At 44.2% G+C, this 67,208-nt stretch overlaps 8 protein-coding genes and 5 long non-coding RNA genes across 17 annotated transcripts in view; 10 read left to right on the top strand and 3 right to left on the bottom strand.

Moving 5' to 3' along the window:
- Positions 1 to 4,060, bottom strand: part of strada (STE20 related adaptor alpha) — an 8,161-nt gene extending 4,101 nt beyond the window's left edge. The window contains exons 1-4 of one of the 3 annotated variants that reach the window (XM_076997078.1): positions 3,765 to 4,060; positions 3,299 to 3,360; positions 3,081 to 3,138; positions 1,335 to 1,363 (exon numbers count right to left, since the gene is read on the bottom strand). In XM_076997078.1, the coding sequence (XP_076853193.1) occupies positions 1,335 to 1,363; positions 3,081 to 3,138; positions 3,299 to 3,310 (99 nt within the window). In that variant the 5' untranslated portion in view covers positions 3,311 to 3,360; positions 3,765 to 4,060. Of the gene's footprint in view, positions 1 to 1,334; positions 1,364 to 3,080; positions 3,139 to 3,298; positions 3,361 to 3,764 lie in introns of those variants that run through there. The other 2 variants (XM_076997077.1, XM_076997079.1) reach the window with 2 other exon arrangements.
- ddx42 (DEAD (Asp-Glu-Ala-Asp) box helicase 42) lies at positions 4,060 to 11,953 on the top strand. Of its 2 annotated transcripts, XM_076997074.1 has the most exons (18): positions 4,060 to 4,207; positions 4,554 to 4,802; positions 5,103 to 5,253; positions 5,361 to 5,422; positions 5,679 to 5,715; positions 6,525 to 6,677; positions 6,904 to 7,008; positions 7,171 to 7,290; positions 7,602 to 7,778; positions 7,935 to 8,063; positions 8,350 to 8,449; positions 8,596 to 8,643; positions 8,724 to 8,821; positions 9,004 to 9,280; positions 9,450 to 9,676; positions 9,857 to 9,967; positions 10,182 to 10,277; positions 10,396 to 11,953. In XM_076997074.1, exons 2-18 carry the CDS (start codon positions 4,591 to 4,593, stop codon positions 11,119 to 11,121), a joined length of 2,829 nt encoding a protein of 942 aa, XP_076853189.1. In that variant the 5' UTR covers positions 4,060 to 4,207; positions 4,554 to 4,590; the 3' UTR covers positions 11,122 to 11,953. The 2 variants fall into 2 exon arrangements, with proteins under 2 accessions (XP_076853189.1, XP_076853190.1); XM_076997075.1 differs by lacking the exons at positions 4,060 to 4,207; positions 4,554 to 4,802; positions 5,679 to 5,715 and having other exon boundaries at positions 5,189 to 5,253.
- A 2,640-nt stretch (positions 11,954 to 14,593) lies between these two features.
- On the top strand, positions 14,594 to 16,562 carry LOC143508528 (zona pellucida sperm-binding protein 3-like). Its single transcript, XM_076997073.1, has 8 exons — positions 14,594 to 15,191; positions 15,266 to 15,384; positions 15,465 to 15,568; positions 15,642 to 15,819; positions 15,897 to 16,014; positions 16,090 to 16,175; positions 16,253 to 16,344; positions 16,465 to 16,562. The coding sequence occupies exons 1-8, from the start codon at positions 14,628 to 14,630 to the stop codon at positions 16,521 to 16,523; spliced, it is 1,320 nt and encodes a 439-aa protein (XP_076853188.1). The 5' UTR covers positions 14,594 to 14,627; the 3' UTR covers positions 16,524 to 16,562.
- A 4,339-nt stretch (positions 16,563 to 20,901) lies between these two features.
- On the top strand, positions 20,902 to 22,257 carry LOC143508929 (uncharacterized). 2 transcript variants are annotated; one of them, XR_013129541.1, is made up of 3 exons: positions 20,902 to 21,007; positions 21,093 to 21,312; positions 22,026 to 22,257. It is a non-coding gene; the product is annotated as an uncharacterized LOC143508929 (long non-coding RNA). The 2 variants fall into 2 exon arrangements; XR_013129542.1 differs by having other exon boundaries at positions 21,093 to 21,489.
- Positions 22,258 to 23,071: 814 nt separating this feature from the next.
- LOC143508701 (zona pellucida sperm-binding protein 3-like) lies at positions 23,072 to 24,517 on the top strand. The gene is made up of 5 exons (XM_076997362.1): positions 23,072 to 23,673; positions 23,748 to 23,866; positions 23,947 to 24,050; positions 24,124 to 24,301; positions 24,379 to 24,517. Exons 1-5 carry the CDS (start codon positions 23,110 to 23,112, stop codon positions 24,515 to 24,517), a joined length of 1,104 nt encoding a protein of 367 aa, XP_076853477.1. The 5' UTR covers positions 23,072 to 23,109.
- A 55-nt stretch (positions 24,518 to 24,572) lies between these two features.
- On the top strand, positions 24,573 to 25,041 carry LOC143508527 (uncharacterized). The gene is made up of 3 exons (XR_013129374.1): positions 24,573 to 24,653; positions 24,731 to 24,822; positions 24,944 to 25,041. It is a non-coding gene; the product is annotated as an uncharacterized LOC143508527 (long non-coding RNA).
- Positions 25,042 to 27,766: 2,725 nt separating this feature from the next.
- LOC143508525 (uncharacterized) lies at positions 27,767 to 33,459 on the bottom strand. The gene is made up of 2 exons (XM_076997071.1): positions 28,165 to 33,459; positions 27,767 to 27,829 (listed from the first exon to the last, which is right to left on the bottom strand). Exon 1 carries the CDS (start codon positions 33,128 to 33,130, stop codon positions 28,505 to 28,507), a length of 4,626 nt encoding a protein of 1,541 aa, XP_076853186.1. The 5' UTR covers positions 33,131 to 33,459; the 3' UTR covers positions 27,767 to 27,829; positions 28,165 to 28,504.
- Positions 33,460 to 34,864: 1,405 nt separating this feature from the next.
- LOC143508526 (uncharacterized) lies at positions 34,865 to 35,349 on the bottom strand. The gene is made up of 2 exons (XR_013129373.1): positions 35,263 to 35,349; positions 34,865 to 34,927 (listed from the first exon to the last, which is right to left on the bottom strand). It is a non-coding gene; the product is annotated as an uncharacterized LOC143508526 (long non-coding RNA).
- A 4,956-nt stretch (positions 35,350 to 40,305) lies between these two features.
- Positions 40,306 to 41,712, top strand: LOC143508700 (zona pellucida sperm-binding protein 3-like). Its single transcript, XM_076997361.1, has 5 exons — positions 40,306 to 40,868; positions 40,943 to 41,061; positions 41,142 to 41,245; positions 41,319 to 41,496; positions 41,574 to 41,712. Exons 1-5 carry the CDS (start codon positions 40,374 to 40,376, stop codon positions 41,710 to 41,712), a joined length of 1,035 nt encoding a protein of 344 aa, XP_076853476.1. The 5' UTR covers positions 40,306 to 40,373.
- Positions 41,713 to 41,767: 55 nt separating this feature from the next.
- LOC143508524 (uncharacterized) lies at positions 41,768 to 42,236 on the top strand. Its single transcript, XR_013129372.1, has 3 exons — positions 41,768 to 41,848; positions 41,926 to 42,017; positions 42,139 to 42,236. It is a non-coding gene; the product is annotated as an uncharacterized LOC143508524 (long non-coding RNA).
- Positions 42,237 to 49,676: 7,440 nt separating this feature from the next.
- LOC143508523 (zona pellucida sperm-binding protein 3-like) lies at positions 49,677 to 51,694 on the top strand. The gene is made up of 7 exons (XM_076997070.1): positions 49,677 to 50,319; positions 50,394 to 50,512; positions 50,593 to 50,696; positions 50,770 to 50,947; positions 51,025 to 51,299; positions 51,377 to 51,468; positions 51,597 to 51,694. Exons 1-5 carry the CDS (start codon positions 49,756 to 49,758, stop codon positions 51,161 to 51,163), a joined length of 1,104 nt encoding a protein of 367 aa, XP_076853185.1. The 5' UTR covers positions 49,677 to 49,755; the 3' UTR covers positions 51,164 to 51,299; positions 51,377 to 51,468; positions 51,597 to 51,694.
- Positions 51,695 to 58,093: 6,399 nt separating this feature from the next.
- Positions 58,094 to 59,591, top strand: LOC143508699 (zona pellucida sperm-binding protein 3-like). The gene is made up of 5 exons (XM_076997360.1): positions 58,094 to 58,723; positions 58,798 to 58,916; positions 58,997 to 59,100; positions 59,174 to 59,351; positions 59,429 to 59,591. The coding sequence occupies exons 1-5, from the start codon at positions 58,160 to 58,162 to the stop codon at positions 59,589 to 59,591; spliced, it is 1,128 nt and encodes a 375-aa protein (XP_076853475.1). The 5' UTR covers positions 58,094 to 58,159.
- Positions 59,592 to 59,633: 42 nt separating this feature from the next.
- LOC143508521 (uncharacterized) lies at positions 59,634 to 60,116 on the top strand. The gene is made up of 3 exons (XR_013129371.1): positions 59,634 to 59,714; positions 59,792 to 59,883; positions 60,019 to 60,116. It is a non-coding gene; the product is annotated as an uncharacterized LOC143508521 (long non-coding RNA).
- Positions 60,117 to 67,208: the final 7,092 nt, after the last annotated feature.

Raw genomic sequence — 67,208 nt, 5'->3', positions numbered from 1 at the left:
ACGCAATTGATGGGCAAGAGACATTTTAGAATACAAGATAGACTCGTCCCAAGAGCAACAAAAGTCATTTGGATCCTGTTTTTACACACACATTCGATGAGAGCCATATTGTCATTGATGATTACATTAAAAGCAAACACACGCATACAGTGCATAGAAACATGGAAAATATAGCCCAACAATCATTGTTTAGACCAAAATCAAACCCTAAGAATACCCCAGTTTTCATACATTAGAAAATTAATTTTCCCTAACTAAACCATATAAGACTATGAAAAAATATTTGCTATTCTGAGAATCAAATCTGTCTTAAACCAAACAGGATTGACAACCTACAATTGCAAATTACCAGCAATAGGGACCTGATGTGAGCTACCATACTGTTCTACAACTCCCCTATCATACCTTTCCAACGGATTGTACTTGTTTGCAAGACCAACGGCTTAAGAGGAGAAATGTTTGAATTAGTGTGTTAAGCTGCATCAGCTATAGTACACAATTAATTCACAGTCTGCATTGTTACAGACACCAATAACACAGTAAAGCAAGCCTAAAGAACGATTTTGTCATGCAATGAATGCTATGAACACACAGAACACTGTCCTGGGTGTAAACACGTACAGCCACTGATGACCATGTATCCAGCCCTCAGCATACCAACCTTCCAGAGTCAGTAGATTAAGATCAAAAACCCTCACACCCACTGGCCCCCAAACACACACACAATAAGTCACCAAAGCAACACCACAGCACCACACGCGACCACTGGGGTGAGAGACAAACTCCAGACCCAAGGCACCATGGTGAGCATGCTCTGAAGACTTCTCCCTGTCCCCATCCCTCTCTCCTGATCCTGACATCTTGGGCCTTCAAATCTTGCTTCTGCCAATATCTAGGACTGTATACAAAGCAATTCCATTATACACTAAAAGCTTTATACATTTCCTGGCTTCTAAAATCTACTAAGCCTAAAATCTACTATTACTGATGTACCGATGACCCGTTATGACAGTAAAAGTAGCAGACAGTAGGCCTCTTGATTCTAGTGTATAAACTGTTTCTGATACAGCAGCCCAGCAAGTCTTGGCCATGTGAGACGCAGCTAATTGATGAACAAGTGTCATCACACGGAGCCAAAAAACCAGGAAAATTAGTGCATGCACAGAAAGATCACCACGAGACCATGTGCTCACACGCACCCGCTCGAATGTTAACACGGCCATTAAAGACACGCATCTTACATGCTCATACACCCCTACTATTAAATTTAAATACACAAACACACACACACCACCAGGCTACACAAAAAGCAGTAACAGAGATACCACACTTACTTTCCTGTGTGGGCTTGCCTGAGCTTGTTCTGGGTAGACAAATCATGTAAATGATGCAAAAAACACACAGATAGACAAACAACCTGTGTTTAATGAGGTTTTGGACAATATGGCATTACATTATGCCTCAAAAGAGAATCTTCCAGCACACCAAGAAAACAATGTTTAAGTTAGAAAAAAAAAACAAACTGGCTTTATATCATATTCATTTGTTTAATATCTTTGGACTTCAACTTTAAGCAAATGACTTGATATAGGCAACATCTATACTGTGCATATGTTTCTCTAACAGATAGCTGAGCATGAAATTTGACCAAAGAGGCATAATATAGATTGTATGACATGGTCGTTATAGCAACACAGACCTACCTACCTTTTTACCTCATCTTACCTGAACTACAAATTGACTGCACATGAACTGAATAGGACATCATGTCCTTTTATAATGATTTTAGAAGTAAACGTACATTTAGGCTGTCTAACTCACACATCACTGAGGGGGGGGGGGGGGGGGGGGGGGGCAGCAGCCAGGAGCGAACAGAACCCTGGACGTCAGTCTTGCTTTCAGAGCCGAGCAAATGCACAGCAACATGCAACAACCAATCAGCAATGAAAGGCAGACCAAAATCAGCCTTCGAAATCAAAATGAGCAAAATCGTCGACCCCACCTTGCATGCTGATTTTAATGGGTTAATGCTGGTTTCTATTGCCAATCCAAATCAGAAATACCTAAAGGCTGCTGCAAAACTCTCCATGAACCATTTACTAGTAGTTTGGTATCCATCTATCCATTCAATCATCTAAGTCAGCTATACAGTTTAGAATCACTATACATATGCACAACTAAGAACTAATCCTTTGCTGACAAAACTTCATAAGCACAGAAGAAACAGGTGCCAAAGTCATCATGGGAGAAAACTACTAATATAACCTCTCTGACAGACATTAACCAAAGCAGAAAGCATGTTAAAATGTTTACATTAAAATGTGCTACATACAGTTCGGCACTACCACTACATGCCTCCACAGACACAGAACTTTCTTATAAATCAATCTGAGTATACAGACACATGTCCACCCCATCCACTATGCCCAATGAAAGACTCTCACTTGTTTATGAGGGATTTTTGATATTGCAATTGTATTGGCAATTTGCATTCAGAAGCATTGTTAAAAACGGCAGGACTGAAACCCTCACTAAGGGGTTATTTATTCAGATTGACGTTTGCTACAGGGGAATGCTTAGTTTACTACGATGGGCATTTGAGTCCAGTAAGGTCTATTCCTGCTTGAAGAAAGTACAATCATAGACCTTATGGGAAGCTATGACAGGGACACAAATTGCCAGTCCTGGAGGACCGGACACCAGCAAAGTTTAGTGACATGCCTTCTGTAAAATGTATTAAGGCTGCAATTGACTATTGAGTCGAATCATGGAAAAATGAAGTTCACCAAATCGTACTGAACGTCAGATCAGTGCTATGCAACCCTGAACTATAATGTCAGAAAACACCATCCATTTCATTTAACGTACATAAAGTGTGAGCTCAAGTAACATGCCGCATGTTTTTGGTTTTGTGTGTGTGTTTTACAAAAGCAGTGTCATGTTTATGGATTCTTTCGGTGTTAGAAGGACTCCCCTTCACACTCAGCACAGAAGAAGAGGTGTGAAGTGGGAGGAGGCGTGGCATTATGAGCATAAGGGAAGCAGAGCAATGGCGGAGCGTGGAGGGCTAAAGTACTCACCACCAAATAACTCCAAATCCCTCAGGCTCTCCACACTCAGCTTCTCTGATACCCAACGCTGAGAGAGATAAAGACAGTCAGACAGAGGACAGGTGAGAGCAGCAGGTGAAAATAGAGAGAAACAGAGACTGTGTCAGTACAAGTACCAATGACTACCATCATGAACTGAATTATAATCCTGCATTTTAAACACACGAACAACAGTCAGGTGAACTTACCAAAAAAGACATGGATCCTTTGGAAGGTGAAAAGTTACACCATAAAAAAAAACAGTAATTGCCTGCAAAATATAAGTAACAACAGAAACAGTGTAAGCTCAATTAACACACATTTCCTAAGAGTATTTCACTGTGCTATTGCCTGAGCTCTTTTCTCTCCAGAACTGGTGTTATATAGTTCACTAACGTTAGTTCACATTCGTGAGGATGCTGTTATAATCCCCTTTTCCACGTACAGAACATTTTATACAAAAAAATGTCCTGCGGTAACGTACACAGCAAGAAACACTGCTTTTATGGAAACTCACCACAGCGAATACACCATCTAATATCAACAAGCTAGTTAGATATCTAGCTAGAGGAGTGATGGTTAGAAACAAATAACAAATAGGTTGTTAAACAAGCTGACTTGGCGAGCTAACGCAGCTCAATAAGCTCATTTCACAGTTACCGACAACTGACCCACCGTGTCAGGCGTTTAATTCGCTTGTTTCTTATGACTCTATTATGTCGCTAGCGTACATTAATTTGGATCGTTATATGTTTTAGACCCAAAAAAGCTTACGGTAGTGTTCTGGCAACGGGACGTAGAGCCGCTTAACCAGACACAATAAAAGCTAAAGTGTCCCGTAATCGGTAAAGGAGCGTCGAGACTTCACACGTCGGCGTTAAAAACGTTAATAGGCGAATTCACCACAGCGGCGACGAACGCGCTCGAGCCCGCGCGTCTATTGGCTCGCGCAGGTCTCTTGGGCTCGCGCCTGAGGGAAGCGCAATTTCACCCGATGAGTCGCACAAACGTGACGTTTTGCACGGCCGAAGCTGAGTGCTAATGACGTCAAACACAAGGCGGACGGGTTATGGTGCGGCGACAGTAAACAGGACTGCTTGGCTGCATTTGTAGTTCAGGTTAGCTAGTCGGCTAACTGTACGTTCGTTACGGCGTATTACACATTCCGATAAGTGATTTGCACACTAAAAAGGGATTTACAGGTGTTAATCTCGTTCCAGTGTTGCACGTTGTGACAGAACAACTGTGCTGGGCTAATCCGCGTCTGTTAGGCCCGTGTGCCCACTGAACCAGCCACCCTAGCGGGCTAGCTCGGTATTAGCTAGCATTAGCTGCTATAAAACGGGATATCAACGATAGCTAGACACTCTTGGCTATGCAGTAACAAATGTTAGCTAGCTAATATGTTTAAGTGGCTATTATTCAGCTATTGAGATGCTAACTGGTCATATTTCCTTTAAACAGGTGTTGGCGCGCTGTCTACCTATTAGCCGTTTTAGCCATGAATTGGAATAAGGGCGGTCCAAGTGGGAAACGAGGCTTTGGGTTCGGGGGATTCTCCCTGGCTGCCGGTAAAAAAGAGGAACCTCGCTTGGCACAGAAATCCCACACTGCGTTCGGGACGTCTGGATCAACTGGGTTCGGAAAAAACCAGCAGCTGCCAGCGTTCTACAAAATCGGCACGAAACGTGCGAATTTTGACGAAGAGAATGCGTGAGTGGTGTAGAGATCTGTCCATTCTGTACCTGTAGTTGGACCACTAGACTGAAAATGCGTTTCAATTTATTGTGGTGACAGGAATAGTGTTACAGAGGTTTCACACCAGAGTGTCAGCCTTTGACAGGAATGCCGTCTGTATCCTACAGTTACTTATGATTTCTAGACAGTAACGCAAACTACTGCACATCACGTGGTTCTACCTAACGTACGCTGACAGGTTTGGTCGGTTACTAAGGTCCTATAGCTCACAAAACTGTGGACTGACATGGACTCTCATTCTTGATTTTCTTTAAGATATTTTGAGGATGAAGAGGAGGAGTCGGGCAACACTGACCTCCCCTATATCCCAGCAGAGAATTCTCCCACCAGGCAGCAGTTCCAGTCTGGAGGCAGGGGCTCAGATAGTGATGATGACCCTCTTGATGCCTTTATGGCTGAGGTGGAGGTAAAGGTTCAACAACACAAAGATCTGGCACATATGAATACCTACTGTAGTTCCTCCATTGTACTTAACAGTCCCTCTTTTTTTTTGAAAAAAAAAAAACTCATTAGAATCAAGCAGCCAAGGACATGAAGAAACTGGAGGAAAAAGAAAAGGAGAAAAAGCAGTGCAAGTAAGATTCGTTAAAGATTAATTTGGGGCACTGTGGGAGTCTAGCTCTTCCAAGAACAGCGTGAATTTGGTCTAGAAAGAAAGCGCAAAGTATTCGGTCCCTTCTGCTTGCCTAATGTGAACGGTACATGTAGATGAAATGAGGAGACGTGAGTAGAGTGGGGATAAATGTACTGGGGGCTTGGTTGGAATGAGGGTTTCCTCAGGTGATTGAGCGAGTCGCAGGGAAGTTTTTTTTCTCCATTTGTTTTTTCCAGGGGTATACGTGATGACATTGAAGAGGAAGATGAGCAAGTGAGTGACACTCCAGAAGTTCCTTTCACCATCGTTCTGCTTCAAGACCTGTTTTCTCTCACTCTGTTGCATTTTCTTTTATTTTTAGTTATTTATTTTTTCCTTTTATTTCATTTTCTTCTTTTTTTATTCCCTCTTTTTTTCCCCTCACTTATTACCATCTAACTAGGGTACCTTTTGCAGATTAAACCCTTGAGATCTCTCTGCAGTTGGGGAAGTGAAAGCTTGTGTGTGTCATTGAGTGCCCAGGGAGACTGTAGCCATTGATTCTAACAAACACATCCGTGTGTGCCCACTTGAATTTGCAGTCCCTCCTGATGTAGGAATACTTGACTATTTAAATGCTAGTCACAATTTATCTTTTTGGTCCAAGCTTTAGCTTTATCCCAGAGTATGTACAGTAGTGCAGTTTATTTATGGGTGAAGTTGATGACAACGTGGGTGATACATTTTGTCAGTTTCAGTGCCAACGATGGCATTTTGCTGGGTTACCAAGTCGGTTGTTTTTTGTGATGTTTGTATTTGTTTGGCCTGTTGTATCCAGTTCATTCAGATCCTGTTTAAGGTGCATTGCTATATTCTGCCATTCCTGTCCAGTGCAAGTTGTATGGATGGTCATTTTTAACCACATTTTTAACTCATCACCCATTTAGAAAATACATCTGATGATGGGAAATGACCTGCTGTGGTAATGGGCATCTTTGTCTGACCCTGCTAGTAGTTCAGTTCTGGTGGTTTAGGAGTCATTGTTGGGAAGCATGCTCTGCACACGTATCGCTGCCTGACACTCGGTTCCGTGTTGCACGCAGGAAGCTTATTTCCGTTACATGGCGGAGAACCCAACAGCGGGGCTGACCCAGGAGGAAGAGGAAGAGAATGTCGACTATGACAGTGACGGAAACCCCATCGCACCTACCACCAAAAAGATCATCCTGCCGCTGCCTCCTATTGACCACTCTGAGGTACTACCGCCATTTGAGCTAAAATTGTGAACCAAGATACAGTGCAGTACTGTAGTAATAATCTGAACAGACAGTGGCATGTATAGCAATTTGGGATTTGTTTGTCTTGGATCTGTTATAAAGTATGTAATGGACCAGCGTTTAAAATCATTGTGAGATACTCTCTCTAAGCAACACGGAGCGATTTAAAGGACCATCTGACAGTTGTTCGGTAATCCTCCTCTAGATCGACTACCCTCCTTTTGAGAAGAACTTCTACATTGAGCATGAAGAGCTCAACACCCTAACTGGAGTACAAGTGGTGGAGCTGAGACAGAAACTTAATCTGAGGGTATGTGTGCCTGCGCTAATACAAACACACACTCGCCTGTTAATGGCAGTCCAGCAAAAAGATGTGATTGCTTACTTGCAGTGGTAAACAATGGGGTTCTGTTCACATACACGCACACAGACATGGATAACTGGTTTTGTAAATGTGATTTTTGGTGAACAGGTGTCTGGAGCGGCACCCCCGAAGCCCTGTACCAGTTTTGCTCACTTCAGCTTCGACGAGCAGCTTATGAACCAGATCCGCAAGTCTGAGTACACCCAGCCAACGCCCATCCAGTGCCAGGTGAACCGCCACACCAGCAAAATAAAAACATATTAATTATATTAATATTACATTTCATCTCTTGTTATTTTGTAATATTGACTTATGATCAGCATATGGTATTTATTCATTTGCAAAATTATATTTTATTATATTATATATTTTTCAAATTCAAAGAGAATTCAAACTCTAGCCAATTCACAAAAAATATTCTTCTGTTTCTCTGAATTGCTTGTAAACGAGGAGAGCAGATGGGATGAGCTCCCATTAAAGGCATGTGTGTGTAAACGGCGTGGTGCTGTGTGTGCTCTTCCTCTCCGTCTCTGCCTTAGGGCGTCCCTATAGCGCTGGGTGGCCGAGATATGATCGGCATCGCCAAAACGGGCAGCGGCAAGACGGCCGCCTTCATCTGGCCCATGCTGGTGCACATCATGGACCAGAAGGAACTGGAGCAGGGCGAGGGCCCCATTGCCGTGGTCGTCTGCCCCACCCGGGAGCTCTGCCAGCAGGTCAGAGGAAGCGCGGGGCATGCGGTAGAAGATGAAGGCCGGAGTACAGCCACGGGTGGAAGGACACCCAGTGTGTCAGCGGGGTTGAGGGTTACAGCATTACCGTTTCATCTTCTCAGTGGGAATGAACGTGTGTGTGTGTGTGTGTGTGTGTAGATTCACGCTGAGTGTAAGCGCTTTGGGAAGGTGTATGGCCTGCGCTCCGTGGCTGTGTATGGGGGGGGCAGCATGTGGGAGCAGGCCAAGGCTCTGCAGGATGGCGCAGAGATCGTCGTCTGCACCCCGGTAAGCGTCCACAGTCAGCCGTGGCAATATCTGCTCCTTGGATATTGAGTCGGTGTGCAAGGTGTGACCCACAAACAGTTGCGTTCTGTGGAATAAAAATTTTCAAATGATTATCTGAATGTAGTAATGTCCTGAATAGCATGTGATTCACGTTTATCTTGTTAGTGTTTCGAGCAATACCAACAAGATATTCTAGTTTTTAAATGTGTGCGTCATAAAGAAGCACATCTTTGATCATGTTTGTACACACACACACACACACACACACACACACACACACACACAGGGTCGACTGATTGACCATGTGAAAAAGAAGGCCACATCGTTGCAGAGAGTGACTTATCTGGTGTTCGATGAGGCTGACCGCATGTTTGATATGGGCTTTGGTAAGCACCTCTTGAACTACCATCAGCTTTTTAATTCAACTGTTTTTAATTGTTGTATTTGTTCCATGTGGACATAAAAATAAATAAATAAAGGTTTATCCCTCTCTGACTTTGTGTTGAGGCTTCTGATTTGTCTTTACTTCCAGAGTATCAAGTGAGATCTATCGCCAGCCATGTACGACCAGACAGACAAAGTGAGTGTTGGTGATGTAATGTGTACGAGTGCACATGTGTGAACATCTTCTCTTACCTGATCTTCTCCTTGCTCTCTCAGCTTTGCTCTTCAGTGCCACGTTCAGGAAGAAGATAGAGAGGCTTGCGCGGGACATTCTGATTGACCCGATCCGCGTCGTGCAGGGAGATATCGGAGAGGTGCCCATAATTCCTTCCTAGCTTAATTGCATCAGCTCATGTGAAACATGATTTTAAATATGGTGTTAAATACAGTATCAACTGTACAAGGGTAATGTTCAAAATTAACACAGTCCTAGATGGAACTCTCCCATTGTATCTCCTTGTCTTTCTCTATATTTCTCTCTTGCGCTCCCCGTCAGGCGAACGAGGACGTGACCCAGCTGGTGGAGGTGCTGCAGAGCGGCTCGGATAAGTGGGTTTGGCTGACGAGACGGCTGGTGGAGTTCACCTCCTCCGGCTCCGTGCTCATCTTCGTCACGAAGAAGGCGAACAGCGAGGAGCTGGCCACCAACCTGCAACAGGAGGGCTACAGCCTCGGCCTTCTGCACGGAGACATGGATCAGAGCGAGAGGAACAAGGTCATCACGGACTTCAAGAAAAAGAGTCTGCCTGTGCTGGTGGCCACTGACGTCGCTGGTGAGTAGCATATGTAGGACCATACCCTACGTGTCATAACTCACCATCCACGAGTCTTAACACCTTTTCATTCAGTCATTTTATTGTTTGGTTGTTTTTCCCCCTCCATAATTCTACCTTAGGGCACAAAGTTTTTGTATCTCAATTCACTTAATTGTTCCTCTTGTAGCTCGTGGGCTGGATATTCCCTCAATCCGCACGGTTGTAAATTACGATGTTGCTCGGGACATCGACACGCACACACATCGGATTGGAAGAACAGGTCGCGCAGGAGAAAAGGGTGTGGCTTACACACTGCTCACAAACAAGGACACCTCATTTGCTGGTGACCTCGTTCGTAATTTGGAAGGAGCCAATCAGAGTGTGCCGAAGGAACTGATGGATTTGGCCATGCAGGTGCAGAACTGGTCCTCTTTCCTGTGGCTCAGACGTCATTTAATTAGTTTATCCATATAGGTGTTGAATCTTCTTCTTGACTGGCAAATAGTCTTCTATGTTTTGCATTAAGATAGAATTAGAATATGATTTTTTTTAAATCTGCCAGTCTAAACCTACTCTACTCTTTGCCTTCTCCAGAACCCCTGGTTTAGGAAGTCCCGTTTTAAGGCTGGGAAAGGGAAAAAGCTCAATATCGGAGGTGGAGGTCTGGGCTACAGAGAGAGACCTGGCCTTGGCTCAGATTCTTCTGTGAGTTTTTGATTAACCTCACCTTTGATGTTTGAGAGTGCTTGGTCAAAGCAGATGAGAGTTCATCACCATACCAACCATTAAACAAAAGCACAACCACCCCACACCTCGTATTAAATGTTTACAGGAATTTGAGAGTGATGCATGATTATGTAATGTATGCTGTATTCAGCCTATTGTGGATACAATACAATAAAACCTTTGGTGAACACAGGAGCGCAGCGGTAGTGCCCTTGGTAACTATGAGGCCTTCAAACCCTCGACTGGTGCTATGGGAGATCGCATGGCTGCCATGAAGCAAGCCTTTCAGGTAACGGACATTAAACACTCTCATGCAGTCACCCTTCATGCTACTTCATTTGGCCACTTTCTTTACCTCTCCACTTTCTAACACGTACACGTACTCTGTTCCTCCCCTTTTTCTTCAGGCTCAGTACAAGAATCACTTTGTGGCAGCGACCAGTCATGCTCCCAAGCTCTCCACCATGTCCAGCAGCACGTCTGGTTGGACCAGTGCAGGCAGCCTGAGCTCTCTGCCCTCAGGATCTCCTGAAGGGCCCTCTTCCTCCTCCTCCTCCTCCTCCTCCTCATCCTCCTCCATGCGCCCTCCTCTGGCCTTTAATTCAGGCACCAAGATGGCTGGCTTCAGTAGTGCTGGCAACCTGAGCTCCGTCCCAGACACTTACTCCTCCTACTCCCCCCGAGAGTGGCCTCGCAGCGACAGGCCTGCTGATGATGGAGGACGTCATGGAGATGGTCACCATCGTCATGGTGACAGGCATGCCGATCGGGAACGGTACGGGGATCGGGACCGGCACAGTGACAACCGCAATGGAGAGGGTGGGCGCCGGGAACGAGACCGGGACCAGGGCCGGGAACGAGACCTGGGCCGGGACCGGGAACGAGATCGAGACCAGGGCCGGGAACGAGATCGAGACCAGGGCCGGGAACGAGACCGGGACCAGGGCCGGGAACGAGACCGGGACCAGGGCCGGGAGCGAGACCGGGACCAGGGCCGAGAAGGACGGTCGGAGAGAGACGATTGGAGGGGAGGCAAAGAGGGTGGAGAGAGGGCGGGGCCACATAGAGGTGTGGAGGGTAGCTTTGCCATTCCAGAACCGCCTAAACGCAAGAAGAGCAGATGGGACAATTAGAGGCAAACACAGGAGATGACAGTCAGCCAGTCAAACGTCAGCATGCTTGATCAGAAAGCCAGCCTTCCCAGCAAAGTCCACCGTCCACTTTCACCAACGTCGACATCTGAAAGCCAAAGGGCACTGAAGACTTTGAGTGTGTTGAGTCTCCATGACAACGTTCACAGCAATCGGCCGCCTGTGTTGTCCGGCAGGTTCTTCACGCTGTTTGGGGTCAAGAATCGATTAGTGTGGAAAAATGTGAATTGTATAGACGTAGATCCCACCTGTAAAGAGTCATACAGTTCTTCTTGTTTAACGGTATATGTGTGTAAATTCATCTTTCTGTGGGGAAGCCCTAAATGGCATTTCCTTTAGACATTTTTAGAAGAGTGATTTGGCTTTGGGTTTTTTTTTTTTCTGAATCCAACAGAGGCATCATATTTTCTGGGTGCAGCAGACAAAAAAATTTCTTTACTCCTCCACTGCCCAGAGTGTTTGTGAATGATGTAAATGTAGTTTTTTAGGTTTAGGACTTTATTCTGTATTTTAGTACACACTGTTAAAAGCATGGAATGTGGACTAGACCCTGTTCTCTACTATTCTTTAGTTTTTTTTTTTTTTTGTTTGTTTTTTAAACAAAAAGTTAATCAGCTTGGGTGCAAGGCTAACATTACGCTCATCTCTACATTGAACACCTGGAGAAGAGTTTAATCACTTCTTCCAATGGGCACTTAGGTCTTAGGTCAAACCTATAAAGTATAAGCATTTACATACAGTACATGCGGATATGTAACTGAAAATGCCAGGCTTTGGTGGCCATCTTGAATAAAAGCTGAGATAATTATTGTGATGATGCTTTAATAATTATTTCATTCTTTCTCCATTCGTAGGACACTGTAGGCTTTTGCGAAAAGAGCTAAACTCTTCCATTACACTCATCCATTGTGTGATTGTGGTACCGGTGCAAATCGTAAGGTATTGCCCCTGCTTTAATAAACTTTAAGCACCTTTGCTGTTCAATCATGTCTCATTTTCAATTGCATTTAGTTTTGAAACTGTGAACTTGTTTCTACAGCTCACCTTGTAGAGTAAAGCTACCATTAAATTTGGGGGATGGATTCCCAGTGAGTGCATGTGGTAGCATCAAAAACAGGGTTCGTTATTCAGTTTTCAAATTTACATTTTTTTTAACAAATAAATTTTGTAGAATATTTGATGACTGGGGGAAGTTCCTCCAGGCACCAGCTGAGCGAATTGCATCTACACTTGACAAGGCATATGACATTGGCTAGGATACTGTCATTTTTATGTTTGCTATTAAAGGCAACCCAGTTAACTGATATTAACACTTGTATCTAATATAAAGTTAGAAGTGTAATAAAGACAAAATCGTTACATGCCCATACCAGCTATGAGATCACTGAAGTCAGAACCTTGAATATTATCTAATAATATCTTAATTTTCATAATATAGGCTGGTGTATGCTAAATAGGCAGCTAAGTAACAGTAGCCTTAGCTTAATTATCATACTGGAGACTGATGTATTCTGATGTTCTAGACATTCCTAAGATGTTTTGATGATTTATTATTCATATTTTCATTTCATTCATTATTTTTCAATATGAAAACTCCATACCTACTTTCCAGTAAGCTATAATTACGTTGATAAAAGGTTTCATTTAACAATACTTATCCTCACAGATAATAATACTTATCCGTGGCGCCGGCCCTGTCCTGGCTAGAGCTCAGATTATGCAAACTTCCAACTTTTTTTCTTCTCAACAAATACAAGTATTGGCCTCTGCACTAATGCAGTCCACTCATAATTGTATGTCACTCTAAGTCATGTTGGGTGCAAGGCTAAGAGAAGAGTATGCAATGCTGAGAGTATAAATGTAATTAAAGTAGTACAAGATATTTCTTTATTTGCACATTGGGGAATTCAAGGGGGTAGTGGTGCACTCAGTTGTAAAGTCCAACGTAAAAGTTAACTAAAGGTCACTATTGTAATGGTGACAGGCATGCCGATCGGGAACGGTACGGGCATCGGGACCGGCACAGTGACAACCGCAATGGAGAGGGTGGGTGCCAGGAACGAGACCGGGACCAGGGCCAGGAACGAGACCGGGACCAGGGCCAGGAACGAGACTGGGACCAGGGCCAGGAACGAGACCGGGACCAGGGCCGGGAACGAGACCGGGACCAGGGCCGGGAACGAGACCGGGACCAGGGCCGGGAACGAGACCGGGACCTTGGCCGGGAACGAGACCGGGACCAGGGCCGGGAACGAGGCCGGGAAAGAGACCGGGACCAGGGCTGGGAACGAGACCGGGACCTGGGTCGAGAAGGACGGTCGGAGAGAGACGATTAGAGCGGAGGCAAAGAGGGTGGAGAGAGGGCGGGGCCACATAGAGGAGTGGAGGGTAGCTTTGCCATTCCAGAACCGCTAAATAAAAAAAAATAGAAGTTATAAAATCTTTAAAAAAAAAACCTCCTAGGGTCTAAAGCCAAGGACCGGTTACATGCGAGATATGTGTGGGTGTGGGGGGGTGTGTGTGTGGTTGGGGGTAAATACTACACAGGCAGCGCATATTTAACAAAATCACATAGTGACAAAGACGAGCACAGGACGCTACACACACACAAACGCTTGAAGAGAAGTGATTCCGTTCTGTAGATGCTTATGTTGGAGCTGTCAAGTGTTGCCTTATTCAATATAGGTACCAGCCTGGCAACAAGGTACCAGAGTGTGAAATGGGTCAAAGAAGCAGGAAATACAATAAATACCCAGAACATGTATCATGATAACTGCACCAGTAAGATTTCCAGCATTGTAGAATATTTTGTCTACCCCTTCCATGGACTTAAATCCTTCCATTGTTTCCACTTAATTAATTTATATGTATGGTGCAGGACATATTTATATAACGGTTTCAGAGCTAATTAATCAAGTCTTTGCATGATCTGGACCTTCGAATTAGGTTTATTTTCAAGTTGAATGAAATTCCCTTGAATCAGTAATTCCTGAACAATATCATCAATGTTGAAGCATCTGTAATTTAGCCTCTTTGGTTAATGTCTTGTCTTCTGTATGAGGGATAAATTAAATGTCTCACAAAAAATATTACAGCAAATCAAGTCATGCAATATTTATCCACAAGTTACATTCATGTATAAGGATTTGATGTATATTACAATGGTGTGCAATAGTGTTGTGTGAAAATACTAAACTACTAACTTTACTAACTTATTAATTTATTTAGCAAACTGTATGTGTTGATTTGATATATGTCCAATACCCAATAGTGCTCAGTTCATTCATGGTATGGGTCAATTAACTCCAAGATTTAAATGAAAAGACTTAATTGCTGTCAGCTGTGAGTCAGAGTAATACATGACTCAACAGGCTCAGAAGGACATTAATCCTATTAGAAAGGGATTGGAGGTGTGAGCCTACAATATTGTACAAAAAGAGAAAGACCAGGCAGGTTGAGTGTGTCTGGAGACTCTAGGGAGATTTACAATGGGTTTAGGCAAAGTGGGCCTTTGTGTGGTGATTTTGCTGGTGGTATCTGAGGCATGGCAAGCAGGAATGGTCAGATCCCAACTTCCAACTGGACTACAATCTAATTTGCAGCAACAAGCAAGAAGGCAAGTGGTAGCTGGAGGGTCATCTCAGGGGAGCCACGTTTCTAACCCCACAGGGCCTGTCCAAGGATCATTTAGCCAGCAGTCTTGGAATCCTGTGCAGATACCTGTGCAGCAGCCTTCCAACGTTCAGTCCCAGCAAGTATTTCAGGGACCTGTGAAGCAGGTGGCATGGCACTTCCCCAATGACCCTCAACTACCAGCAAGACAGCCACTAATGCAGTTTCAGATGAGCCCCCCTGTTCCTACTGCAAGTGTAGCAGCAGAGTGTGGTGAGACTGGCATACATGTGGAGGTCAAGAAGGACCTGTTTGGAACCGGTGAGCTGATAAATCCATCTGAGATCACCCTGGGAAACTGTGCCGTCAGTGGGGAGGACCGTGCTGCTCAAGTCCTCATCTTCCAGTCAGCACTGCAGGCCTGCAACAGTACTACCAGTGTGAGTGTCTATGAAGTGAATGCTTCAGTGCTGCTTTAAACCTGCATGCAATAACACCACTTCTTTCTTAACAGATGACTCCAGATGAGCTGGTCTACGTCTTCTACGTCCGCTATGTTCCCCACAATTTTGCTCACACTCCTATTGTGAGAACCGTTGGTGCTGAGGTTCGCATCGAGTGTCACTATCCAAGGTATTGGACCCTACCAGATGTGATGTTCAGTATTATTTGGAAGGCTCTGTTCAATCTGATGGCCATAAAATGCTTTGTAGGTTCCACAATGTAAGCAGCAATGCTCTGATGCCTGCCTGGATCCCATATGCTTCTACCCAAGTTGCTGAGGAACAGCTTGTCTTCTCCCTGAGACTCATGACAGGTTTGTCCCATGGCTACACCATACCTACTGATGAGCTGTGCCTGAACTGGACCTAATGAGGTTTCTTCTCCAGATGACTGGACGTCTGAAAGGCTCTCCAACCAGTACTTCCTGCATGATGTGATCAGTGTTGAGGCATCTGTAATTCAGTTCTACCACGTGCCCCTTCGTGTGTATCTGGACACCTGTGTGGCCACTGTGTTTCCTGATGTGAATGCAGTCCCTAGTTATGCCTTCATAGATAACCATGGGTGAGTGGCTTCCTTGTGGGCTTTGTGATGGCTGTAGAGATCAGCTAGTTGTGGTCTGACTGCACAAATGATTGCAGGTGCCTGATTGATGCCAAGCTCACAGGTTCCCATTCTCACTTCCTGCCCCAAACTGAAGCAGACAAGCTGAGGTTTCAGTTGGAGGCATTCAGGTTTCAGCAGGACAACAGTGGTTTGGTATGTAAGCATGTTTGGTAGGGGGGGGGGGTGAGTAGAATGACTGGCTGTCTGAACTAACCCCTGTCTTTCCAGCTCTACTTCACATGCTTTATGAAGGCAACTCCAGCTTCTTACACTGCTGATCCTGAGCACAAAGCTTGTTCGTTCTCTAGCAACAGGTATGTGGCTGTGGTTCTGAAACCAGCAGGTTACTGGTGAGGCCTAGCTGGTAAGCTTGGCTATTCTGGCTTCACAGGTGGACTGCAGCGTATGGTCTTGACCAGGTGTGTGGCTGTTGCGACACCACCTGTAGCTCCCGGAAGGGGCGAGACTTGTCTGAGGACAAAGGTACGTGCATGCCATGCGCTGCCAGTACCTGATCATTCTTGGAGAAGGTCTGCAGCTTGGACTAGAGGTGACGTGGACTTGCAAGTGGAGCCTAAATCCCTACCCCTTTTTTTTTTGCAGGTACTCTGCTGGAAGGAGAAGTAATCCTTGGACCCATCATGGTTAAGGAGAGTGCTTGATGGTCTTGATTGAAATAAACTAGTACTGTGACTCGACAACCTGTCCTGTGTTGCTATGCAATTGGGCTGAATCTGTTGTAGGTCTACTTCCACAACTAGTTTGCATTATGGTTAGAGTGCTTAATCCAGGGTCTTTAAACTTGTATGCTTGTGCCTCTATGGCCTTGTGTACAAGGCTAGCCTTCTAGGTATTCATAGCAGACTAGCATTTCCTCATGCTCAGGATTCAATGCTCCCTGTCAATAGGGGTCTGCATTTGGGTGGTTGGTACTGATTTTAGCTTGTCCATCATTGAAGCATTGGGCTAGAGTGGCACCTTCCAAGGAATGAGGTCACACCGATTCCTGTACCTTTTTTTTTTACATCCCGTCACATGCTAATGGAAATGGCAGCCTATTGTGCAGTCTTCCCCTTAACCTGAACTCTCTGGTGCAAGGAGGGGTCAGGACAACAGCCACAGCATTGCACCACGGATTTTAATCAGGCCAACTTAAAAACAGTAATGCCACACTACCACAAATATGTAAACTTTGCTACAAGAGGGGTGAACACACTTGATCAAGTCTACACCAACATCAGACAGGCTTTCAGAGCAGTTCCCCACCCCCACCTGGGTTCATCAGACCATCTCTCTGTCATGCTAATTCCAGCTTACAGACCTCTGACGAGAAGCAAACCAGCTGTGAAACAGATCAGGGTCTGGCCAGAGGGCTCCACAGGAGCTCTACAGGACTGTTTTGAACACACAGACTGGTCTGTTTTCAGGGAGGCGGCCACCACCAACCAGGACGTCAACCTCACCGAATACACAGACTCAGTAACCGGTTACATAACAAAATGCATAGAAGATGTAACCATCACAAAGGACATTACAGTGAGAGCAAATGAAAAACCCTGGTTCACCAGGGAGGTGCGTGAGCTCCTAATAGCACGCAACGCTGCTTTCAAGTACGGCGACAAGGAGGCCCTCAAGTCAGCCAGGGCCAACCTACACCGGGGAGTGAGAGCAGCCAAGCGTGCTTATGGACAAAAAATCAACTCACACTTCACAGACACGAAAGACCCTAGACGCTTGTGGCAAGGCATCCAGTCAGTCACAGACTACAAGCCAGCTCCCCCACCATGTGAGGAAAACACAGACTTCCTCAACTCACTGAACTCATTCTTCAGCCGGTTTGAAGAAAATAACACCACAACACCCACTAAAGCCATCTTCAATACAGACAGCACGACACTCCAACTGGACCCAACGGACGTGAGGAAGACCCTCCTCAAGGTGAACCCCAGGAAAGCTGCAGGCCCAGACAACATACCTGGGCGTGTGCTCAGAGACTGTGCTGACTCACTCACCGACGTCCTCACAGACATATTCAACATCTCTCTGAACAAAGCCATCATACCAGCAAGCTTCAAAGCTACAACCATTGTACCACTACCTAAAAAGTCACCAATATCATCACTTAATGACTACAGACCCATAGCACTCACTTCCATCGTGATGAAGTGCTTTGAAAGACTTGTAAAGGCCCACTTAACATCCACCATCCCCACTACTCTGGACCCATATCAATTTGCTTATCGACCCGGGCGCTCCACTGATGATGCTATAGCAACAGCACTCCATCTATGCCTGGCTCATCTGGAGAACAAAAACAGTCATGCACGGCTGCTGTTCATTGACTTCAGCTCTGCGTTCAACACTGTCATCCCCCAACACCTAGTGAACAAGCTAAGTCAAATAGGTATCAGCACCTCACTGTGCAACTGGCTGCTGGACTTTCTCACAAATAGACCACAGACAGTCAGAGTTGGAAATAACTCCTCAGCGACCACCATCATAAACACCGGGGTCCCGCAAGGATGTGTGCTATCTCCCCTGCTGTTCACGCTGATGACCCACGACTGCTGTGCCAGATTTGATACAAATCACATCATCAAATTTGCCGACGACACAACAGTGGTGGGTCTCATCACTGACAACGATGACTCAGCATACAGAGAGGAGGTACAGCAACTCATTAACTGGTGTGAGAAGAACAACCTGCTTCTCAACGTCAACAAAACAAAAGAAATAACTGTGGACTTTAGGAAAAAACAACAAACACACATCCCACTCATCATAAATGGCAGTGCTGTGGAATCTGTGAAAAGCACAAAGTTCCTGGGAGTGCACATCACAGATGATCTCACATGGTCTACAAACACCACCGCCCTGGTCAAGAAAGCACAGACACGACTCCACTTCCTGCGGAGGATGAGAAGGGCCGACCTGCCCACATCCGCACTCACCACCTTCTACAGGGGTGCTATTGAAAGCATCCTGACCAGCAACCTCTCTGTCTGGCATGGCAGCTGTCTATCTGCAGACAAGAAGGCACTACAGAGGGTGGTGAGGACTGCAGAAAAGATCATCAGATCACCCTTACCAGCCATCAAGGATCTGTACACCTCACACTGCTTCAGGAGAGCAATGAACATCACTAAAGATCCAACACACCCAGCACACAAACTGTTTTCAATACTCCCATCAGGGAAGCGCTACCGTAGCGTACGGTCCCGTACCACCAGACTGGGAAACAGCTTCTTTCCACAAGCCATCAGACTCATCAACACACTGATGAGAACTACATAAACATTCCAAAGTTACTCATAATCATTCCATTTATTTCATCATGCACCTTGCACTTTACCCTTGCACCTTACATATTACATCCAACTACTTGACCACTGACTGTCCTTTCTGCTGCTATGTGTATGTATGTATACCTACCTATTGTCTAGTATTTTAGCCCTTTTACTGCATACTGTGTGTGTGTGTGTGTGTGTGTGTGTGTGTGTGTGTGTGTCTAGCCTTTGTTTTTTTACTGCACACTGTGTGTGTGTGTGTATGTGAGTGTGTGTGTGTGTGTGTGTGTGTGTGTGTGTGTATTACTATGTTAATAGTCTGTAACAGTATGTTAATTTGCACTGCTTGTGTGTGTATGTGTGTGTGTAAGTGAGTTAGTGAGTGATTATCAATATATGTTGCTAAACTGCACATTGGAACTGGCCAAACGCAATTTCAAACTTCTGTGTTAACCTTGTTACATAGATTTTTGACAATAAAGTTATCTTGACTTTTGACAATAAAGTTATCTTGACTTGACTTGACTTGACCACTACTTCATTGCCTATGGGCAACATGATACCCATTACTCCAAATGGGTTTCCATGTGTAGAAGGACTTTCTTTGGGAATTCTCTCCAGTGAATGTGTAATTCTTCTAGAATTGACATGAACCTCAATTCTGAACCATCTTCAGTAATTTTTCACCCAAAAATGAATTTCAATATTTTTACAGCTTGTGGGGAAGTTTCAATTTTCTGTCCATTGCTATATTATATAGACTCGGACATGATGGGTGTTGTGCCGGGGGAGGGGCATATTTATTTATTTTTTCCTGAAAGACCATGTTCAACCTTTTTATAGAAATTAAGGTTTGAACATGAAGTTATTCTATACATGTATTGGACATCTCTGCCAATTTGGAGTTTGACCTCACTAAATGTTTTGATCAATACTAAAAATACTAGATTCCAAGGTATAAATTGTCGCGTGGACTCCTATTTTTGTAGGAGACCCACATTGTCAGGAGGATTCATGATAACACTGAGGAAGAAGTCATGTACATTTGACACATGTCTGGATCTCTGGTAAATTCTGCAATTAAAGGCTTTCTAAAATACTTGACCCGTCCTTTTTTGTGTGCATCTATGTGGGTGGTAGTTACATCTTTCTTAAAATAGAGTACTGAGAGACCCTATGTTTTTGACTATTTCAAGGCAAAGCCTTTCAATGCTAAGATGTGGAAGAAGCCTTGTAAAGAGGTATGGAGTCAAATCCTTCACTTGGTGAAAAGCTAAATGATATGCCACCAACATCACCTGGATCACAGATTGCCTGATATCCAGATCTCAGCTTGTGCATTTGCAAAACTTTGCAAGACCAGATGAATCACAAGGTACACAAGGAACAGGACAGTTCAGATATGAAGTCTGACTAAGTACAACATTTACTTTTTTAGCCATTTAGCAGCCACTCTCATCTAGAGCGATTTGCAAAGTGCTTTAGACCTGACTACTACCACTACAGGACTTGATGCCATTACCTAGTATGACATAGAGACATAGGCTCAAACTTAAACAGGAATAAAAAAAAACGATACCTACAAGAGCAAATAAAAATAGACATTCATAAGCATACAATGCAAAGGACAAGAAGTGCTATCTGCGGTTTTAGTGGTAATCTAAGTACTCAATAAACAGGTGACTTCAGTCTACGTTTGAAGACCACAAGAGATTCTGCAGTCCGAATAGCTTGCAGAAGATTGTTTCACCATCTCTGAGCCAGGACAGAGAAGAGTCATGAGGTTTGTCGTTCGTGAGACTTTAAGCATGGTCTTTCAAGTCAAGCCATACTTCAGATTCGGAGTGCTCGTCGTACAGGTTGGGCTTTGACCATGGTCATTATGTAGGGAAAGGCTAGTCCTTTCTTTTTCAAGGATCCAATTTTTCTATCTGATGCGTGCAGGTACTGGGAGCCAGTGAAGAGGACATTGAAGACCAGTCATGCTGCTGCATTCTGGATCAGTTGTAGAGATCTGATGACCCATAGAGGAAGACGTGCAAGTGGAGAGTTGCAGTATTCTAGTTTTGAGATGATGAGAGACTGCACAAGCACCTGAGTACCTTCCTGTGAAAGAAAAGGTCATATTATCTGTATGTTGCAGAGGAGAAATCTGCAGCACCTGGTGAGGGTTGAAAAGTGTTGAGAAAGACAACTGGTTGTCCAAAGTTACACCCAGGCTTCAAGTAGTTTCTGACGGTGATAACTGGGTGTTCTCAAATGAAATTGTGACGTCCTTGTGAAGGTTTGGGATTCCTGGAAAGTACAGAAGCTTGTTTTGCTAGGGTTAGAGCCTCGGGTGGTGAGTGGTCATCCAGGAAGCAATATCTGCCAAGCATGCTGAAATAAGCCCAGAAACCTGGGTGTCTGAATATGGAAATGATGGAATTAGTTGGGTGTCATTAGCATAGCAATGATAGGAGAAATGAAAAGAAACCGTGTTACCTGACTATACAAAGAAAAGAGGGCCTTAGGCTGAGCCTTGGGGGACTCCGTTGGAGAGGATACATGGATTGGATATAGATCCTCTCCATGTTACCTGATACAACCGTTCTTCCAGATATGACTGTAACCATTTCCAGGTTGAGCCAGTCACAGCGAGGCTAGAAATAACAGAGAGAAGGATGTTGTGGATAACGGTGCCAACTGCCGCTGAAAGATCTAGAAGAATTAAGACTTATGATAGCTTGTCAGAATTGGCAGCTTGAGGCTTTGGAGTCACTGCTTTGAGGGACACTTCTGTTGAGTGTGCCTATTTGAAGCCAGACTGATTGGAATAATGGGGTTGGTTCTGGGTGAGGAAAAGAGATAATTGATCATTGATTTTTCTTGTTCCAGAGTTTTGGGGAAAAAAGAGAGAAGTGGTCCTGGTCTGTAGGTGCTTATGTCGGAGCTGTCAAGTGTTGCCTTCTTCAATATAGGTACCAACCTGGCTCTCTTGGACACACTAGGTACATGTCCCAAAATGTAGGAGCTGTTGATGATGGCTGAAATGAATGGAAGGAGATCTCTTTACATTGCAGCACAATGCTAACTATGTGTGACAACACAAGAGTGTGAAATGGGTCAAAGAAGCAGGAAATACAATAAATACCCAGAACATGTATTATGATAACTGCACCAGTAAGATTTCCAGCATTGTAGAATATTTTGTCTACCCCTTCCATGGACTTAAATCCTTCCATTGTCTCCCTGTAGTCATGTCCTGCCAGATAATAACTGCTTTCCACCATGTCAGCTCATATTGTTCTTTATGACCAACCAATGGCAGGACAGGGCCCTAATTTCCACCTAATTAATTAATTTATATGTATGGTGCAGGACATATTTATATAACGGTTTCAGAGCTAATTAATCAAGTCTTTGCATGATCTGGACCTTCGAATTAGGTTTATTTTCAAGTTGAATGAAATTCCCTTGAATCAGTAATTCCTGAACAATATCATCAATGTTGAAGCATCTGTAATTTAGCCTCTTTGGTTAATGTCTTGTCTTCTGTATGAGGGATAAATTAAATGTCTCACAAAAAATATTACAGCAAATCAAGTCATGCAATATTTATCCACAAGTTACATTCATGTATAAGGATTTGATGTATATTACAATGGTGTGCAATAGTGTTGTGTGAAAATACTAAACTACTAACTTATTAATTTATTCAGCAAACTGTATGTGTTGATTTGATATATGTCCAATACCCAATAGTGCTCAGTTCATTCATGGTATGGGTCAATTAACTCCAAGATTTAAATGAAAAGACTTAATTGCTGTCAGCTGTGAGTCAGAGTAATACATGACTCAACAGGCTCAGAAGGACATTAATCCTATTAGAAAGGGATTGGAGGTGTGAGCCTACAATATTGTACAAAAAGAGAAAGACCAGGCAGGTTGAGTATGTCTAGAGACTCTAGGGAGATTTACAATGGGTTTAGGCAAAGTGGGCCTTTGTGTGGTGATTTTGCTGGTGGTATCTGAGGCATGGCAAGCAGGAATGGTCAGATCCCAACTTCCAACTGGACTACAATCTAATTTGCAGCAACAAGCAAGAAGGCAAGTGGTAGCTGGAGGGTCATCTCAGGGGAGCCATGTTTCTAACCCCACAGGGCCTGTCCAAGGATCATTTAGCCAGCAGTCTTGGAATCCTGTGCAGATACCTGTGCAGCAGCCTTCCAACGTTCAGTCCCAGCAAGTATTTCAGGGACCTGTGAAGCAGGTGGCATGGCACTTCCCCAATGACCCTCAACTACCAGCAAGACAGCCACTAATGCAGTTTCAGATGAGCCCCCCTGTTCCTACTGCAAGTGTAGCAGCAGAGTGTGGTGAGACTGGCATACATGTGGAGGTCAAGAAGGACCTGTTTGGAACCGGTGAGCTGATAAATCCATCTGAGATCACCCTGGGAAACTGTGCCGTCAGTGGGGAGGACCGTGCTGCTCAAGTCCTCATCTTCCAGTCAGCACTGCAGGCCTGCAACAGTACTACCAGTGTGAGTGTCTATGAAGTGAATGCTTCAGTGCTGCTTTAAACCTGCATGCAATAACACCACTTCTTTCTTAACAGATGACTCCAGATGAGCTGGTCTACGTCTTCTACGTCCGCTATGTTCCCCACAATTTTGCTCACACTCCTATTGTGAGAACCGTTGGTGCTGAGGTTCGCATCGAGTGTCACTATCCAAGGTATTGGACCCTACCAGATGTGATGTTCAGTATTATTTGGAAGGCTCTGTTCAATCTGATGGCCATAAAATGCTTTGTAGGTTCCACAATGTAAGCAGCAATGCTCTGATGCCTGCCTGGATCCCATATGCTTCTACCCAAGTTGCTGAGGAACAGCTTGTCTTCTCCCTGAGACTCATGACAGGTTTGTCCCATGGCTACACCATACCTACTGATGAGCTGTGCCTGAACTGGACCTAATGAGGTTTCTTCTCCAGATGACTGGACGTCTGAAAGGCTCTCCAACCAGTACTTCCTGCATGATGTGATCAGTGTTGAGGCATCTGTAATTCAGTTCTACCACGTGCCCCTTCGTGTGTATCTGGACACCTGTGTGGCCACTGTGTTTCCTGATGTGAATGCAGTCCCTAGTTATGCCTTCATAGATAACCATGGGTGAGTGGCTTCCTTGTGGGCTTTGTGATGGCTGTAGAGATCAGCTAGTTGTGGTCTGACTGCACAAATGATTGCAGGTGCCTGATTGATGCCAAGCTCACAGGTTCCCATTCTCACTTCCTGCCCCAAACTGAAGCAGACAAGCTGAGGTTTCAGTTGGAGGCATTCAGGTTTCAGCAGGACAACAGTGGTTTGGTATGTAAGCATGTTTGGTAGGGGGGGTGAGTAGAAGGACTGGCTGTCTGAACTAACCCCTGTCTTTCCAGCTCTACTTCACATGCTTTATGAAGGCAACTCCAGCTTCTTACGCTGCTGATCCTGAGCACAAAGCTTGTTCGTTCTCTAGCAACAGGTATGTGGCTGTGGTTCTGAAACCAGCAGGTTACTGGTGAGGCCTAGCTGGTAAGCTTGGCTATTCTGGCTTCACAGGTGGACTGCAGCGTATGGTCTTGACCAGGTGTGTGGCTGTTGCGACACCACCTGTAGCTCCCGGAAGGGGCGAGACTTGTCTGAGGACAAAGGTACGTGCATGCCATGCTCTGCCAGTACCTGATCATTCTTGGAGAAGGTCTGCAGCTTGGACTAGAGGTGACGTGGACTTGCAAGCGGAGCCTAAATCCCTACCCCTTTTTTTTTTTGCAGGTACTCTGCTGGAAGGAGAAGTAATCCTTGGACCCATCATGGTTAAGGAGAGTGCTTGATGGTCTTGATTGAAATAAACTAGTACTGTGACTCGACAACCTGTCCTGTGTTGCTATGCAATTGGGCTGAATCTGTTGTAGGTCTACTTCCACAACTAGTTTGCATTATGGTTAGAGTGCTTAATCCAGGGTCTTTAAACTTGTATGCTTGTGCCTCTATGGCCTTGTGTACAAGGCTAGCCTTCTAGGTATTCATAGCAGACTAGCATTTCCTCATGCTCAGGATTCAATGCTCCCTGTCAATAGGGGTCTGCATTTGGGTGGTTGGTACTGATTTTAGCTTGTCCATCATTGAAGCATTGGGCTAGAGTGGCACCTTCCAAGGAATGAGGTCACACCGATTCCTGTACCTTTTTTTACATCCCGTCACATGCTAATGGAAATGGCAGCCTATTGTGCAGTCTTCCCCTTAACCTGAACTCTCTGGTGCAAGGAGGGGTCAGGACAACAGCCACAGCATTGCACCACTACTTCATTGCCTATGGGCAACATGATACCCATTACTCCAAATGGGTTTCCATGTGTAGAAGGACTTTCTTTGGGAATTCTCTCCAGTGAATGTGTAATTCTTCTAGAATTGACATGAACCTCAATTCTGAACCATCTTCAGTAATTTTTCACCCAAAAATGAATTTCAATATTTTTACAGCTTGTGGGGAAGTTTCAATTTTCTGTCCATTGCTATATTATATAGACTCGGACATGATGGGTGTTGTGCCGGGGGAGGGGCATATTTATTTATTTTTTCCTGAAAGACCATGTTCAACCTTTTTATAGAAATTAAGGTTTGAACATGAAGTTATTCTATACATGTATTGGACATCTCTGCCAATTTGGAGTTTGACCTCACTAAATGTTTTGATCAATACTAAAAATACTAGATTCCAAGGTATAAATTGTCGCGTGGACTCCTATTTTTGTAGGAGACCCACATTGTCAGGAGGATTCATGATAACACTGAGGAAGAAGTCATGTACATTTGACACATGTCTGGATCTCTGGTAAATTCTGCAATTAAAGGCTTTCTAAAATACTTGACCCGTCCTTTTTTGTGTGCATCTATGTGGGTGGTAGTTACATCTTTCTTAAAATAGAGTACTGAGAGACCCTATGTTTTTGACTATTTCAAGGCAAAGCCTTTCAATGCTAAGATGTGGAAGAAGCCTTGTAAAGAGGTATGGAGTCAAATCCTTCACTTGGTGAAAAGCTAAATGATATGCCACCAACATCACCTGGATCACAGATTGCCTGATATCCAGATCTCAGCTTGTGCATTTGCAAAACTTTGCAAGACCAGATGAATCACAAGGTACACAAGGAACAGGACAGTTCAGATATGAAGTCTAAGTACAACATTTACTTTTTTAGCCATTTAGCAGCCACTCTCATCTAGAGCGATTTGCTAAGTGCTTTAGACCTGACTACTACCACTACAGGACTTGATGCCATTACCTAGTATGACATAGAGACATAGGCTCAAACTTAAACAGGAATAAAAAAAACGATACCTACAAGAGCAAATAAAAATAGACATTCATAAGCATACAATGCAAAGGACAAGAAGTGCTATCTGCGGTTTTAGTGGTAATCTAAGTACTCAATAAGTACTCAATGTGTGTCTCGGGAAAACACTTCAGCCACAGACAAATGGGAATGTTTTTATTGTCATATGCAAGGCCATCTCATTGCTGCATGTCCTACTTTGAAGCGTAAAAATGATCGTCAAAACCCTACGTGTGAAGAAAGTCAATGCTTTTAGTTCCAGCACTACAGAGGAGACACTAGGATGTCGAGCCACTGTTTCAGCCACAGTAGACCCTGTGTTTAAACCATTTGTGTTTTCTGGGACTACCTCACTAACTGAGGATTGTACACATAAACAGCCCATATCCATCCTACGGGACACTGGGGCTGCTCAGTCATTTATTTTGGAGAGTGTGTTGCCATTCTCTGCAGAGTCTTATTGTGGTAGTGATGTGCTTGTCCAAGGAATAGAACTTGGAGTACTTAGGGTTCCTCTGCATCGTGTATATCTATGTACTGAGGCACTTACTGGCTATGTTAAAGTTGCGGTCAGTTCTAAACTGCCTGTCACAGGTGTGTCGTATATTCTGGGCAATGATCTTGCTGGTGGTACACTGTTCACTCTACCAGAAGTGGTAGATGAACCTGTGGATGTTTCACTCGATAAAGACCTTGATGCAGTGTTTCCTACATGTGTGTTGACTCGTGCACAGGCACGTAAATTCGGTGACATAGATTTGGCAGAGACATTTATGAATCCTAACCCTGTTGTGCCCCCTAGCCCTGTTCCTGATGTGACAAGGGATATTAGCAAACGTGAGTTGGGATCACAAGTAGAGGAGTCCAGTGTTCCTCCTCCTGTTACTAGAACAGCATTAATCAGAGCACAAAGGGCTGATCCAAGCCTGGTCCCTTTCTTTAATGCAGTTACGGAAAACCCTCTCTCACTAGACACTCGTGTGACATATTTTTATACAGATGGCGTCCTGATGAGAAAATGGTCTCCAGCAAATGCCAGAGGTGTGTGGGATGATGTGCACCAAATAGTAGTTCCCCAACCATTTAGAACGCATGTTTTGTCCTTAGCCCATGACCACCCCTTGTCGGGTCATTTAGGCATTCGAAAAACAGTTCAGCGCCTATTGCAGCATTTCTTTTGGCCAGCAATGAAATCTGATGTTGTTAGTCATTGTCGGTCTTGTAACTACTTCCTGGTCAATCATTGAGTCCACGCTTCATACTGATGTCAATGAAGTTGGTTTATTACTCATCATCTTATATTCTTCAAAGTACACCGTGAAAACTGAAATCAAAGTAAAACATCAATGAATCCGTTTTGACAGACAGAATTTACACATTTTCATGTATATTGTTCAATACAATAGCTATATATAAGGATTCTGTTAATCTTAACAAACAATTGAATTCACTCTTGTCGTGAATAATGACAGAATATCTCATAGTAAAGAACTAGCATTGTGTATTGCGTGTGCTAATACATAAACAACCTAGCACAGGCTACGTAGCTTATACGATATACAACGGTATACAATCTGTGTACAAATCAGCATTTTACACCACCAGTTAGTAAATGTCGTACAAGAAACTTTAGTACCAAACAAAAGAACATCGTTTTACCGTGTGCACCCTTGACCAGTTGTAGAATGGTTAACTCTTTTATTCTCTTCTCTTCTCTTTCGCTCGCGACTCTCTGACATATTTTCGCGCTCTGTCTAGTTGTGCGCCTGACGGACCACTACTTCCGGATTTAACGATGTCAAAATAAAAGCGATAAATAAAGCATTTAAATAAAAGCTTGTGATATTATTTACACTCCCACCAAATTACCATTTGGTTTATGGCTTAAACATACACAAATAATTCCCAAATAATAATTCCCAATATTTGGGAATGCTACACTCTTAGCCAAATAAATCAAGGTAATTTCACCATCATGTCAAATTATAATCATCTGTCTTCAAGGCACAGGGAGTTTACTACTCTCCATTAAAACAACTAACTTTTGAATGGGCCGCTCAACAACCGATGGCTTGCTAAGGCGTTCACCTCTGTCACTTAACTTCCGCTCGCCTAACTGTATGGTAGCTCTGCGAACAAGACCATCTTCATCCTTGCATACATCCAGAACTCTAGCCAGCCTCCACACATTACGAGGAGCATCTTCCTGGAGGATAACAATATCGTCAACTTGTACATTCCGCCTTGGGGCATGCCATTTCTGCCTGATGGTAATCCCTGCTAGATATTCTTTTCTCCATCTGCACCAAAATTGCTCTGATAAATACTGCACCCGCCTCCATCTTTTCCTTGCATACAAGTCCTCTTTGACAAATCTACCTGGTGGGGGTAGAGGGATGGAAGATTTCATTGTGAGCAGGTGGTTTGGTGTCAGTGGTTCCAGGCTTGTGGGATCATTGATGCTATCCACAGTGAGAGGGCGACTGTTTATAATGGACATGGCTTCGTAGAAGAATGTCCTGAGAGAGGTGTCATCTATTCTCCCAGCGCTCTGTGCTAAGACTGAACTCAATACACTCCTTGCTGTGCGTATCTGTCGCTCCCAGACACCCCCTGCGTGACTTGCGTCTGGAACATTCATGCAAAAGTCACACTGTTGTTCTGCCAGAAATGTTGCTACTCTCTCTTCATCCAATTCTTTCAGAGCTCTTTCCAACTCATTCTTTGCACCAACGAAGTTGGATCCATGATCTGACCTTAATTGTCTCACTGGTCCTCGGATGGCTATGAAACATCTTAAGGCATTGATGAATGCGTCCGTCGTCATGTCCTCCAGTAACTCGATGTGTACCGCTCTCGAGCAGAAACACGTAAAGAGCAGACCATACCGCTTTTGCTCCCTGCGTCCCTGCTTGGAGTAAAAAGGACCAAAACAATCCATACCACAGAACGAGAATGGCGGTGTAGGTTCAATACGATCTGTTGGAAGATCTGCCATTCTTTGCTGTTCTGTGGGTCTTCGAGCTCTTCTGCAGGTAACACACTGCCTTATGTAACTGGCAACCGCTTTACTTCCTGCAATGATCCAGTATCCATTAGCTCTAACTTCATTGAGGGTTTGCCCTCTTCCTTGATGCTGGGTCTTCTCATGGCAGTATCTGAGGATGAGGCGTGTCACTTCACCATCAGTGGGCAGAATTATTGGATGTCTTACATCAAATGGCGAAGATGCTTTCCTTAATCGTCCTCCTACTCGAAGTATGCCATCATGAAGCTCTGGGTCAAGCTGGTAGAGTGGGTGATTTCGGGAGAGCTTTCCAGATTCTTGCTTCAGTATGAGTAGCTCCTCTTTGAATACTTTCTGCTGCACAAGCTTGATGAGGGTAAGTGAAGCTCTCCTTCTCTCTTCTACAGTTAGAGTGCCTGTCTTCTTACATTTTATAGCCAGTCGGTGAATGCGTGCCACTACATTCACTACAGTGGTCCATTTTGAGAATCGCGATAGTCGCCTAAGAAAACTGTCCTGTCTTTCAGCCAGCGAGATCAGCACCTGTACTGCCTTGACCTCAGGATCTCCCACCACCAACTCTGACATTTCTTGCTCAATTTTAAGCTCTTTTTCCCATAGGAACTTAGGTCCCTGGAACCAATTTGAGTTGATCAGCTCTGATACTCGGAGGCCTCTTGAGGCATGATCGGCAGGGTTTTCATTTGTGTCGACATAATGCCATTGTTGTGGGTCAGTTGTTTCACGTATTCTCTGGACTCTGTTTGCCACGAAGACGTGGAATCGTCGAGCTTCGTTACTGACATAACCCAGGACTACTCGTGAGTCTGTCCAAAAATGTTCCTCATCAATCCTGAGCTCCAACTCTTCTTTCAGCATGCTGCTAACAGCAGCAGAGATCACTGCAGCAGTTAATTCCAGCCTTGGTATTGTGACTACTTTTGTGGGTGCAACCCTTGCCTTACCCATTATCAGGGCGCAATGTACGTTGTCTTCGCTCACAAGTCTGATGTAAGTACACTGACCGTAACCTCGACTGCTAGCATCCGAGAAGTGGTGCAGTTCAGTTCTCAGAATCTTTCCGAAGTTCTCAGGAGTGTAACATCTTGGGATTTGAATATTTTTCAGATTCTTAAGGTCACTGACCCAACTCTCCCACCTTGGCCTCAACTCATCAGGAAGTGGATCATCCCATCCAACACCCTTCTGGCACATCTCCTGGAGCACTTGCTTTCCTGACAGGAGAAATGGGGCCAGGAACCCCAACGGGTCGTACACAGAGGCTACGGTTGAGAGAATCCCACGCCGTGTTGTTGGTTTCTCATTTAGTAAGACCTTAAAGGAAAATGTATCCCTTGCTACATTCCATTGTACTCCCAGTACTGCTTGGACTGGCAGCTCATTGTGGCTGAGAGCTACATCCTTCACTCCTATGGCTCTTTCAGTCTCACAGATTGATTCCAGAACCACTCGACTGTTGGAGATAAATTTGTGGAGACGTAGTTGCCCTTTACTGCACACAGCTCGGGCTTCTTCCACCAGCTGGATAGCTGTATCCACGGAGTCAAGGCTTACAATACCATCGTCTACATAGAAGTTTTTTCTTATGAAGTCTGCAGCTAAAGGGTATCTTTCCTCATTTTGATTGGCGAGATACTTCATGCCATAATTGGCACATCCTGGAGATGACGCTGCTCCAAAGAGGTGGACCTTCATGCGATACTCTTTTGGCTCAGACTCTGTGGCTCCACCTTCCCACCACAAGAACCGCAGATAATCTCGGTCCTCCTTGCTTACGTGGAATCTGTGAAACATCTTTTCTACATCGCACATCACAGCAACTGAGTGCTTGCGAAAACGACATAGCACTCCATTCAGTTTGTTGGTAAGGTCGGGTCCGGTGAGAAGATGATCGTTCAGAGCAGTGCCTTCATACTTTGCGGAGCAATCAAAAACAACTCTGATCTTTTCTGGCTTTCTGGGGTGATAGACCCCCTGATGTGGTATATACCACACATTGCCTGGCTCTGGTTCGTTTTGAGCCTCCTCTGCTTCACCATCATTTAAGACACCTTCCATGAAGTTCACATAGTCGTTCTTGAACTTGAGGTCTCTGTCAAACTTACGTTTTAGGTGCTTCAGTCTGACTAAAGCAAGCTTCTTGTTTTCTGGGAGACATGGACGTGTTTTGAAGGGCAGCGGCATTTCTAGGTGATTACATTCATTCTGCTGGATTCTTCCTTCTAGGATCTGGAGAAACTGGATATCTTCCTGAGATATACTCTTATCTCCTGGGTTTGTGTCTGCAAAGTCAGACTCGAGTGCTCGAATCACAGCAGCTGGTGTCACAGGAGGCAACTCTTTGACGGATATGCGACTGCACAGCCCTGTCACATCCTTGGAATTTACACTCTGGGGCACACTCCCAATGATGCTCCAGCCTAGGTCTGTCTTGATGGCATAAGGCTCACTGTCACCTCCTGTGATAACATGACGTGGTGCTAGTGCTCTGGAGCAGTCGTAGCCGATCAACAATCCTACCCCACAATCCATCAGTGGGGGCATTTCATTAGCTATGACTGCAAGATGATTCCACTTGTTGGCAGTTTCACAGGTGGGAATGTGTGCTCGTTCGAGTGGAATGAAATCTCTAGAATAGACAGGAGGTAAACTGATGGTGGTCTCTGATGAATATCCTCTGACTCTAAGCCCACTAACTCTCAGGCTTTCTATGATTGAATCTTTTCCCATCATGGTAGAAAGCTTGAGTTTCACAGGCTCTCCTGCTACTTGCAGCCGTTCACACACCTCTTGGTCGACAAATGTTTTACTACTCTGAGTATCCAGTAAGGCATAAGCCAAGGTCTCGGGACTTGTGGCGCTTGAAATCCATACTGGGACTATCATAGATGTGCTGCCGTTCTCACCTCCATTCACATTGCAAGACAGTGCAGAAGTACTTTCTTCTGTGCTCTGGGTTCTTTGCATAGGTGGGTTCTCCCCACGCTGACGATCTTCGTGTAATGGAGTGGGATGGCTCTTTTTACACTTGCCACATGTGGCTTTCTTTTGACAGTCTCTTGAGTTATGTCCTTTCCTCAGGCATGAAAAGCACAGGCTATTGTCTCTCACAAACCTTTGTTTTTCCTCCGCAGAAATTGCCATTAGCTTTTGGCATTTATGTATGGAATGATTTTCATCACAGTACACACATTTCACTGAGCTTGAGCTCTGTGCTGTTGAGTTCTCTTTTCTGGGTTTATTGAAGTCCTTTGGCTTGGCTTCATCACTACTGTGTGATTTGGTTGTGGTGCTAGGAGTGTCTGAGGTCTGCACATTGGTGGCAAAGGTGTTTGCCTTTGTACGCTTTATTTCTCTTGTCAGCTTTTCTTCAGTGGGCCTCAGAGCATACAGGGAAGAGACTGGGTTGCATGCAATACGTGCCTCCTTTGCAATAAAGGAAGCAAACTCTTTAAAATTGGGGTAGTCTTTTGCCTGGTCCAGCTGCTCTGTAACATGGCGGTTCCACCTTGAAGTTACCCACTCTGGGAGCTTGAGTAGCATCTTCTGATTTTCTTCACAGTCGTTAAGCACCTGCAGACCTTTCACATGCGGCATAGCGCTGTCACATGCCTGTAGAAAATCACCGAATTCTCTCAGCTTTACATACTCCTTTGCTCCTATCTTTGGCCAACCATTGAGCTTCTCTCTGTACGCACGTTGTACTACAAAGGAGTGGCCATATCTGACATTCAACTTTTCCCATGCTTGCTGATAAGCCTCTTTATCTGTTCTGTAGAAGATCCCTTCCAGAACTGACCTTGCCTCCCCAGCAACATATTTTTGCAAGTAGAACAGCTTCTCGGCAGGATTGTGGCAGCGTTGATCTATTAGAGCCTTAAAGCTAGCGCTCCACTGTATAAACTTTAACGGGTCGCCAGAGAATATACCAGGTTGTGGAATTGGGAGTCTAGTGAGCATGGCTGAATCACTCAGAGCTTGCAGTAGTGATCTTTCATTTTCTGGAGCTCTTCGGTCTCCATTGTGGGAACCTGAGGGATGAGAATCCTTGAGACTGCTGCATGCAGTGCTGCATCTTTGGCCACTTTCTTTCGACCCCTCTTCAATGTATACTTTAAGCTTAGCTTCCATAACCTCAAGATCCCTTTGTTGTTCAAGTCGTTTTAATTCTTGACGCTGTGCACTGATGAGGTTCTCCCTTTCAAATTCAACCTTTTTTGCGGCTAACTCAGCAGCCATCTCAGCTCTCTTGGCTGCTATGCTCGGTGTCTCTGAAGCAGGTTTATAACTGCTTGCCACCGATGGTTTGGAAGCTGTAGATCCATATATGGATTTGGCATAGTCTTTGTCCAGTAACAAATGCAGCCTTGGCCCTTCGACTTCAGCATCAAAATCTTCTCCTACCTCAGATAGACGTACTCTCATCAGTTGTATTAAATCTCCTGTCACCGCAGAGCAGGCATCAATCTTTCGTTTCACTTCCTGAGACGGAGTTGATTTTTCTCGCAAGTTGTCATATTCCACCTTGGCTATAGCCTCGAGCCTTTCAAGAGATTCCATCATCTCACATAGGTCACAGTCAGAGCATTCATATTTTAGACTAGCACGGACATTTCTAACATGGGCCTTCCAATTCTCGTATGCTGAGTAGAACTTCTTCTCTTTTTGAGCTGTTTGCTGCTCTGTCAACTCTAGCATCTTTGGTGTCAAACGTCTCTCACGTGAGGATTTCCTTATCTCCTCTTTTTCCGCTGCTGCACCCTGCTGGTTAGACATAGGCCCAGCGGCTAACTGTGTGGGCTCTACCCTGTTATACTCAGACTGCGTAATCAGCTCGTTCTGAATTTGTGATTCACTGTGCAATGACATTTTTAACTATGTTTAACCGTTATATTATCAGAAGGGAATAACACAAACATGCACAAACATTAAAGCATAAGGAACAACCTTATTTTTTTTTTTTTTCTTTAAACCACTAAGAAACCACTTTAAAATTGTGTCTCTTTAAGGAATCGTGGGGCTGTCCATCAATTATCTGAAGATGCAATGTTCAAACGGTAGGATCTGACCTTAAGGCAGTAAGGCTCCACTTTGGAGCTGAAGTCCACTGCATTCAATGAAGTACTGCTCACTGAATCTTGAGGTCCACAGACTGCGGGTGATTGGTAGTGCTGCACTCTGAGTCTTGAAGTCCACAGGCTGTAGGCGGTGAAACAGTGTTGCACTCTGAAGTCAGGTATAGTGGACGTCGATGCACCTCGTTAAGATGGAAAGTAGGCCACGTTTTCACTGTAACTACTTCCTGGTCAATCATTGAGTCCACGCTTCATACTGATGTCAATGAAGTTGGTTTATTACTCATCATCTTATATTCTTCAAAGTACACCGTGAAAACTGAAATCAAAGTAAAACATCAATGAATCCGTTTTGACAGACAGAATTTACACATTTTCATGTATATTGTTCAATACAATAGCTATATATAAGGATTCTGTTAATCTTAACAAACAATTGAATTCACTCTTGTCGTGAATAATGACAGAATATCTCATAGTAAAGAACTAGCATTGTGTATTGCGTGTGCTAATACATAAACAACCTAGCACAGGCTACGTAGCTTATACGATATACAACGGTATACAATCTGTGTACAAATCAGCATTTTACACCACCAGTTAGTAAATGTCGTACAAGAAACTTTAGTACCAAACAAAAGAACATCGTTTTACCGTGTGCACCCTTGACCAGTTGTAGAATGGTTAACTCTTTTATTCTCTTCTCTTCTCTTTCGCTCGCGACTCTCTGACATATTTTCGCACTCTGTCTAGTTGTGCGCCTGACGGACCACTACTTCCGGATTTAACGATGTCAAAATAAAAGCGATAAATAAAGCATTTAAATAAAAGCTTGTGATATTATTTACAGGTCTTGCCATACCTGTCAACTTGTTGGGAAGCCAAATCAGGCCATTCCTTCTGCTCCTCTCTGTCCCATACCTGTGGTAGGAGATCCATTTGAACGGTTGTTGATAGACTGTGTTGGACCTTTACCGAAGTCTCGTTCAGGAAATACTTACCTTCTGACCATAATGTGTGCTGCTACAAGGTTTCCTGAGGCCATTCCATTACGCTCGTTGAAGTCAAGATCTGTAATAAAAGCCCTTGTAAAATTTTGTACTACCTTCGGTTTGCCAAAATGTGTACAATCGGACCAAGGGTCCAATTTCATGTCAAAACTCTTTGCTCAAGTTATGTCAGATCTGCATATACAGCACCAAGTGTCGAGTGCTTATCATCCTGAGTCCCAGGGAGCTCTCGAACGCTTCCATCAGACGTTTAAGACTATGTTGCGATCATATTGCTCGACATCCTAGTGTCTCCTCTGTAGTGCTGGAACTAAAAGCATTGACTTTCTTCACAGTAGGGTTTTGACGATCATTTTTACGCTTCAAAGTAGGACATGCAGCAATGAGATGGCCTTGCATATGACAATAAAAACATTCCCGTTTGTCTGTGGCTGAAGTGTTTTCCGAGACTTTGAAGAAGCAACAGGTCTGGACATAACAGGTCGACTAGGGTTTACACTTCGGGGAGTTAAATGAAATACAGTTTTGTGTGTCAGCACAAATTCGTCTGCCAATGTAGCAGCAGAAGACAAATTAACTACCTTCTGTTCATTAAGGTAGACCACCATTTTCTCAGGAAGGCAATTCTTAAACTCTTCTAGCAACACAAGCTCTTTGAGTTGATCAAGAGTTGTTACACTGCAGGCTGCACACCACTTATCAAATAGGAGAGATTTCTCTCTAGCAAACTCAACAAAGGTCTGGCTCTGGGTTTTAGCCAGACGCCTGAAGTTCTGTCGATAGGCTTCAGGTACTAACTCGTATGCTTTCAATATAGTGGATTTTACAATGTCATAATCTAAGCTCTGTTCAAGAGACAGAGAGGAACACACCTCCTGCGCTTTTCCTACAAGTTTACACTGTAGCAGCAGCGACCAAAGACTCTGTGGCCAACTAAGTGTGGTGGCTATGCGCTCAAAAATGGGGAAATAGGCATCTACCTCATTTTCCCTGAACACAGGAACTAGGCCAATATGTCTACTGACATCAAAAGCAGTACTCACGGTTGGGCTTGCGGGACTTGTAGATGTACGTGAGGAACGAGGCATAGGGACTGGTGAACTCACGTGAGAAAGGGGAACTGGTGCTGGTGAGGATACCTTCCGAGGATGAGGTATAGGTTTCTCCAAGCCCATACTCAACCTCTTCAGGGTAATCTCTTTGTCAGCCTCCACTTGCAACCCCCTGACTCTGAGTAGCTCTGCCTCGCGTTCCTGTATCTTAATTTCCAGCTCTAGCTCCTTCAGTTTCACTGCTAGCACAGGATCCACCTCATGAGAACGGTAAACACCAGGTTCCATGCTGGGCCTAGCCATGAAGTCGGTTACAGCCTCCGCTGCTTCCAGCCCCTGGGCCAAACTCGGTGCAACACCAGGCGATTTGTCTCGGTCTGGCAAGATCCCGTCCTTAACCAACTGTGCCTCCAAAATCCTCTTAATCTCTCTCTTGGGAGCCAAACGAGGCACATCCACACTAAAGAAATCAGCCACCAACAATAAGTCAACCTTGCGGCAATCATCAAACTGTTCAAGAGTCGGATAAACAGTGAACTGGGTAAGGTCAAAGTCCGGCATTTTACATACACACACACACCCCCACCCACAAAGAACAAAACCCACCAGCCAAAACCAAAAGAAGCAGCAAACAAAGAGCCAAAAGAAAGGAGGACGAGCCCCCAATTCTGTTACGGCCTGTCTAGGCGTGAGGACCGTAACAGTGGTGTATGTGAACAGCAGTGCGAATGTTAGTGATGATGGGACAACAGGAGTGGGTGGTTAAAGGTGTATTATACAGAAATTGTAATTTACAAGATATATACATACACGTAACTGGTCTCAGCTTCAGGAGTGGCCCAGGCCAACATAACAAACAGAACTGAACTATAAAATAAACCAAACACTAATTACTCTAACAGAAAACAAACATACAGTACTACCCTAACTCCCTAACAAAAAAACCATACAAACAAACCCAAATCCCAAAACAAAATGGCAGCCACTCCCTACTTACCAGAACACCAACAACACGTAGAATATTTACAAAATGTACAACCGGCAGACAATCCAACAGGGGCAAAGGCAAAAAGCATAAACAAGTTCAAAGCAGTCAAAAACCAGAGTTCTAAGATGAGGTACAAAAGCAGAATACTAATTACAAACAACCAACACCACCAAGGAGCAAAAATGTCTCGCTGGGAGGCACCGGGAAGGGCCTTATATAGTGCAGGGTGAAATGGAGTCTGGAGCGGAGTCTAGAGCGGAGTCTGGAGCGGAGTCTGGAGCGGAGTCTGGAGCGGAGTCTGGAGCGGAACAGACAGCAAACACAATACACAACACTATCATAGGACATAACACAGGTGACTTCAGTCTACGTTTGAAGACCACAAGAGATTCTGCAGTCCGAATAGCTTGCAGAAGATTGTTTCACCATCTCTGAGCCAGGACAGAGAAGAGTCATGAGGTTTGTCGTTCGTGAGACTTTAAGCATGGTCTTTCAAGTCAAGCCATACTTCAGATTCGGAGTGCTCGTCGTACAGGTTGGGCTTTGACCATGGTCATTATGTAGGGAAAGGCTAGTCCTTTCTTTTTCAAGGATCAAATTTTTCTATCTGATGCGTGCAGGTACTGGGAGCCAGTGAAGAGGACATTGAAGACCAGACATGCTGCTGCATTCTGGATCAGTTGTAGAGATCTGATGACCCATAGAGGAAGACGTGCAAGTGGAGAGTTGCAGTATTCTAGTTTTGAGATGATGAGAGACTGCACAAGCACCTGAGTACCTTCCTGTGAAAGAAAAGGTCATATTATCTGTATGTTGCAGAGGAGAAGTCTGCAGCACCTGGTGAGGGTTGAAAAGTGTTGAGAAAGACAACTGGTTGTCCAAAGTTACACCCAGGCTTCAAGTAGTTTCTGACGGTGATAACTGGGTGTTCTCAAATGAAATTGTGACGTCCTTGTGAAGGTTTGGGATTCCTGGAAAGTACAGAAGCTTGTTTTGCTAGGGTTAGAGCCTCGGGTGGTGAGTGGTCATCCAGGAAGCAATATCTGCCAAGCATGCTGAAATAAGCCCAGAAACCTGGGTGTCTGAATATGGAAATGATGGAATTAGTTGGGTGTCATTAGCATAGCAATGATAGGAGAAATGAAAAGAAACCGTGTTACCTGACTATACAAAGAAAAGAGGGCCTTAGGCTGAGCCTTGGGGGACTCCGTTGGAGAGGATACATGGATTGGATATAGATCCTCTCCATGTTACCTGATACAACCGTTCTTCCAGATATGACTGTAACCATTTCCAGGTTGAGCCAGTCACAGCGAGGCTAGAAATAACAGAGAGGAGGATGTTGTGGATAACGGTGCCAACTGCCGCTGAAAGATCTAGAAGAATTAAGACTTATGATAGCTTGTCAGAATTGGCAGCTTGAGGCTTTGGAGTCACTGCTTTGAGGGACATTTCTGTTGAGTGTGCCTATTTGAAGCCAGACTGATTGGAATAATGGGGTTGGTTCTGGGTGAGGAAAAGAGATAATTGATCATTGATTTTTCTTGTTCCAGAGTTTTGGGGAAAAAAGAGAGAAGTGGTCCTGGTCTGTAGGTGCTTATGTCGGAGCTGTCAAGTGTTGCCTTCTTCAATATAGGTACCAACCTGGCTCTCTTGGACACACTAGGTACATGTCCCAAAATGTAGGAGCTGTTGATGATGGCTGAAATGAATGGAAGGAGATCTCTTTACATTGCAGCACAATGCTAACTATGTGTGACAACACAAGAGTGTGAAATGGGTCAAAGAAGCAGGAAATACAATAAATACCCAGCACATGTATCATGATAACTGCACCAGTAAGATTTCCAGCATTGTAGAATATTTTGTCTACCCCTTCCATGGACTTAAATCCTTCCATTGTCTCCCTGTAGTCATGTCCTGCCAGACAATAACTGCTTTCCACCATGTCAGCTCATATTGTTCTTTATGACCAACCAATGGCAGGACAGGGCCCTAATTTCCACCTAATTAATTAATTTATATGTATGGTGCAGGACATATTTATATAACGGTTTCAGAGCTAATTAATCAAGTCTTTGCATGATCTGGACCTTCGAATTAGGTTTATTTTCAAGTTGAATGAAATTCCCTTGAATCAGTAATTCCTGAACAATATCATCAATGTTGAAGCATCTGTAATTTAGCCTCTTTGGTTAATGTCTTGTCTTCTGTATGAGGGATAAATTAAATGTCTCACAAAAAATATTACAGCAAATCAAGTCATGCAATATTTATCCACAAGTTACATTCATGTATAAGGATTTGATGTATATTACAATGGTGTGCAATAGTGTTGTGTGAAAATACTAAACTACTAACTTTACTAACTTATTAATTTATTTAGCAAACTGTATGTGTTGATTTGATATATGTCCAATACCCAATAGTGCTCAGTTCATTCATGGTATGGGTCAATTAACTCCAAGATTTAAATGAAAAGACTTAATTGCTGTCAGCTGTGAGTCAGAGTAATACATGACTCAACAGGCTCAGAAGGACATTAATCCTATTAGAAAGGGATTGGAGGTGTGAGCCTACAATATTGTACAAAAAGAGAAAGACCAGGCAGGTTGAGTATGTCTGGAGACTCTAGGGAGATTTACAATGGGTTTAGGCAAAGTGGGCCTTTGTGTGGTGATTTTGCTGGTGGTATCTGTGGCATGGCAAGCAGGAATGGTCAGATCCCAACTTCCAACTGGACTACAATCTAATTTGCAGCAACAAGCAAGAAGGCAAGTGGTAGCTGGAGGGTCATCTCAGGGGAGCCACGTTTCTAACCCCACAGGGCCTGTCCAAGGATCATTTAGCCAGCAGTCTTGGAATCCTGTGCAGATACCTGTGCAGCAGCCTTCCAACGTTCAGTCCCAGCAAGTATTTCAGGGACCTGTGAAGCAGGTGGCATGGCACTTCCCCAATGACCCTCAACTACCAGCAAGACAGCCACTAATGCAGTTTCAGATGAGCCCCCCTGTTCCTACTGCAAGTGTAGCAGCAGAGTGTGGTGAGACTGGCATACATGTGGAGGTCAAGAAGGACCTGTTTGGAACCGGTGAGCTGATAAATCCATCTGAGATCACCCTGGGAAACTGTGCCGTCAGTGGGGAGGACCGTGCTGCTCAAGTCCTCATCTTCCAGTCAGCACTGCAGGCCTGCAACAGTACTACCAGTGTGAGTGTCTATGAAGTGAATGCTTCAGTGCTGCTTTAAACCTGCATGCAATAACACCACTTCTTTCTTAACAGATGACTCCAGATGAGCTGGTCTACGTCTTCTACGTCCGCTATGTTCCCCACAATTTTGCTCACACTCCTATTGTGAGAACCGTTGGTGCTGAGGTTCGCATCGAGTGTCACTATCCAAGGTATTGGACCCTACCAGATGTGATGTTCAGTATTATTTGGAAGGCTCTGTTCAATCTGATGGCCATAAAATGCTTTGTAGGTTCCACAATGTAAGCAGCAATGCTCTGATGCCTGCCTGGATCCCATATGCTTCTACCCAAGTTGCTGAGGAACAGCTTGTCTTCTCCCTGAGACTCATGACAGGTTTGTCCCATGGCTACACCATACCTACTGATGAGCTGTGCCTGAACTGGACCTAATGAGGTTTCTTCTCCAGATGACTGGACGTCTGAAAGGCTCTCCAACCAGTACTTCCTGCATGATGTGATCAGTGTTGAGGCATCTGTAATTCAGTTCTACCACGTGCCCCTTCGTGTGTATCTGGACACCTGTGTGGCCACTGTGTTTCCTGATGTGAATGCAGTCCCTAGTTATGCCTTCATAGATAACCATGGGTGAGTGGCTTCCTTGTGGGCTTTGTGATGGCTGTAGAGATCAGCTAGTTGTGGTCTGACTGCACAAATGATTGCAGGTGCCTGATTGATGCCAAGCTCACAGGTTCCCATTCTCACTTCCTGCCCCAAACTGAAGCAGACAAGCTGAGGTTTCAGTTGGAGGCATTCAGGTTTCAGCAGGACAACAGTGGTTTGGTATGTAAGCATGTTTGGTAGGGGGGGTGAGTAGAAGGACTGGCTGTCTGAACTAACCCCTGTCTTTCCAGCTCTACTTCACATGCTTTATGAAGGCAACTCCAGCTTCTTACGCTGCTGATCCTGAGCACAAAGCTTGTTCGTTCTCTAGCAACAGGTATGTGGCTGTGGTTCTGAAACCAGCAGGTTACTGGTGAGGCCTAGCTGGTAAGCTTGGCTATTCTGGCTTCACAGGTGGACTGCAGCGTATGGTCTTGACCAGGTGTGTGGCTGTTGCGACACCACCTGTAGCTCCCGGAAGGGGCGAGACTTGTCTGAGGACAAAGGTACGTGCATGCCATGCTCTGCCAGTACCTGATCATTCTTGGAGAAGGTCTGCAGCTTGGACTAGAGGTGACGTGGACTTGCAAGCGGAGCCTAAATCCCTACCCCTTTTTTTTTTTGCAGGTACTCTGCTGGAAGGAGAAGTAATCCTTGGACCCATCATGGTTAAGGAGAGTGCTTGATGGTCTTGATTGAAATAAACTAGTACTGTGACTCGACAACCTGTCCTGTGTTGCTATGCAATTGGGCTGAATCTGTTGTAGGTCTACTTCCACAACTAGTTTGCATTATGGTTAGAGTGCTTAATCCAGGGTCTTTAAACTTGTATGCTTGTGCCTCTATGGCCTTGTGTACAAGGCTAGCCTTCTAGGTATTCATAGCAGACTAGCATTTCCTCATGCTCAGGATTCAATGCTCCCTGTCAATAGGGGTCTGCATTTGGGTGGTTGGTACTGATTTTAGCTTGTCCATCATTGAAGCATTGGGCTAGAGTGGCACCTTCCAAGGAATGAGGTCACACCGATTCCTGTACCTTTTTTTACATCCCGTCACATGCTAATGGAAATGGCAGCCTATTGTGCAGTCTTCCCCTTAACCTGAACTCTCTGGTGCAAGGAGAGGTCAGGACAACAGCCACAGCATTGCACCACTACTTCATTGCCTATGGGCAACATGATACCCATTACTCCAAATGGGTTTCCATGTGTAGAAGGACTTTCTTTGGGAATTCTCTCCAGTGAATGTGTAATTCTTCTAGAATTGACATGAACCTCAATTCTGAACCATCTTCAGTAATTTTTCACCCAAAAATGAATTTCAATATTTTTACAGCTTGTGGGGAAGTTTCAATTTTCTGTCCATTGCTATATTATATAGACTCGGACATGATGGGTGTTGTGCCGGGGGAGGGGCATATTTATTTATTTTTTCCTGAAAGACCATGTTCAACCTTTTTATAGAAATTAAGGTTTGAACATGAAGTTATTCTATACATGTATTGGACATCTCTGCCAATTTGGAGTTTGACCTCACTAAATGTTTTGATCAATACTAAAAATACTAGATTCCAAGGTATAAATTGTCGCGTGGACTCCTATTTTTGTAGGAGACCCACATTGTCAGGAGGATTCATGATAACACTGAGGAAGAAGTCATGTACATTTGACACATGTCTGGATCTCTGGTAAATTCTGCAATTAAAGGCTTTCTAAAATACTTGACCCGTCCTTTTTTGTGTGCATCTATGTGGGTGGTAGTTACATCTTTCTTAAAATAGAGTACTGAGAGACCCTATGTTTTTGACTATTTCAAGGCAAAGCCTTTCAATGCTAAGATGTGGAAGAAGCCTTGTAAAGAGGTATGGAGTCAAATCCTTCACTTGGTGAAAAGCTAAATGATATGCCACCAACATCACCTGGATCACAGATTGCCTGATATCCAGATCTCAGCTTGTGCATTTGCAAAACTTTGCAAGACCAGATGAATCACAAGGTACACAAGGAACAGGACAGTTCAGATATGAAGTCTAAGTACAACATTTACTTTTTTAGCCATTTAGCAGCCACTCTCATCTAGAGCGATTTGCTAAGTGCTTTAGACCTGACTACTACCACTACAGGACTTGATGCCATTACCTAGTATGACATAGAGACATAGGCTCAAACTTAAACAGGAATAAAAAAAACGATACCTACAAGAGCAAATAAAAATAGACATTCATAAGCATACAATGCAAAGGACAAGAAGTGCTATCTGCGGTTTTAGTGGTAATCTAAGTACTCAATAAGTACTCAATGTGTGTCTCGGGAAAACACTTCAGCCACAGACAAATGGGAATGTTTTTATTGTCATATGCAAGGCCATCTCATTGCTGCATGTCCTACTTTGAAGCGTAAAAATGATCGTCAAAACCCTACGTGTGAAGAAAGTCAATGCTTTTAGTTCCAGCACTACAGAGGAGACACTAGGATGTCGAGCCACTGTTTCAGCCACAGTAGACCCTGTGTTTAAACCATTTGTGTTTTCTGGGACTACCTCACTAACTGAGGATTGTACACATAAACAGCCCATATCCATCCTACGGGACACTGGGGCTGCTCAGTCATTTATTTTGGAGAGTGTGTTGCCATTCTCTGCAGAGTCTTATTGTGGTAGTGATGTGCTTGTCCAAGGAATAGAACTTGGAGTACTTAGGGTTCCTCTGCATCGTGTATATCTATGTACTGAGGCACTTACTGGCTATGTTAAAGTTGCGGTCAGTTCTAAACTGCCTGTCACAGGTGTGTCGTATATTCTGGGCAATGATCTTGCTGGTGGTACACTGTTCACTCTACCAGAAGTGGTAGATGAACCTGTGGATGTTTCACTCGATAAAGACCTTGATGCAGTGTTTCCTACATGTGTGTTGACTCGTGCACAGGCACGTAAATTCGGTGACATAGATTTGGCAGAGACATTTATGAATCCTAACCCTGTTGTGCCCCCTAGCCCTGTTCCTGATGTGACAAGGGATATTAGCAAACGTGAGTTGGGATCACAAGTAGAGGAGTCCAGTGTTCCTCCTCCTGTTACTAGAACAGCATTAATCAGAGCACAAAGGGCTGATCCAAGCCTGGTCCCTTTCTTTAATGCAGTTACGGAAAACCCTCTCTCACTAGACACTCGTGTGACATATTTTTATACAGATGGCGTCCTGATGAGAAAATGGTCTCCAGCAAATGCCAGAGGTGTGTGGGATGATGTGCACCAAATAGTAGTTCCCCAACCATTTAGAACGCATGTTTTGTCCTTAGCCCATGACCACCCCTTGTCGGGTCATTTAGGCATTCGAAAAACAGTTCAGCGCCTATTGCAGCATTTCTTTTGGCCAGCAATGAAATCTGATGTTGTTAGTCATTGTCGGTCTTGCCATACCTGTCAACTTGTTGGGAAGCCAAATCAGGCCATTCCTTCTGCTCCTCTCTGTCCCATACCTGTGGTAGGAGATCCATTTGAACGGTTGTTGATAGACTGTGTTGGACCTTTACCGAAGTCTCGTTCAGGAAATACTTACCTTCTGACCATAATGTGTGCTGCTACAAGGTTTCCTGAGGCCATTCCATTACGCTCGTTGAAGTCAAGATCTGTAATAAAAGCCCTTGTAAAATTTTGTACTACCTTCGGTTTGCCAAAATGTGTACAATCGGACCAAGGGTCCAATTTCATGTCAAAACTCTTTGCTCAAGTTATGTCAGATCTGCATATACAGCACCAAGTGTCGAGTGCTTATCATCCTGAGTCCCAGGGAGCTCTCGAACGCTTCCATCAGACGTTTAAGACTATGTTGCGATCATATTGCTCGACATCCTAGTGTCTCCTCTGTAGTGCTGGAACTAAAAGCATTGACTTTCTTCACAGTAGGGTTTTGACGATCATTTTTACGCTTCAAAGTAGGACATGCAGCAATGAGATGGCCTTGCATATGACAATAAAAACATTCCCGTTTGTCTGTGGCTGAAGTGTTTTCCGAGACTTTGAAGAAGCAACAGGTCTGGACATAACAGGTCGACTAGGGTTTACACTTCGGGGAGTTAAATGAAATACAGTTTTGTGTGTCAGCACAAATTCGTCTGCCAATGTAGCAGCAGAAGACAAATTAACTACCTTCTGTTCATTAAGGTAGACCACCATTTTCTCAGGAAGGCAATTCTTAAACTCTTCTAGCAACACAAGCTCTTTGAGTTGATCAAGAGTTGTTACACTGCAGGCTGCACACCACTTATCAAATAGGAGAGATTTCTCTCTAGCAAACTCAACAAAGGTCTGGCTCTGGGTTTTAGCCAGACGCCTGAAGTTCTGTCGATAGGCTTCAGGTACTAACTCGTATGCTTTCAATATAGTGGATTTTACAATGTCATAATCTAAGCTCTGTTCAAGAGACAGAGAGGAACACACTTCCTGCGCTTTTCCTACAAGTTTACACTGTAGCAGCAGCGACCAAAGACTCTGTGGCCAACTAAGTGTGGTGGCTATGCGCTCAAAAATGGGGAAATAGGCATCTACCTCATTTTCCCTGAACACAGGAACTAGGCCAATATGTCTACTGACATCAAAAGCAGTACTCACGGTTGGGCTTGCGGGACTTGTAGATGTACGTGAGGAACGAGGCATAGGGACTGGTGAACTCACGTGAGAAAGGGGAACTGGTGCTGGTGAGGATACCTTCCGAGGATGAGGTATAGGTTTCTCCAAGCCCATACTCAACCTCTTCAGGGTAATCTCTTTGTCAGCCTCCACTTGCAACCCCCTGACTCTGAGTAGCTCTGCCTCGCGTTCCTGTATCTTAATTTCCAGCTCTAGCTCCTTCAGTTTCACTGCTAGCACAGGATCCACCTCATGAGAACGGTAAACACCAGGTTCCATGCTGGGCCTAGCCATGAAGTCGGTTACAGCCTCCGCTGCTTCCAGCCCCTGGGCCAAACTCGGTGCAACACCAGGCGATTTGTCTCGGTCTGGCAAGATCCCGTCCTTAACCAACTGTGCCTCCAAAATCCTCTTAATCTCTCTCTTGGGAGCCAAACGAGGCACATCCACACTAAAGAAATCAGCCACCAACAATAAGTCAACCTTGCGGCAATCATCAAACTGTTCAAGAGTCGGATAAACAGTGAACTGGGTAAGGTCAAAGTCCGGCATTTTACATACACACACACACCCCCACCCACAAAGAACAAAACCCACCAGCCAAAACCAAAAGAAGCAGCAAACAAAGAGCCAAAAGAAAGGAGGACAAGCCCCCAATTCTGTTACGGCCTGTCTAGGCGTGAGGACCGTAACAGTGGTGTATGTGAACAGCAGTGCGAATGTTAGTGATGATGGGACAACAGGAGTGGGTGGTTAAAGGTGTATTATACAGAAATTGTAATTTACAAGATATATACATACACGTAACTGGTCTCAGCTTCAGGAGTGGCCCAGGCCAACATAACAAACAGAACTGAACTATAAAATAAACCAAACACTAATTACTCTAACAGAAAACAAACATACAGTACTACCCTAACTCCCTAACAAAAAAACCATACAAACAAACCCAAATCCCAAAACAAAATGGCAGCCACTCCCTACTTACCAGAACACCAACAACACGTAGAATATTTACAAAATGTACAACCGGCAGACAATCCAACAGGGGCAAAGGCAAAAAGCATAAACAAGTTCAAAGCAGTCAAAAACCAGAGTTCTAAGATGAGGTACAAAAGCAGAATACTAATTACAAACAACCAACACCACCAAGGAGCAAAAATGTCTCGCTGGGAGGCACCGGGAAGGGCCTTATATAGTGCAGGGTGAAATGGAGTCTGGAGCGGAGTCTGGAGCGGAGTCTGGAGCGGAGTCTGGAGCGGAGCGGAGTCTGGAGCGGAACAGACAGCAAACACAATACACAACACTATCATAGGACATAACACAGGTGACTTCAGTCTACGTTTGAAGACCACAAGAGATTCTGCAGTCCGAATAGCTTGCAGAAGATTGTTTCACCATCTCTGAGCCAGGACAGAGAAGAGTCATGAGGTTTGTCGTTCGTGAGACTTTAAGCATGGTCTTTCAAGTCAAGCCATACTTCAGATTCGGAGTGCTCGTCGTACAGGTTGGGCTTTGACCATGGTCATTATGTAGGGAAAGGCTAGTCCTTTCTTTTTCAAGGATCAAATTTTTCTATCTGATGCGTGCAGGTACTGGGAGCCAGTGAAGAGGACATTGAAGACCAGACATGCTGCTGCATTCTGGATCAGTTGTAGAGATCTGATGACCCATAGAGGAAGACGTGCAAGTGGAGAGTTGCAGTATTCTAGTTTTGAGATGATGAGAGACTGCACAAGCACCTGAGTACCTTCCTGTGAAAGAAAAGGTCATATTATCTGTATGTTGCAGAGGAGAAATCTGCAGCACCTGGTGAGGGTTGAAAAGTGTTGAGAAAGACAACTGGTTGTCCAAAGTTACACCCAGGCTTCAAGTAGTTTCTGACGGTGATAACTGGGTGTTCTCAAATGAAATTGTGACGTCCTTGTGAAGGTTTGGGATTCCTGGAAAGTACAGAAGCTTGTTTTGCTAGGGTTAGAGCCTCGGGTGGTGAGTGGTCATCCAGGAAGCAATATCTGCCAAGCATGCTGAAATAAGCCCAGAAACCTGGGTGTCTGAATATGGAAATGATGGAATTAGTTGGGTGTCATTAGCATAGCAATGATAGGAGAAATGAAAAGAAACCGTGTTACCTGACTATACAAAGAAAAGAGGGCCTTAGGCTGAGCCTTGGGGGACTCCGTTGGAGAGGATACATGGATTGGATATAGATCCTCTCCATGTTACCTGATACAACCGTTCTTCCAGATATGACTGTAACCATTTCCAGGTTGAGCCAGTCACAGCGAGGCTAGAAATAACAGAGAGAAGGATGTTGTGGATAACGGTGCCAACTGCCGCTGAAAGATCTAGAAGAATTAAGACTTATGATAGCTTGTCAGAATTGGCAGCTTGAGGCTTTGGAGTCACTGCTTTGAGGGACACTTCTGTTGAGTGTGCCTATTTGAAGCCAGACTGATTGGAATAATGGGGTTGGTTCTGGGTGAGGAAAAGAGATAATTGATCATTGATTTTTCTTGTTCCAGAGTTTTGGGGAAAAAAGAGAGAAGTGGTCCTGGTCTGTAGGTGCTTATGTCGGAGCTGTCAAGTGTTGCCTTCTTCAATATAGGTACCAACCTGGCTCTCTTGGACACACTAGGTACATGTCCCAAAATGTAGGAGCTGTTGATGATGGCTGAAATGAATGGAAGGAGATCTCTTTACATTGCAGCACAATGCTAACTATGTGTGACAACACAAGAGTGTGAAATGGGTCAAAGAAGCAGGAAATACAATAAATACCCAGAACATGTATCATGATAACTGCACCAGTAAGATTTCCAGCATTGTAGAATATTTTGTCTACCCCTTCCATGGACTTAAATCCTTCCATTGTCTCCCTGTAGTCATGTCCTGCCAGACAATAACTGCTTTCCACCATGTCAGCTCATATTGTTCTTTATGACCAACCAATGGCAGGACAGGGCCCTAATTTCCACCTAATTAATTAATTTATATGTATGGTGCAGGACATATTTATATAACGGTTTCAGAGCTAATTAATCAAGTCTTTGCATGATCTGGACCTTCGAATTAGGTTTATTTTCAAGTTGAATGAAATTCCCTTGAATCAGTAATTCCTGAACAATATCATCAATGTTGAAGCATCTGTAATTTAGCCTCTTTGGTTAATGTCTTGTCTTCTGTATGAGGGATAAATTAAATGTCTCACAAAAAATATTACAGCAAATCAAGTCATGCAATATTTATCCACAAGTTACATTCATGTATAAGGATTTGATGTATATTACAATGGTGTGCAATAGTGTTGTGTGAAAATACTAAACTACTAACTTTACTAACTTATTAATTTATTTAGCAAACTGTATGTGTTGATTTGATATATGTCCAATACCCAATAGTGCTCAGTTCATTCATGGTATGGGTCAATTAACTCCAAGATTTAAATGAAAAGACTTAATTGCTGTCAGCTGTGAGTCAGAGTAATACATGACTCAACAGGCTCAGAAGGACATTAATCCTATTAGAAAGGGATTGGAGGTGTGAGCCTACAATATTGTACAAAAAGAGAAAGACCAGGCAGGTTGAGTATGTCTGGAGACTCTAGGGAGATTTACAATGGGTTTAGGCAAAGTGGGCCTTTGTGTGGTGATTTTGCTGGTGGTATCTGAGGCATGGCAAGCAGGAATGGTCAGATCCCAACTTCCAACTGGACTACAATCTAATTTGCAGCAACAAGCAAGAAGGCAAGTGGTAGCAGAAGGGTCATCTCAGGGGAGCCACGTTTCTAACCCCACAGGGCCTGTCCAAGGATCATTTAGCCAGCAGTCTTGGAATCCTGTGCAGATACCTGTGCAGCAGCCTTCCAACGTTCAGTCCCAGCAAGTATTTCAGGGACCTGTGAAGCAGGTGGCATGGCACTTCCCCAATGACCCTCAACTACCAGCAAGACAGCCACTAAGGCAGTTTCAGATGAGCCCCCCTGTTCCTACTGCAAGTGTAGCAGCAGAGTGTGGTGAGACTGGCATACATGTGGAGGTCAAGAAGGACCTGTTTGGAACCGGTGAGCTGATAAATCCATCTGAGATCACCCTGGGAAACTGTGCTGTCAGTGGGGAGGACCGTGCTGCTCAAGTCCTCATCTTCCAGTCAGCACTGCAGGCCTGCAACAGTACTACCAGTGTGAGTGTCTATGAAGTGAATGCTTCAGTGCTGCTTTAAACCTGCATGCAATAACACCACTTCTTTCTTAACAGATGACTCCAGATGAGCTGGTCTACGTCTTCTACGTCCGCTATGTTCCCCACAATTTTGCTCACACTCCTATTGTGAGAACCGTTGGTGCTGAGGTTCGCATCGAGTGTCACTATCCAAGGTATTGGACCCTACCAGATGTGATGTTCAGTATTATTTGGAAGGCTCTGTTCAATCTGATGGCCATAAAATGCTTTGTAGGTTCCACAATGTAAGCAGCAATGCTCTGATGCCTGCCTGGATCCCATATGCTTCTACCCAAGTTGCTGAGGAACAGCTTGTCTTCTCCCTGAGACTCATGACAGGTTTGTCCCATGGCTACACCATACCTACTGATGAGCTGTGCCTGAACTGGACCTAATGAGGTTTCTTCTCCAGATGACTGGACGTCTGAAAGGCTCTCCAACCAGTACTTCCTGCATGATGTGATCAGTGTTGAGGCATCTGTAATTCAGTTCTACCACGTGCCCCTTCGTGTGTATCTGGACACCTGTGTGGCCACTGTGTTTCCTGATGTGAATGCAGTCCCTAGTTATGCCTTCATAGATAACCATGGGTGAGTGGCTTCCTTGTGGGCTTTGTGATGGCTGTAGAGATCAGCTAGTTGTGGTCTGACTGCACAAATGATTGCAGGTGCCTGATTGATGCCAAGCTCACAGGTTCCCATTCTCACTTCCTGCCCCAAACTGAAGCAGACAAGCTGAGGTTTCAGTTGGAGGCATTCAGGTTTCAGCAGGACAACAGTGGTTTGGTATGTAAGCATGTTTGGTAGGGGGGGTGAGTAGAATGACTGGCTGTCTGAACTAACCCCTGTCTTTCCAGCTCTACTTCACATGCTTTATGAAGGCAACTCCAGCTTCTTACGCTGCTGATCCTGAGCACAAAGCTTGTTCGTTCTCTAGCAACAGGTATGTGGCTGTGGTTCTGAAACCAGCAGGTTACTGGTGAGGCCTAGCTGGTAAGCTTGGCTATTCTGGCTTCACAGGTGGACTGCAGCGTATGGTCTTGACCAGGTGTGTGGCTGTTGCGACACCACCTGTAGCTCCCGGAAGGGGCGAGACTTGTCTGAGGACAAAGGTACGTGCATGCCATGCTCTGCCAGTACCTGATCATTCTTGGAGAAGGTCTGCAGCTTGGACTAGAGGTGACGTGGACTTGCAAGCGGAGCCTAAATCCCTACCCCTTTTTTTTTTTTTTTTTTGCAGGTACTCTGCTGGAAGGAGAAGTAATCCTTGGACCCATCATGGTTAAGGAGAGTGCTTGATGGTCTTGATTGAAATAAACTAGTACTGTGACTCGACAACCTGTCCTGTGTTGCTATGCAATTGGGCTGAATCTGTTGTAGGTCTACTTCCACAACTAGTTTGCATTATGGTTAGAGTGCTTAATCCAGGGTCTTTAAACTTGTATGCTTGTGCCTCTATGGCCTTGTGTACAAGGCTAGCCTTCTAGGTATTCATAGCAGACTAGCATTTCCTCATGCTCAGGATTCAATGCTCCCTGTCAATAGGGGTCTGCATTTGGGTGGTTGGTACTGATTTTAGCTTGTCCATCATTGAAGCATTGGGCTAGAGTGGCACCTTCCAAGGAATGAGGTCACACCGATTCCTGTACCTTTTTTTACATCCCGTCACATGCTAATGGAAATGGCAGCCTATTGTGCAGTCTTCCCCTTAACCTGAACTCTCTGGTGCAAGGAGGGGTCAGGACAACAGCCACAGCATTGCACCACTACTTCATTGCCTATGGGCAACATGATACCCATTACTCCAAATGGGTTTCCATGTGTAGAAGGACTTTCTTTGGGAATTCTCTCCAGTGAATGTGTAATTCTTCTAGAATTGACATGAACCTCAATTCTGAACCATCTTCAGTAATTTTTCACCCAAAAATGAATTTCAATATTTTTACAGCTTGTGGGGAAGTTTCAATTTTCTGTCCATTGCTATATTATATAGACTCGGACATGATGGGTGTTGTGCCGGGGGAGGGGCATATTTATTTATTTTTTCCTGAAAGACCATGTTCAACCTTTTTATAGAAATTAAGGTTTGAACATGAAGTTATTCTATACATGTATTGGACATCTCTGCCAATTTGGAGTTTGACCTCACTAAATGTTTTGATCAATACTAAAAATACTAGATTCCAAGGTATAAATTGTCGCGTGGACTCCTATTTTTGTAGGAGACCCACATTGTCAGGAGGATTCATGATAACACTGAGGAAGAAGTCATGTACATTTGACACATGTCTGGATCTCTGGTAAATTCTGCAATTAAAGGCTTTCTAAAATACTTGACCCGTCCTTTTTTGTGTGCATCTATGTGGGTGGTAGTTACATCTTTCTTAAAATAGAGTACTGAGAGACCCTATGTTTTTGACTATTTCAAGGCAAAGCCTTTCAATGCTAAGATGTGGAAGAAGCCTTGTAAAGAGGTATGGAGTCAAATCCTTCACTTGGTGAAAAGCTAAATGATATGCCACCAACATCACCTGGATCACAGATTGCCTGATATCCAGATCTCAGCTTGTGCATTTGCAAAACTTTGCAAGACCAGATGAATCACAAGGTACACAAGGAACAGGACAGTTCAGATATGAAGTCTAAGTACAACATTTACTTTTTTAGCCATTTAGCAGCCACTCTCATCTAGAGCGATTTGCTAAGTGCTTTAGACCTGACTACTACCACTACAGGACTTGATGCCATTACCTAGTATGACATAGAGACATAGGCTCAAACTTAAACAGGAATAAAAAAAAACGATACCTACAAGAGCAAATAAAAATAGACATTCATAAGCATACAATGCAAAGGACAAGAAGTGCTATCTGCGGTTTTAGTGGTAATCTAAGTACTCAATAAACAGGTGACTTCAGTCTACGACTTCAGTCTAAAGGCCCACTTAACATCCACCATCCCCACTACTCTGGACCCATATCAATTTGCTTATCGCCCCGGGCGCTCCACTGATGATGCTATAGCAACAGCACTCCATCTATGCCTGGCTCATCTGGAGAACAAAAACAGTCATGCACGGCTGCTGTTCATTGACTTCAGCTCTGCGTTCAACACTGTCATCCCCCAACACCTAGTGAACAAGCTAAGTCAAATAGGTATCAGCACCTCACTGTGCAACTGGCTGCTGGACTTTCTCACAAATAGACCACAGACAGTCAGAGTTGGAAATAACTCCTCAGCGACCACCATCATAAACACCGGGGTCCCGCAAGGATGTGTGCTATCTCCCCTGCTGTTCACGCTGATGACCCACGACTGCTGTGCCAGATTTGATACAAATCACATCATCAAATTTGCCGACGACACAACAGTGGTGGGTCTCATCACTGACAACGATGACTCAGCATACAGAGAGGAGGTACAGCAACTCATTAACTGGTGTGAGAAGAACAACCTGCTTCTCAACGTCAACAAAACAAAAGAAATAACTGTGGACTTTAGGAAAAAACAACAAACACACATCCCACTCATCATAAATGGCAGTGCTGTGGAATCTGTGAAAAGCACAAAGTTCCTGGGAGTGCACATCACAGATGATCTCACATGGTCTACAAACACCACCGCCCTGGTCAAGAAAGCACAGACACGACTCCACTTCCTGCGGAGGATGAGAAGGGCCGACCTGCCCACATCCGCACTCACCACCTTCTACAGGGGTGCTATTGAAAGCATCCTGACCAGCAACCTCTCTGTCTGGCATGGCAGCTGTCTATCTGCAGACAAGAAGGCACTACAGAGGGTGGTGAGGACTGCAGAAAAGATCATCAGATCACCCTTACCAGCCATCAAGGATCTGTACACCTCACACTGCTTCAGGAGAGCAATGAACATCACTAAAGATCCAACACACCCAGCACACAAACTGTTTTCAATACTCCCATCAGGGAAGCGCTACCGTAGCGTACGGTCCCGTACCACCAGACTGGGAAACAGCTTCTTTCCACAAGCCATCAGACTCATCAACACACTGATGAGAACTACATAAACATTCCAAAGTTACTCATAATCATTCCATTTATTTCATCATGCACCTTGCACTTTACCCTTGCACCTTACATATTACATCCAACTACTTGACCACTGACTGTCCTTTCTGCTGCTATGTGTATGTATGTATACCTACCTATTGTCTAGTATTTTAGCCCTTTTACTGCATACTGTGTGTGTGTGTGTGTGTGTGTGTGTGTGTCTAGCCTTTGTTTTTTTACTGCACACTGTGTGTGTGTGTGTGTGTGTGTGTGTATTACTATGTTAATATTCTGTAACAGTATGTTAATTTGCACTGCTTGTGTGTGTATGTGTGTGTGTGTAAGTGAGTTAGTGAGTGATTATCAATATATGTTGCTAAACTGCACATTGGAACTGGCCAAACGCAATTTCAAACTTCTGTGTTAACCTTGTTACATAGATTTTTGACAATAAAGTTATCTTGACTTGACTTGACTTGACGTTTGAAGACCACAAGAGATTCTGCAGTCCGAATAGCTTGCAGAAGATTGTTTCACCATCTCTGAGCCAGGACAGAGAAGAGTCATGAGGTTTGTCGTTCGTGAGACTTTAAGCATGGTCTTTCAAGTCAAGCCATACTTCAGATTCGGAGTGCTCGTCGTACAGGTTGGGCTTTGACCATGGTCATTATGTAGGGAAAGGCTAGTCCTTTCTTTTTCAAGGATCAAATTTTTCTATCTGATGCGTGCAGGTACTGGGAGCCAGTGAAGAGGACATTGAAGACCAGTCATGCTGCTGCATTCTGGATCAGTTGTAGAGATCTGATGACCCATAGAGGAAGACGTGCAAGTGGAGAGTTGCAGTATTCTAGTTTTGAGATGATGAGAGACTGCACAAGCACCTGAGTACCTTCCTGTGAAAGAAAAGGTCATATTATCTGTATGTTGCAGAGGAGAAATCTGCAGCACCTGGTGAGGGTTGAAAAGTGTTGAGAAAGACAACTGGTTGTCCAAAGTTACACCCAGGCTTCAAGTAGTTTCTGACGGTGATAACTGGGTGTTCTCAAATGAAATTGTGACGTCCTTGTGAAGGTTTGGGATTCCTGGAAAGTACAGAAGCTTGTTTTGCTAGGGTTAGAGCCTCGGGTGGTGAGTGGTCATCCAGGAAGCAATATCTGCCAAGCATGCTGAAATAAGCCCAGAAACCTGGGTGTCTGAATATGGAAATGATGGAATTAGTTGGGTGTCATTAGCATAGCAATGATAGGAGAAATGAAAAGAAACCGTGTTACCTGACTATACAAAGAAAAGAGGGCCTTAGGCTGAGCCTTGGGGGACTCCGTTGGAGAGGATACATGGATTGGATATAGATCCTCTCCATGTTACCTGATACAACCGTTCTTCCAGATATGACTGTAACCATTTCCAGGTTGAGCCAGTCACAGCGAGGCTAGAAATAACAGAGAGGAGGATGTTGTGGATAACGGTGCCAACTGCCGCTGAAAGATCTAGAAGAATTAAGACTTATGATAGCTTGTCAGAATTGGCAGCTTGAGGCTTTGGAGTCACTGCTTTGAGGGACATTTCTGTTGAGTGTGCCTATTTGAAGCCAGACTGATTGGAATAATGGGGTTGGTTCTGGGTGAGGAAAAGAGATAATTGATCATTGATTTTTCTTGTTCCAGAGTTTTGGGGAAAAAAGAGAGAAGTGATCCTGGTCTGTAGGTGCTTATGTCGGAGCTGTCAAGTGTTGCCTTCTTCAATATAGGTACCAACCTGGCTCTCTTGGACACACTAGGTACATGTCCCAAAATGTAGGAGCTGTTGATGATGGCTGAAATGAATGGAAGGAGATCTCTTTACATTGCAGCACAATGCTAACTATGTGTGACAACACAAGAGTGTGAAATGGGTCAAAGAAGCAGGAAATACAATAAATACCCAGAACATGTATCATGATAACTGCACCAGTAAGATTTCCAGCATTGTAGAATATTTTGTCTACCCCTTCCATGGACTTAAATCCTTCCATTGTCTCCCTGTAGTCATGTCCTGCCAGACAATAACTGCTTTCCACCATGTCAGTAGTGATGGGACATCTGAAGCTACGCTTCGAAGCGTGTACCGAGTAAAAAGGGGCGTGTCCGATGAAGCCCCGCTTCGGAGCTTGTGTTAGATTGAGCAAAATCACGTGATCAGCAACAAACGAGGCCTCGCATTACATCGGCCACGTCATTGCTTCATTTTGCGTATCGTTTTTCAAAATAAAAGCGCTATGAACCCTGTTGCTTCGTGTTGTAGAAGGTGGTTAAATTTAAAATCTGGAACGTTCTAAATTCTTTTTGTTTGATCAGGATGTACATCAGATTCACACATCAAAAACAGACTAAAAACCATTGGAAGAGGCAAACCTTATTTGTAATGTTAAAAACATTTTACATTTGGCAGACGCCCTTATCCAGAGCGACTTACATTTTATCTCATTTTTATATAAGTGAACAATTGAGGGTTAAGGGGCGCCTCAGTCATGGCCTCAGGTCTGGGAATCGAACCCACGACCCTCCGGTTACAAGACCAGTTCCATAACCACTTCCCTTCCCTAACCACCAGGCCATGACTACCAAACCAGATCTAGAACCCCCAAGAAGCAATTATTTAAAACACATTTTGTTTTTTTTTATCAGTTTCTAACTCAAAATATTCAGTCTGCCTCAACAACCACTCAATTCCCAATATAGTAAAGTACAACATATCTTCATTGTCAACTACGTTCATGACATACAAGAAAACCCAACACAACCACTAATGGTCAAGGATTAGATTGGCTACAAATCATTTTAATAATTAAAACATGACAATTAAGTATGATTTAATTGATTCTCCTGTTACTAAACATGAGTTTGATGGAAACTTTGTGACAGTATTGCATTTACAAATTGTTGAAAGTATGATCCAACTGAATGACGAGGCTGTTACAGTTTCACCAGCAGATGTCACTAGTGAGTGATGAATGAAGCCTCGAGTAATGAACCTTTTTGCAAAGCAAAGGGTTGGAAAGCTTCATTGCTTCAAGAGGCTTCATTTGCCCATCACTACATGTCAGCTCATATTGTTCTTTATGACCAACCAATGGCAGGACAGGGCCCTAATTTCCACCTAATTAATTAATTTATATGTATGGTGCAGGACATATTTATATAACGGTTTCAGAGCTAATTAATCAAGTCTTTGCATGATCTGGACCTTCGAATTAGGTTTATTTTCAAGTTGAATGAAATTCCCTTGAATCAGTAATTCCTGAACAATATCATCAATGTTGAAGCATCTGTAATTTAGCCTCTTTGGTTAATGTCTTGTCTTCTGTATGAGGGATAAATTAAATGTCTCACAAAAAATATTACAGCAAATCAAGTCATGCAATATTTATCCACAAGTTACATTCATGTATAAGGATTTGATGTATATTACAATGGTGTGCAATAGTGTTGTGTGAAAATACTAAACTACTAACTTTACTAACTTATTAATTTATTTAGCAAACTGTATGTGTTGATTTGATATATGTCCAATACCCAATAGTGCTCAGTTCATTCATGGTATGGGTCAATTAACTCCAAGATTTAAATGAAAAGACTTAATTGCTGTCAGCTGTGAGTCAGAGTAATACATGACTCAACAGGCTCAGAAGGACATTAATCCTATTAGAAAGGGATTGGAGGTGTGAGCCTACAATATTGTACAAAAAGAGAAAGACCAGGCAGGTTGAGTATGTCTGGAGACTCTAGGGAGATTTACAATGGGTTTAGGCAAAGTGGGCCTTTGTGTGGTGATTTTGCTGGTGGTATCTGAGGCATGGCAAGCAGGAATGGTCAGATCCCAACTTCCAACTGGACTACAATCTAATTTGCAGCAACAAGCAAGAAGGCAAGTGGTAGCTGGAGGGTCATCTCAGGGGAGCCACGTTTCTAACCCCACAGGGCCTGTCCAAGGATCATTTAGCCAGCAGTCTTGGAATCCTGTGCAGATACCTGTGCAGCAGCCTTCCAACGTTCAGTCCCAGCAAGTATTTCAGGGACCTGTGAAGCAGGTGGCATGGCACTTCCCCAATGACCCTCAACTACCAGCAAGACAGCCACTAATGCAGTTTCAGATGAGCCCCCCTGTTCCTACTGCAAGTGTAGCAGCAGAGTGTGGTGAGACTGGCATACATGTGGAGGTCAAGAAGGACCTGTTTGGAACCGGTGAGCTGATAAATCCATCTGAGATCACCCTGGGAAACTGTGCCGTCAGTGGGGAGGACCGTGCTGCTCAAGTCCTCATCTTCCAGTCAGCACTGCAGGCCTGCAACAGTACTACCAGTGTGAGTGTCTATGAAGTGAATGCTTCAGTGCTGCTTTAAACCTGCATGCAATAACACCACTTCTTTCTTAACAGATGACTCCAGATGAGCTGGTCTACGTCTTCTACGTCCGCTATGTTCCCCACAATTTTGCTCACACTCCTATTGTGAGAACCGTTGGTGCTGAGGTTCGCATCGAGTGTCACTATCCAAGGTATTGGACCCTACCAGATGTGATGTTCAGTATTATTTGGAAGGCTCTGTTCAATCTGATGGCCATAAAATGCTTTGTAGGTTCCACAATGTAAGCAGCAATGCTCTGATGCCTGCCTGGATCCCATATGCTTCTACCCAAGTTGCTGAGGAACAGCTTGTCTTCTCCCTGAGACTCATGACAGGTTTGTCCCATGGCTACACCATACCTACTGATGAGCTGTGCCTGAACTGGACCTAATGAGGTTTCTTCTCCAGATGACTGGACGTCTGAAAGGCTCTCCAACCAGTACTTCCTGCATGATGTGATCAGTGTTGAGGCATCTGTAATTCAGTTCTACCACGTGCCCCTTCGTGTGTATCTGGACACCTGTGTGGCCACTGTGTTTCCTGATGTGAATGCAGTCCCTAGTTATGCCTTCATAGATAACCATGGGTGAGTGGCTTCCTTGTGGGCTTTGTGATGGCTGTAGAGATCAGCTAGTTGTGGTCTGACTGCACAAATGATTGCAGGTGCCTGATTGATGCCAAGCTCACAGGTTCCCATTCTCACTTCCTGCCCCAAACTGAAGCAGACAAGCTGAGGTTTCAGTTGGAGGCATTCAGGTTTCAGCAGGACAACAGTGGTTTGGTATGTAAGCATGTTTGGTGGGGGGGGGGGGGGGGGGGTGAGTAGAATGACTGGCTGTCTGAACTAACCCCTGTCTTTCCAGCTCTACTTCACATGCTTTATGAAGGCAACTCCAGCTTCTTACGCTGCTGATCCTGAGCACAAAGCTTGTTCGTTCTCTAGCAACAGGTATGTGGCTGTGGTTCTGAAACCAGCAGGTTACTGGTGAGGCCTAGCTGGTAAGCTTGGCTATTCTGGCTTCACAGGTGGACTGCAGCGTATGGTCTTGACCAGGTGTGTGGCTGTTGCGACACCACCTGTAGCTCCCGGAAGGGGCGAGACTTGTCTGAGGACAAAGGTACGTGCATGCCATGCTCTGCCAGTACCTGATCATTCTTGGAGAAGGTCTGCAGCTTGGACTAGAGGTGACGTGGACTTGCAAGCGGAGCCTAAATCCCTACCCCTTTTTTTTTTTTTTTTTTTTTTTTTGCAGGTACTCTGCTGGAAGGAGAAGTAATCCTTGGACCCATCATGGTTAAGGAGAGTGCTTGATGGTCTTGATTGAAATAAACTAGTACTGTGACTCGACAACCTGTCCTGTGTTGCTATGCAATTGGGCTGAATCTGTTGTAGGTCTACTTCCACAACTAGTTTGCATTATGGTTAGAGTGCTTAATCCAGGGTCTTTAAACTTGTATGCTTGTGCCTCTATGGCCTTGTGTACAAGGCTAGCCTTCTAGGTATTCATAGCAGACTAGCATTTCCTCATGCTCAGGATTCAATGCTCCCTGTCAATAGGGGTCTGCATTTGGGTGGTTGGTACTGATTTTAGCTTGTCCATCATTGAAGCATTGGGCTAGAGTGGCACCTTCCAAGGAATGAGGTCACACCGATTCCTGTACCTTTTTTTACATCCCGTCACATGCTAATGGAAATGGCAGCCTATTGTGCAGTCTTCCCCTTAACCTGAACTCTCTGGTGCAAGGAGAGGTCAGGACAACAGCCACAGCATTGCACCACTACTTCATTGCCTATGGGCAACATGATACCCATTACTCCAAATGGGTTTCCATGTGTAGAAGGACTTTCTTTGGGAATTCTCTCCAGTGAATGTGTAATTCTTCTAGAATTGACATGAACCTCAATTCTGAACCATCTTCAGTAATTTTTCACCCAAAAATGAATTTCAATATTTTTACAGCTTGTGGGGAAGTTTCAATTTTCTGTCCATTGCTATATTATATAGACTCGGACATGATGGGTGTTGTGCCGGGGAGGGGCATATTTATTTATTTTTTCCTGAAAGACCATGTTCAACCTTTTTATAGAAATTAAGGTTTGAACATGAAGTTATTCTATACATGTATTGGACATCTCTGCCAATTTGGAGTTTGACCTCACTAAATGTTTTGATCAATACTAAAAATACTAGATTCCAAGGTATAAATTGTCGCGTGGACTCCTATTTTTGTAGGAGACCCACATTGTCAGGAGGATTCATGATAACACTGAGGAAGAAGTCATGTACATTTGACACATGTCTGGATCTCTGGTAAATTCTGCAATTAAAGGCTTTCTAAAATACTTGACCCGTCCTTTTTTGTGTGCATCTATGTGGGTGGTAGTTACATCTTTCTTAAAATAGAGTACTGAGAGACCCTATGTTTTTGACTATTTCAAGGCAAAGCCTTTCAATGCTAAGATGTGGAAGAAGCCTTGTAAAGAGGTATGGAGTCAAATCCTTCACTTGGTGAAAAGCTAAATGATATGCCACCAACATCACCTGGATCACAGATTGCCTGATATCCAGATCTCAGCTTGTGCATTTGCAAAACTTTGCAAGACCAGATGAATCACAAGGTACACAAGGAACAGGACAGTTCAGATATGAAGTCTAAGTACAACATTTACTTTTTTAGCCATTTAGCAGCCACTCTCATCTAGAGCGATTTGCTAAGTGCTTTAGACCTGACTACTACCACTACAGGACTTGATGCCATTACCTAGTATGACATAGAGACATAGGCTCAAACTTAAACAGGAATAAAAAAAACGATACCTACAAGAGCAAATAAAAATAGACATTCATAAGCATACAATGCAAAGGACAAGAAGTGCTATCTGCGGTTTTAGTGGTAATCTAAGTACTCAATAAGTACTCAATGTGTGTCTCGGGAAAACACTTCAGCCACAGACAAATGGGAATGTTTTTATTGTCATATGCAAGGCCATCTCATTGCTGCATGTCCTACTTTGAAGCGTAAAAATGATCGTCAAAACCCTACGTGTGAAGAAAGTCAATGCTTTTAGTTCCAGCACTACAGAGGAGACACTAGGATGTCGAGCCACTGTTTCAGCCACAGTAGACCCTGTGTTTAAACCATTTGTGTTTTCTGGGACTACCTCACTAACTGAGGATTGTACACATAAACAGCCCATATCCATCCTACGGGACACTGGGGCTGCTCAGTCATTTATTTTGGAGAGTGTGTTGCCATTCTCTGCAGAGTCTTATTGTGGTAGTGATGTGCTTGTCCAAGGAATAGAACTTGGAGTACTTAGGGTTCCTCTGCATCGTGTATATCTATGTACTGAGGCACTTACTGGCTATGTTAAAGTTGCGGTCAGTTCTAAACTGCCTGTCACAGGTGTGTCGTATATTCTGGGCAATGATCTTGCTGGTGGTACACTGTTCACTCTACCAGAAGTGGTAGATGAACCTGTGGATGTTTCACTCGATAAAGACCTTGATGCAGTGTTTCCTACATGTGTGTTGACTCGTGCACAGGCACGTAAATTCGGTGACATAGATTTGGCAGAGACATTTATGAATCCTAACCCTGTTGTGCCCCCTAGCCCTGTTCCTGATGTGACAAGGGATATTAGCAAACGTGAGTTGGGATCACAAGTAGAGGAGTCCAGTGTTCCTCCTCCTGTTACTAGAACAGCATTAATCAGAGCACAAAGGGCTGATCCAAGCCTGGTCCCTTTCTTTAATGCAGTTACGGAAAACCCTCTCTCACTAGACACTCGTGTGACATATTTTTATACAGATGGCGTCCTGATGAGAAAATGGTCTCCAGCAAATGCCAGAGGTGTGTGGGATGATGTGCACCAAATAGTAGTTCCCCAACCATTTAGAACGCATGTTTTGTCCTTAGCCCATGACCACCCCTTGTCGGGTCATTTAGGCATTCGAAAAACAGTTCAGCGCCTATTGCAGCATTTCTTTTGGCCAGCAATGAAATCTGATGTTGTTAGTCATTGTCGGTCTTGCCATACCTGTCAACTTGTTGGGAAGCCAAATCAGGCCATTCCTTCTGCTCCTCTCTGTCCCATACCTGTGGTAGGAGATCCATTTGAACGGTTGTTGATAGACTGTGTTGGACCTTTACCGAAGTCTCGTTCAGGAAATACTTACCTTCTGACCATAATGTGTGCTGCTACAAGGTTTCCTGAGGCCATTCCATTACGCTCGTTGAAGTCAAGATCTGTAATAAAAGCCCTTGTAAAATTTTGTACTACCTTCGGTTTGCCAAAATGTGTACAATCGGACCAAGGGTCCAATTTCATGTCAAAACTCTTTGCTCAAGTTATGTCAGATCTGCATATACAGCACCAAGTGTCGAGTGCTTATCATCCTGAGTCCCAGGGAGCTCTCGAACGCTTCCATCAGACGTTTAAGACTATGTTGCGATCATATTGCTCGACATCCTAGTGTCTCCTCTGTAGTGCTGGAACTAAAAGCATTGACTTTCTTCACAGTAGGGTTTTGACGATCATTTTTACGCTTCAAAGTAGGACATGCAGCAATGAGATGGCCTTGCATATGACAATAAAAACATTCCCGTTTGTCTGTGGCTGAAGTGTTTTCCGAGACTTTGAAGAAGCAACAGGTCTGGACATAACAGGTCGACTAGGGTTTACACTTCGGGGAGTTAAATGAAATACAGTTTTGTGTGTCAGCACAAATTCGTCTGCCAATGTAGCAGCAGAAGACAAATTAACTACCTTCTGTTCATTAAGGTAGACCACCATTTTCTCAGGAAGGCAATTCTTAAACTCTTCTAGCAACACAAGCTCTTTGAGTTGATCAAGAGTTGTTACACTGCAGGCTGCACACCACTTATCAAATAGGAGAGATTTCTCTCTAGCAAACTCAACAAAGGTCTGGCTCTGGGTTTTAGCCAGACGCCTGAAGTTCTGTCGATAGGCTTCAGGTACTAACTCGTATGCTTTCAATATAGTGGATTTTACAATGTCATAATCTAAGCTCTGTTCAAGAGACAGAGAGGAACACACTTCCTGCGCTTTTCCTACAAGTTTACACTGTAGCAGCAGCGACCAAAGACTCTGTGGCCAACTAAGTGTGGTGGCTATGCGCTCAAAAATGGGGAAATAGGCATCTACCTCATTTTCCCTGAACACAGGAACTAGGCCAATATGTCTACTGACATCAAAAGCAGTACTCACGGTTGGGCTTGCGGGACTTGTAGATGTACGTGAGGAACGAGGCATAGGGACTGGTGAACTCACGTGAGAAAGGGGAACTGGTGCTGGTGAGGATACCTTCCGAGGATGAGGTATAGGTTTCTCCAAGCCCATACTCAACCTCTTCAGGGTAATCTCTTTGTCAGCCTCCACTTGCAACCCCCTGACTCTGAGTAGCTCTGCCTCGCGTTCCTGTATCTTAATTTCCAGCTCTAGCTCCTTCAGTTTCACTGCTAGCACAGGATCCACCTCATGAGAACGGTAAACACCAGGTTCCATGCTGGGCCTAGCCATGAAGTCGGTTACAGCCTCCGCTGCTTCCAGCCCCTGGGCCAAACTCGGTGCAACACCAGGCGATTTGTCTCGGTCTGGCAAGATCCCGTCCTTAACCAACTGTGCCTCCAAAATCCTCTTAATCTCTCTCTTGGGAGCCAAACGAGGCACATCCACACTAAAGAAATCAGCCACCAACAATAAGTCAACCTTGCGGCAATCATCAAACTGTTCAAGAGTCGGATAAACAGTGAACTGGGTAAGGTCAAAGTCCGGCATTTTACATACACACACACACCCCCACCCACAAAGAACAAAACCCACCAGCCAAAACCAAAAGAAGCAGCAAACAAAGAGCCAAAAGAAAGGAGGACAAGCCCCCAATTCTGTTACGGCCTGTCTAGGCGTGAGGACCGTAACAGTGGTGTATGTGAACAGCAGTGCGAATGTTAGTGATGATGGGACAACAGGAGTGGGTGGTTAAAGGTGTATTATACAGAAATTGTAATTTACAAGATATATACATACACGTAACTGGTCTCAGCTTCAGGAGTGGCCCAGGCCAACATAACAAACAGAACTGAACTATAAAATAAACCAAACACTAATTACTCTAACAGAAAACAAACATACAGTACTACCCTAACTCCCTAACAAAAAAACCATACAAACAAACCCAAATCCCAAAACAAAATGGCAGCCACTCCCTACTTACCAGAACACCAACAACACGTAGAATATTTACAAAATGTACAACCGGCAGACAATCCAACAGGGGCAAAGGCAAAAAGCATAAACAAGTTCAAAGCAGTCAAAAACCAGAGTTCTAAGATGAGGTACAAAAGCAGAATACTAATTACAAACAACCAACACCACCAAGGAGCAAAAATGTCTCGCTGGGAGGCACCGGGAAGGGCCTTATATAGTGCAGGGTGAAATGGAGTCTGGAGCGGAGTCTGGAGCGGAGTCTGGAGCGGAGTCTGGAGCGGAGCGGAGTCTGGAGCGGAACAGACAGCAAACACAATACACAACACTATCATAGGACATAACACAGGTGACTTCAGTCTACGTTTGAAGACCACAAGAGATTCTGCAGTCCGAATAGCTTGCAGAAGATTGTTTCACCATCTCTGAGCCAGGACAGAGAAGAGTCATGAGGTTTGTCGTTCGTGAGACTTTAAGCATGGTCTTTCAAGTCAAGCCATACTTCAGATTCGGAGTGCTCGTCGTACAGGTTGGGCTTTGACCATGGTCATTATGTAGGGAAAGGCTAGTCCTTTCTTTTTCAAGGATCAAATTTTTCTATCTGATGCGTGCAGGTACTGGGAGCCAGTGAAGAGGACATTGAAGACCAGACATGCTGCTGCATTCTGGATCAGTTGTAGAGATCTGATGACCCATAGAGGAAGACGTGCAAGTGGAGAGTTGCAGTATTCTAGTTTTGAGATGATGAGAGACTGCACAAGCACCTGAGTACCTTCCTGTGAAAGAAAAGGTCATATTATCTGTATGTTGCAGAGGAGAAATCTGCAGCACCTGGTGAGGGTTGAAAAGTGTTGAGAAAGACAACTGGTTGTCCAAAGTTACACCCAGGCTTCAAGTAGTTTCTGACGGTGATAACTGGGTGTTCTCAAATGAAATTGTGACGTCCTTGTGAAGGTTTGGGATTCCTGGAAAGTACAGAAGCTTGTTTTGCTAGGGTTAGAGCCTCGGGTGGTGAGTGGTCATCCAGGAAGCAATATCTGCCAAGCATGCTGAAATAAGCCCAGAAACCTGGGTGTCTGAATATGGAAATGATGGAATTAGTTGGGTGTCATTAGCATAGCAATGATAGGAGAAATGAAAAGAAACCGTGTTACCTGACTATACTAAGAAAAGAGGGCCTTAGGCTGAGCCTTGGGGGACTCCGTTGGAGAGGATACATGGATTGGATATAGATCCTCTCCATGTTACCTGATACAACCGTTCTTCCAGATATGACTGTAACCATTTCCAGGTTGAGCCAGTCACAGCGAGGCTAGAAATAACAGAGAGAAGGATGTTGTGGATAACGGTGCCAACTGCCGCTGAAAGATCTAGAAGAATTAAGACTTATGATAGCTTGTCAGAATTGGCAGCTTGAGGCTTTGGAGTCACTGCTTTGAGGGACACTTCTGTTGAGTGTGCCTATTTGAAGCCAGACTGATTGGAATAATGGGGTTGGTTCTGGGTGAGGAAAAGAGATAATTGATCATTGATTTTTCTTGTTCCAGAGTTTTGGGGAAAAAAGAGAGAAGTGGTCCTGGTCTGTAGGTGCTTATGTCGGAGCTGTCAAGTGTTGCCTTCTTCAATATAGGTACCAACCTGGCTCTCTTGGACACACTAGGTACATGTCCCAAAATGTAGGAGCTGTTGATGATGGCTGAAATGAATGGAAGGAGATCTCTTTACATTGCAGCACAATGCTAACTATGTGTGACAACACAAGAGTGTGAAATGGGTCAAAGAAGCAGGAAATACAATAAATACCCAGAACATGTATCATGATAACTGCACCAGTAAGATTTCCAGCATTGTAGAATATTTTGTCTACCCCTTCCATGGACTTAAATCCTTCCATTGTCTCCCTGTAGTCATGTCCTGCCAGACAATAACTGCTTTCCACCATGTCAGCTCATATTGTTCTTTATGACCAACCAATGGCAGGACAGGGCCCTAATTTCCACCTAATTAATTAATTTATATGTATGGTGCAGGACATATTTATATAACGGTTTCAGAGCTAATTAATCAAGTCTTTGCATGATCTGGACCTTCGAATTAGGTTTATTTTCAAGTTGAATGAAATTCCCTTGAATCAGTAATTCCTGAACAATATCATCAATGTTGAAGCATCTGTAATTTAGCCTCTTTGGTTAATGTCTTGTCTTCTGTATGAGG

This window comes from Brachyhypopomus gauderio, chromosome 2 (genome assembly GCF_052324685.1).
Source record: "Brachyhypopomus gauderio isolate BG-103 chromosome 2, BGAUD_0.2, whole genome shotgun sequence".
NCBI classification, from domain to species: Eukaryota; Metazoa; Chordata; class Actinopteri; order Gymnotiformes; family Hypopomidae; genus Brachyhypopomus; species Brachyhypopomus gauderio.
The sequence above is the reverse complement of the archived record's forward strand: the minus strand, read 5'-3'. Positions and strand labels throughout refer to the sequence as shown.

What these genes read in the sequence shown, in the direction of transcription:
- LOC143508523 (XM_076997070.1), top strand. Translation starts at nt 49,756, where the DNA reads ATGGGTTTAGGCAAAGTGGGCCTTTGTGTGGTGATTTTGCTGGTGGTA. An exon ending in ATCGAGTGTCACTATCCAAG is followed by an intron (nt 50,513 to 50,592) that starts GTATTGGACCCT and finishes AATGCTTTGTAG; the next exon opens with GTTCCACAATGTAAGCAGCA. An exon ending in CTCCCTGAGACTCATGACAG is followed by an intron (nt 50,697 to 50,769) that starts GTTTGTCCCATG and finishes TTTCTTCTCCAG; the next exon opens with ATGACTGGACGTCTGAAAGG.
- LOC143508525 (XM_076997071.1), bottom strand. Translation starts at nt 33,130, where the DNA reads ATGCCGCATGTGAAAGGTCTGCAGGTGCTTAACGACTGTGAAGAAAAT.
- LOC143508528 (XM_076997073.1), top strand. Translation starts at nt 14,628, where the DNA reads ATGGGTTTAGGCAAAGTGGGCCTTTGTGTGGTGATTTTGCTGGTGGTA. An exon ending in CCTGCAACAGTACTACCAGT is followed by an intron (nt 15,192 to 15,265) that starts GTGAGTGTCTAT and finishes CTTTCTTAACAG; the next exon opens with ATGACTCCAGATGAGCTGGT. An exon ending in ATCGAGTGTCACTATCCAAG is followed by an intron (nt 15,385 to 15,464) that starts GTATTGGACCCT and finishes AATGCTTTGTAG; the next exon opens with GTTCCACAATGTAAGCAGCA.
- LOC143508700 (XM_076997361.1), top strand. Translation starts at nt 40,374, where the DNA reads ATGGTCAGATCCCAACTTCCAACTGGACTACAATCTAATTTGCAGCAA. An exon ending in CCTGCAACAGTACTACCAGT is followed by an intron (nt 40,869 to 40,942) that starts GTGAGTGTCTAT and finishes CTTTCTTAACAG; the next exon opens with ATGACTCCAGATGAGCTGGT. An exon ending in GCCTTCATAGATAACCATGG is followed by an intron (nt 41,497 to 41,573) that starts GTGAGTGGCTTC and finishes AAATGATTGCAG; the next exon opens with GTGCCTGATTGATGCCAAGC.
- LOC143508699 (XM_076997360.1), top strand. Translation starts at nt 58,160, where the DNA reads ATGGGTTTAGGCAAAGTGGGCCTTTGTGTGGTGATTTTGCTGGTGGTA. An exon ending in CCTGCAACAGTACTACCAGT is followed by an intron (nt 58,724 to 58,797) that starts GTGAGTGTCTAT and finishes CTTTCTTAACAG; the next exon opens with ATGACTCCAGATGAGCTGGT. An exon ending in CTCCCTGAGACTCATGACAG is followed by an intron (nt 59,101 to 59,173) that starts GTTTGTCCCATG and finishes TTTCTTCTCCAG; the next exon opens with ATGACTGGACGTCTGAAAGG.
- ddx42 (XM_076997074.1), top strand. Translation starts at nt 4,591, where the DNA reads ATGAATTGGAATAAGGGCGGTCCAAGTGGGAAACGAGGCTTTGGGTTC. An exon ending in AATTTTGACGAAGAGAATGC is followed by an intron (nt 4,803 to 5,102) that starts GTGAGTGGTGTA and finishes ATTTTCTTTAAG; the next exon opens with ATATTTTGAGGATGAAGAGG. An exon ending in TTGAAGAGGAAGATGAGCAA is followed by an intron (nt 5,716 to 6,524) that starts GTGAGTGACACT and finishes TGTTGCACGCAG; the next exon opens with GAAGCTTATTTCCGTTACAT.
- LOC143508701 (XM_076997362.1), top strand. Translation starts at nt 23,110, where the DNA reads ATGGGTTTAGGCAAAGTGGGCCTTTGTGTGGTGATTTTGCTGGTGGTA. An exon ending in CTCCCTGAGACTCATGACAG is followed by an intron (nt 24,051 to 24,123) that starts GTTTGTCCCATG and finishes TTTCTTCTCCAG; the next exon opens with ATGACTGGACGTCTGAAAGG. An exon ending in GCCTTCATAGATAACCATGG is followed by an intron (nt 24,302 to 24,378) that starts GTGAGTGGCTTC and finishes AAATGATTGCAG; the next exon opens with GTGCCTGATTGATGCCAAGC.